Source organism: Oncorhynchus mykiss, chromosome 8 (genome assembly GCF_057628025.1).
Source record: "Oncorhynchus mykiss isolate SJ-2025 chromosome 8, ASM5762802v1, whole genome shotgun sequence".
Lineage (NCBI taxonomy): Eukaryota > Metazoa > Chordata > Actinopteri > Salmoniformes > Salmonidae > Oncorhynchus > Oncorhynchus mykiss.
The window spans coordinates 10,559,656-10,630,178 of NC_143029.1; the positions used below are offsets into that span (position 1 = coordinate 10,559,656).

At 42.8% G+C, this 70,523-nt stretch overlaps 7 protein-coding genes across 11 annotated transcripts; 5 read left to right on the forward strand and 2 right to left on the reverse strand.

The window, feature by feature from the left end:
• The first annotated feature begins 13,916 nt into the window (after window positions 1-13,916).
• On the forward strand, window positions 13,917-18,142 carry LOC110529342 (uncharacterized). The gene has a single exon (XM_021611475.3). It carries the CDS (start codon window positions 14,035-14,037, stop codon window positions 15,913-15,915), a length of 1,881 nt encoding a protein of 626 aa, XP_021467150.3. The 5' UTR covers window positions 13,917-14,034; the 3' UTR covers window positions 15,916-18,142.
• A 1,132-nt stretch (window positions 18,143-19,274) lies between these two features.
• LOC110529344 (zinc finger and BTB domain-containing protein 25) lies at window positions 19,275-24,843 on the reverse strand. Its single transcript, XM_021611477.3, has 3 exons — window positions 24,721-24,843; window positions 23,440-23,629; window positions 19,275-22,762 (listed from the first exon to the last, which is right to left on the reverse strand). Exons 2-3 carry the CDS (start codon window positions 23,610-23,612, stop codon window positions 21,514-21,516), a joined length of 1,422 nt encoding a protein of 473 aa, XP_021467152.3. The 5' UTR covers window positions 23,613-23,629; window positions 24,721-24,843; the 3' UTR covers window positions 19,275-21,513.
• Window positions 24,844-25,138: 295 nt separating this feature from the next.
• Window positions 25,139-34,536, forward strand: zbtb1 (zinc finger and BTB domain containing 1). Its single transcript, XM_021611473.3, has 2 exons — window positions 25,139-25,709; window positions 27,267-34,536. Exon 2 carries the CDS (start codon window positions 27,271-27,273, stop codon window positions 29,365-29,367), a length of 2,097 nt encoding a protein of 698 aa, XP_021467148.1. The 5' UTR covers window positions 25,139-25,709; window positions 27,267-27,270; the 3' UTR covers window positions 29,368-34,536.
• Window positions 34,537-34,935: 399 nt separating this feature from the next.
• On the forward strand, window positions 34,936-49,740 carry LOC110529345 (uncharacterized). Of its 3 annotated transcripts, XM_036984718.2 has the most exons (6): window positions 34,936-35,193; window positions 35,397-35,554; window positions 35,730-35,828; window positions 36,129-36,275; window positions 36,653-36,805; window positions 49,031-49,740. In XM_036984718.2, the coding sequence occupies exons 1-6, from the start codon at window positions 35,175-35,177 to the stop codon at window positions 49,259-49,261; spliced, it is 807 nt and encodes a 268-aa protein (XP_036840613.2). In that variant the 5' UTR covers window positions 34,936-35,174; the 3' UTR covers window positions 49,262-49,740. The 3 variants fall into 3 exon arrangements, with proteins under 3 accessions (XP_036840613.2, XP_090098673.1, XP_090098672.1); XM_090242547.1 differs by lacking the exons at window positions 34,936-35,193; window positions 35,397-35,554 and having other exon boundaries at window positions 35,573-35,828; window positions 36,656-36,805; XM_090242546.1 differs by lacking the exons at window positions 34,936-35,193; window positions 35,397-35,554 and having other exon boundaries at window positions 35,700-35,828; window positions 36,129-36,287; window positions 36,656-36,805.
• Window positions 49,741-52,846: 3,106 nt separating this feature from the next.
• On the forward strand, window positions 52,847-53,965 carry cblnl (precerebellin-like protein). Of its 2 annotated transcripts, none has more exons than XM_021611216.3 (3): window positions 52,847-53,023; window positions 53,310-53,447; window positions 53,584-53,965. In XM_021611216.3, the coding sequence occupies exons 1-3, from the start codon at window positions 52,894-52,896 to the stop codon at window positions 53,874-53,876; spliced, it is 561 nt and encodes a 186-aa protein (XP_021466891.2). In that variant the 5' UTR covers window positions 52,847-52,893; the 3' UTR covers window positions 53,877-53,965.
• A 220-nt stretch (window positions 53,966-54,185) lies between these two features.
• Window positions 54,186-56,738, forward strand: LOC118936357 (complement C1q-like protein 2). Of its 2 annotated transcripts, none has more exons than XM_036984724.2 (3): window positions 54,186-55,601; window positions 55,927-56,064; window positions 56,357-56,738. In XM_036984724.2, the coding sequence occupies exons 1-3, from the start codon at window positions 55,424-55,426 to the stop codon at window positions 56,647-56,649; spliced, it is 609 nt and encodes a 202-aa protein (XP_036840619.2). In that variant the 5' UTR covers window positions 54,186-55,423; the 3' UTR covers window positions 56,650-56,738. The 2 variants fall into 2 exon arrangements, with proteins under 2 accessions (XP_036840619.2, XP_036840618.2); XM_036984723.2 differs by having other exon boundaries at window positions 55,167-55,613.
• Window positions 56,739-64,611: 7,873 nt separating this feature from the next.
• LOC149981386 (uncharacterized) lies at window positions 64,612-66,344 on the reverse strand. The gene has a single exon (XM_090242545.1). It carries the CDS (start codon window positions 66,196-66,198, stop codon window positions 65,230-65,232), a length of 969 nt encoding a protein of 322 aa, XP_090098671.1. The 5' UTR covers window positions 66,199-66,344; the 3' UTR covers window positions 64,612-65,229.
• Between the last annotated feature and the right edge of the window lie 4,179 nt (window positions 66,345-70,523).

Here is a 70,523-nt window from a genome sequence, read left to right on the forward strand (position 1 = left end):
TAACCTTAAAATAGCTGTTGTCCTCATGGGGCTTTTGAGGGAGAATTTTTGTTGTTTTACTATCCTTGTGGGGACTTTGGGGTATTTTAGGTCCCCACAAGGATAGAAGAACACACAAACACACACACATACACACACATACAGTGCACACGAACACACACACACACACACACACACACACACACACACACACACACACACACACACAAACACACACACACACACACACACACACACACACATACAGAGAGAGACAACTAAACAACTAAAGCACAGCTGACAGGGAAAGCACAGAAAAGAGGCAATTGGATTAAATTAGGGCATCACAATGTTTTGCAATAAAGCCTTCTCCCTCAGTGGTGATAATAAGAAATCAGTTGTGTTATTCACTATTAAAATGACCCCCTACCTCAATCTCCCTGCACACACAAACACACAATATGCATATGCGAATACACACATGCCTGTACACACCCCCACCCCCAAACATGCACACACACACACACACACGCGCGCACACGCACACACACACGCACACGCACATACACACACTTTCCTCATATTGACTTCAGAGAGAGGCCACTGGAAGCTTTGTTCTCCCAGGAGCAGACTGTGGAATCCCATATCTATTTTATCTTCTCTTGGACAAATGAAATCTCTTCGTGACCTTTTAGAAAGCCTGCCGTTGCTATAGCAACACGACTAATGATGCGATTGCATCGTGCGGATACGCCAGCATTTGTCCTTTATCTGCCCGTATCTCCCATTTCCGAATACAAGTCTGTTGTGGATGCTGCATGGCCATGTCAACTGAGGAAGAATTGGCTAAGCCTCAGGGGGAAGGGGAGGGGGGGGGGGGGGGGGGGGATTCATTGGGGATCTTCAATGATTTATTTAACGTTTTCTGAATTATTCTGTTTTAATCTTTGATGTGGTGTAAATGTGCTATTTGTTTAAGGAGCCCGAACAGGAACCTGAGGCTATACAACTTGCCAAAAGACTGTGTTAGCCCAGGCATTAGCTCGGGAGATAATGCACGTCTTCAGGTTTCACGTCTCACCATCCTTGCATGGCTCACTAGAACCACCAACCAACAATTTTTCTGCCCTCAAATTTGTTGGTTTATCATCAGGTGCATGTACTCTTCTAAAGGTCAGCATGCTCCTGTTCAGCTAGGTGAACCCAACCAGCTAGGTGAACCCAACCAGCTAGGTGAACCCAACCAGTGTGCTGGCATACCTCCTTGAAAAACAAACAAAATGAACACGGGACAGTAGAGGGCGATGAGCTGGTTATAGAAATCTATGGTCAAACAAGAAAGTGACGACACCAAAACAAGGACAATAAAATAGTGTACACGGAGAGACTCTTGACTGGGGGGAGACTACGCACATTTGGTGAGCATGGAGAGGTCAGAGATAGCCAAAAAATAGTCAATTGGGCTAAGGAAAATAAGTTGGGTATTGGAGAAAGGCCATCAGTGCGTGTTCTGCAAACAATACAGTGGATGAAGGCGTGACATGATGGTGGTGAACGGATAGACGTGGTTATGGACAGCGAGGAAGAAGGAGAACAGCAGAGTGCAGAGGGAAGATGTGTGTTGAGGAAGAATGGCGCCATGTACAAACCACACTCTGCTGTCTCTGATGGCTGGGAAATTGAATCTGACGAGAGTGAGGATGAATTACCTGCGGTGGTAGGTGTGTTGAAGACCTCAGAGTCCGAGCCTCATGCCGATGGTCATGCAAAGGATGATTCTGGCCCAGTGGGAGTGACATTTTTGGTGAAAGTGGATCCCTGCCTTTTGGCTGACCTATATGTAGTCTCAGGCTGGGTAGAAAATAATTTGGCTACTGTTAAACCGGTGAAGGTAGCTCGAAGTGGACTAGTGAGGATTTTCTGGGTTTCTTCTGACCAGAGGAAGCAGATGCTTCACGTCAAGCTCCTTGGGACAAGACCTGTGACTTGCTTTGCTCTCCGGAGCAGGGTACCTTTGAAAGGAGTGTTTACATTCGTGGTGTTAAGTGTTGAGGTGGAACAACTGAAATGGAAGATTCCCTGTGTCTGTGACGCCCGCCATTTGGTGCGATGGCGAGCGTGGTGAAACTGAGAGACGGACTTTTGAGTTTTGAGTCTTTACCTGACAAAGTGTTGTTAGGATATGTCAGTTATCCCATGAGAGTTTTTGTGCCGAACCCACTAAGTTGTTTTATACAGTAAAGATTTTACTGACTTACAAGTTCGTATGAGGTAATCAGTCAATTGAAATCAATTCATTAGGCCCTAATCTATGGATTTCACATGACTGGGAATACAGCTATGCATCTGTTGGTCACAGGTAACTTAAATGGATAGAATGTCATCAAAGTATTGCTGTGCATTGAAATTGCCATTGATAAAATGCAATTGTGTTTGTTGGAGGTAGCTTATGCCTGCCCATACCATAACCCCACCGCCACCATGGAGCACTCAGCAAAGTGCCCACTCACACGACTCCATGAATGTGGTCTGCGATTGTGAGGCGGGTAGGACGTACTGCCAAATTCTCTAAAACGGCATTGGAGGCTGCACATTCAATTCTCTTGCAACAGCTCTGGTGAACACTCCTGCAGTCTACATGCCAATTGCACGCTTCTTTAAAACTTGAGACATCTGTGGCATTGTGTTGTGTGACAAGACTTCACATTTCTAGTGGCATTTTATTGTCCCTAACTGTGTAATGATCATGCTGTTTAATCAGCTTCTTGATATGCCACACTTGTCAGGTGGATGGATCATCTTGGCAAAGGAGAAATGCTCACTAACAGGGAAGTAAATACATTTCTGCTCAACATTTTAAAGAAATAAGCTTTTGTGCGTATGGATAATTTCTGGGATCTTATATTTCAGCTCATGAAACATGACCAACACTTCACATGTTGCATTCATATTTTAATTCAGTGTAGATCCCAAGCTCATGGTCATCTTGCAACAGTGTGTAAGAGGGAGATTCAGAGATGTGAGACGTATGCAGGAGGGCGCGGGACAAAATAACGTGTGGTATTGGTGGGAACAACTGTGCGTGTTAATTGTGGGTGTGCCCATGTTGATGGGGATCAGAAGTGCTCGGTGTGAGAGACAGGTTGAGGTTGCCAGGGAGTAGAGGATGATGGGTCAAGGGTAAATAGTAAGCCTAGGCCAATAGAGTAATACAAATTTGTGCTTCAGTAAGGTTGACTACAGCTCAGCGTTCAACACCATAGTGCCCTCAAAGCTCATCACTAAGCTAAGGAATCTGGGACTAAACACCTCCCTCTGCAACTGGATCCTGGACTTCCTGACAGGCCGCTCCTAGGTGGTCAGGGTAGGTAACAACACATCTGCCAAGCTGATCCTCAACACAGGGACCCCTCAGCGGTGCGTGCTCAGTCCCCTCCTGTACTCCCTGTTCACCCTAGTCATAGACTGTTCTCTCTGCTACCGCATGGCAAGAGGTACCGGAGCGCCAAGTCCACCTCAATTACCTTGACTAACCGGTGCCCCCGCACATTGATAAAGGGGGCATATAAGCAGAACTCTGCAGAAGTCATGCTGGATTGACAACATGGCCAATGTTGAATGCTTATCCTTTTAAGCTTGGAAAAGAGACCCTTAAACCCAGACTTGGAACACACTCCACTGAATAGCAGGCTAGTGATTGCTTTGCAACGTTTGCAGTAAGCCACTGATTCCTTCCAAACCACTCATTGTTGAATTGGCCGATGGCCGATGAGCACCGATATGTTTTATCTATAATTTCTCTTCATCATTTCTCTTCATATGACAAGGATTGAAAAGCATTTGCCAGTTGATTGTCGATTTGATTCATGATGATGACTGTTAGCTTGCTAGCTAATATTTTTAAAGTATGATGTTGACATGATCAGTCCAATCAAAAGTACAGTAGATATAATGTGATTTGATGTAATTTTATCTGCGGCCAATTACCTTGAGTCTTCTTTGATGGGCACTTCTAATGTAACTCTATGGCAGCACCCAAGGGTCTTGAATTTGAGCTCTCCCCGTACATTTTGCGGTGATGTAGTGTCCCCATGAGTAACAGAACACTGAGCCAATCATGGCGCAACTAGAGAACATGACCAACCCCTATGCTCCATATTTTCAGCTGGCTGCTCCACCACCACAGAAAGCACTGAGCTAGGCTGAAACACCTGCATTTTGGAGCTGCCTTACTCAAGAAAGAAAAAGAGAGACCATGTTTGTATGCGGCTTTATTAACTCAGTGATATTCTTTTTTTTAAATATTGTTTGCAAACTGATATGTGACATATATTAATACCAAAATAACATGCAAAAGAGGCCCAAAAATTAATAATCAAATATACACTACCGTTCAAAAGTTTAGGGTCACTTAGAAATGGCCTTGTTTTTGAAAGAAAAGCATATTTTTGTCCATTAAAATAACATCAAATTGATCAAAAATACAGTGTTGACATTGTTAATATTGTAAATGACTATTGTAGCTGATTTTATATGGAATATCTACATAGGCCCGTTATCAGCAACCATCACTCCTGTGTTCCAATGGCAATGGTCTCATGTCCATTGCTCGTGTTTGTTGGCCCAAGCAAGTCTCGTCTTATTATTTGTGTCCTTTAGTAGTGGTTTCTTTGCAGCAATTCGACTACATGAAGGCCTGATCATGCAGTCTCCTCTGAACAGTTAATGTTGAGATGTGTCTGTTACTTGAACTCTGTGAAGCATTTATTTGGGCTGCAATCTGAGGTGCAGTTAACTCTAAAGAATGTATCCTCTGAAGCAGAGGTAACTCTGAATCTTTTTTTCCTATGGCGGTCCTCATGAGAGCCAGGTTCATCATAGCACTTGATGGTTTTTGCGACTGCACTTTCAAAGTTCTTGAAATTGTCCGGATTGACCGAGCTTCATGTCTTAAAGTAATGATGGACTGTCATTTCTCTTTGCTTATTTGAGTTGTTCTTATCATAATATGGACTTGACCTTTTACCAAATAGGGCTGTCTTCAGTGTACCACCTTTACCTTGTCACAACACAACTGATTGGCTCAAACGCATTACAAAGGAAATACATTTGACAAATTAACTTAACAAGGCACACCTGTTAATTGAAATGTATTCCAGGTGACTACCTCATGACGCTGGATGAGAGAATGCCAAGAGTGTGCAAAGCTGTCATCAAGGCAAAGGGTGGCTACTTTGAAGAATCTCAAATATAAAATGTATTTTGATTTGTTTAACACGTTTTTGGTTACTACATGATTCCATATGTGTTATTTCATAGTTTTGATGTCTTTACTATTATTTTACAATGTAGAAAATAGTATAAAGAAAGAAAAACCCTTGAATGAGTAGGTGGTATGTAGATGTTAGTTGGTGGTATGTAATAGTGGTATGTAGATGTTAGTTGGTGGTATGTAATAGTGGTATGTAGATGTTAGTTGGTGGTATGTAATAGTGGTATGTAGATGTTAGTTGGTGGTATGTAATAGTGGTATGTAGATGTTAGTTGGTGGTATGTAATAGTGGTATGTAGATGTTAGTTGGTGGTATGTAATAGTGGTATGTAGATGTTAGTTGGTGGTATGTAATAGTGGTATGTAGATGTTAGTTGGTGGTATGTAATAGTGGTATGTAGATGTTAGTTGGTGGTATGTAATAGTGGTATGTAGATGTTAGTTGGTGGTATGTAATAGTGGTATGTAGATGTTAGTTGGTGGTATGTAATAGTGGTATGTAGATGTAAGCTGGTGGTATGTAATAGTGGTATGTAATAGTGGTATGTAGATGTTAGTTGGTGGTATGTAATAGTGGTATGTAGATGTTAGTTGGTGGTATGTAATAGTGGTATGTAGATGTTAGTTGGTGGTATGTAGATGTTAGTTGGTGGTATGTAATAGTGGTATGTAGATGTTAGTTGGTGGTATGTAATAGTGGTATGTAGATGTTAGTTGGTGGTATGTAATAGTGGTATGTAGATGTTAGTTGGTGGTATGTAATAGTGGTATGTAGATGTTAGTTGGTGGTATGTAATAGTGGTATGTAGATGTTAGTTGGTGGTATGTAATAGTGGTATGTAGATGTTAGTTGGTGGTATGTAATAGTGGTATGTAGATGTTAGTTGGTGGTATGTAATAGTGGTATGTAGATGTTAGTTGGTGGTATGTAATAGTGGTATGTAGATGTTAGTTGGTGGTATGTAATAGTGGTATGTAGATGTTAGTTGGTGGTATGTAATAGTGGTATGTAGATGTTAGTTGGTGGTATGTAATAGTGGTATGTAGATGTTAGTTGGTGGTATGTAATAGTGGTATGTAGATGTTAGTTGGTGGTATGTAATAGTGGTATGTAGATGTTAGTTGGTGGTATGTAATAGTGGTATGTAGATGTTAGTTGGTGGTATGTAATAGTGGTATGTAGATGTTAGTTGGTGGTATGTAATAGTGGTATGTAGATGTTAGTTGGTGGTATGTAATAGTGGTATGTAGATGTTAGTTGGTGGTATGTAATAGTTGTATGTAGATGTTAGTTGGTGGTATGTAATAGTGGTATGTAGATGTAAGCTGGTGGTATGTAATAGTGGTATGTAATAGTGGTATGTAGATGTTAGTTGGTGGTATGTAATAGTGGTATGTAGATGTTAGTTGGTGGTATGTAATAGTGGTATGTAGATGTTAGTTGGTGGTATGTAATAGTGGTATGTAGATGTTAGTTGGTGGTATGTAATAGTGGTATGTAGATGTTAGTTGGTGGTATGTAATAGTGGTATGTAGATGTTAGTTGGTGGTATGTAATAGTGGTATGTAGATGTTAGTTGGTGGTATGTAATAGTGGTATGTAGATGTTCGTTGGTGGTATGTAATAGTGGTATGTAGATGTTAGTTGGTGGTATGTAATAGTGGTATGTAGATGTTAGTTGGTGGTATGTAATAGTGGTATGTAGATGTTAGTTGGTGGTATGTAATAGTGGTATGTAGATGTTAGTTGGTGGTATGTAATAGTGGTATGTAGATGTTAGTTGGTGGTATGTAATAGTGGTATGTAGATGTTAGTTGGTGGTATGTAATAGTGGTACATAGATGTTAGAGATTCTTGGATTCTGGAGCAGTGGAAACGTGTTCTCTGGAGTGATGAATCAAGCTTCACCATCTGGCAGTCCAAAGGATTAATCTGGGTTTGGCGGATGTCAGTAGAATGCTGCCTGCCCCAATGCATAGTGTCAAATGTGAAGTTTGGTGGAGGAGGAATAATGGTCTGGGGCTGTTTTCATGGTTCGGGCTAGGCCCCTTAGTTCCAGTGAAGGGAAATCTTAACGCTACAGCATTTAATGACATTCTAGACGATACTGTGCTTCCAACTTTGTAGCAACAGTTTGGGGAAGGCCCCAGCATGACAATGCCCTCATGCACAAAGTAAGGTCCATACAGAAATGGTTTGTCGCGATCGTTGTGGAAGACCTTGATTAGCCTCAACCCCATCGAACACCTTCAGGATGAATTGGAACGCCAACTGCGAGCCAGGCCTAATCGCACAACATCAGTAACCGACCTCACTAATGCTTTGATGGCTGAATGGAAGCAAGTCCCCGCAGCAATGTTCCAACATCTAGTGGAAAGCCTTCCCAGAAGAGTGGAGGCTGTTATAGCAGCAATGTTCCAACATCTAGTGGAAAGCCTTTCCAGAAGAGTGGAGGCTGTTATAGCAGCAATGTTCCAACATCTAGTGGAAAGCCTTCCCAGAAGAGTGGAGGCTGTTATAGCAGCAATGTTCCAACATCTAGTGGAAAGCCTTCCCAGAAGAGTGGAGGCTGTTGTAGCAGCAAAGGGGGGGACCAACTCCATATTAATGCCCATGATGTTCGACGAGCAGGTGTCCACGTACTTTTGGTCATGTAGTGTAAGAAAGTCCCTGGTTCGAGCCCAGGTGGGACGGAAGCAACACTGTTACACTGTATATCTGTTCAAACAACACACACGTTAGAGAGAGAGAGAAAGTGAGAAAGTGGCTGAGGTCTGTTATTGATCAGTTGCCTTTGCTCTCACCAACTCACCGACAGCTACACTCCAGGCAGGCGTGCCAGTCGTCAGATATGAGTGATTTACGACCAATCAAAAACAGCAACACTCATGTGCTCCGTTCCTTGCTCTCGGTTAGTGCCAATTATCCTGACGCATTAGACACAGTTGGGGTGGTTCCGTGTGGCTCAGTTGGTAGAGCATGGCATTTGCAATGCCAGGGTTGTTGGGTTTGATTCCTACGGGGCACCATTATAAAAATGTATGAACACACTACTATTGTAAGTCGCTCTGGATAAGAGCATCTGTTAAATGACTGAAATGTGATTCATAACAGGAAATATCCTCTTCTTTCTTTCAGGCTGTCACCTGAGATATCTCTGGTTAGGTCAGGGTGTGACTAGGGTGGATACGCTAGTTTTTGCATTGTCTAGGAGTTTTGTATTGTCTAGGGTTTTTGTATGTCTAGGGTTTTTGTATGTCTAGGGTTTTGGAGGTCTAGGTATTTGTATGTTTATGGTGGCCTGATATGGTTCCCAATCAGAGGCAGCTGTTTATCGTTGTCTCTGATTGGGGATCATATTTAGGCAGCCATTTCCCTTTTGGTGTTTGTGGGATCTTATTCTATGTTTAGTTGCCTGTCTGCACTATCCGTATAGCTTCACGGTTCGTTTTCTTATTTTGTTAGTTTGTTCAGTGTTCATTCGTTAAATAAATAAGAATGTACGCATACCACGCTGCACCTTGGTCCGATCCTTATAACGAACGTGACACAGGCATTCAAGTTGAGAAGGGGGAAATCTCACAGCTTTGTATCGTATGCCTATGGACACACATTGTTACATTCAATATTCTTAAAAATATATGATTTTTTTTTTAAATGTAAATATTAGTAGAATTGAATGAGGGTGAAGAGAGAGATGGAAATACAGATTACAGGAGGGTCCAGGATTCAAACTTTTAAGCTGCTTTTCAACTCTAACAACAGTGTTCCACTATTGGTGTATACACCATGGTGTGATAATAGGGAAATTGTGTTTCCATAGCTAGGGTTGACAGTGAGGACTTGTGAAGAGAAGAATCAACAACCTCTGCATTATCAAGACAGTTGCTTTGTTCGAAAGGTGTTAACTGTCAAAGGTGTAAACCCATGTTCACAATGGCTCATTGTTATGTAAATGAGGCCCGAACAGTACAAGAGGCCTAAACTCTGCTCCACGTCAGAGCAAGTCCTCTGGAGACATTAGAGGGAGATGTTTATGTGCTGCAGGCAGCGGCTGTTAGCTGCTCGACCAGCCCCAGGAAATATATTCAATATATTCAATGCTATTCAATACGTTGACTCAACAACTCACATGCTGTTCATTTGGCCAACGCATCAGAACGACCAACCCGTATTCAGTATTGTTGTCATCTCATCATGCATAGCTAAGACAAGGGATCCTTTGAAGGTTGCATTATCTCATGTCTCTTTTATCCCTCATGATGATGCACTTAGTCATCTGACGTTGCTCGTCGAGTACTTCCCAATGGCACCTTATTCCCTACATAGTGCACTGCTTTCGACTAGAGAACCAACGGTCCTGGTCTAAAGTAGTGCCCTATTTGTGCCTTGTTACAAACAGGATGCATGTTATCAAATATGTTTTATTCTTTACAGGGTTCCTTCTTTTCACTCTGTCAATTAGGTTAGTATTGTGGAGTAACTACAATGTTGGTGGAGGATCCTCCGTTTTCTCCTATCACAACCATTAAACTCTGTAACTGTTTTAAAATCACCATTGGCCTCATGGTGAAATCCCTGAGCGGTTTCCTTCCTCTCTGGCAACTTAGGAAGTTAGGAAGGACGCCTGTATCTTTGTATTGACTGGGTGTATTGATATACCATACAAAGCCTAATGAATAACTTCACCATGCTGGTCTTTGTGGTTGAATCTGTGCTTAAAATTCACTACTCGATTGAGAGACCTTACAGATGTGAGGGGTACAGAGATGGGGTAGTTACTCAAAAATCATGTTAACCACTATTATTGAACACAGAATGAGTGCATGCAACTTATTATGCAATTTGTTAAGCACATTTCTACTCCTAAACTTATTTTGGCTTTCCATAACAAAGGGGTTGAATACTTACTGACTCAAGACATTTCAGCTTAAATGTTTTATTAATTTCAAGATATTTCTAGAAACAAAATTCTAATTTCGAAATGATGGGGTATTGTGTGTAGGCCAGTGACAAAACATCTCAGTCTAATCCATTTTAAATTCAGGCTGTTACACACCAACATTTATGGATAAGTCAAAGGGTGTGAAGTCACTGTAATTGTCTTTATGATGTCAATATCCATTCATATGGTTATGGTTATATGGCCGTGCCATCTGTCAGTGGTCTATTTTTGCTCTCAAGATGGTACAGTATCATGATCAGGTGGTCCGTTGTAGTTGCCAAGGCCCCCAATGCGTTTTGTTTACGACTCCTTCATTCATTTCTTGGAACACTTCACAATGTACCTTCTGCCATAGAAATATACTGAATTGATTATATTTACATGTATAAGCCTTTAACCACCTCCTCACCTCCTACCTCCTTACCATCTACCTCCTTACCTCCTACCTCATACCTAATCTTCAGTTGACTCTTCTTCAGAGGTTAGGGTGACTGTAATTAAAGCATTGAGACATGGGCAATAATAGTGGCAGCTTGGGTAAAAATCTATGGTTCATTAAGACCACATGTCTTATATGAATCAATATGTCAATGAGATGCTGTACTGTTTGTCTACAAAAATCGACCTACTCTATGTTCTATATAGGTTATGTGACCTTTAACCTACTTGAATGAGGGAACTCTGATGTGAACTCATAGTGGAAGTTGAAGTCACAGTGTACAAAAATTAAACAGATAGGTTCTATAGCTAACTCATCTTCCACAGAGTCTTCTTCGGGGCTAAACATGACACATTTCATGAAATAAATTAAGCTATTTTAGTGACATGGTTACTAATCTATGGTTTTTTAAAGATTATTTTGTAAAATACTGTAGGTGGGGCGTGTCTGATTTGAAAGATGGGATGTTTTTAAAAAAAATTATGGCTAGGGATTTTCTACTTAAATTTTTTTATTTTACACTAAAGAAAATGCATTTTTCATTGCATCTAAATCTTGATATCTCACATGCAACCATCTGCACACAAACATGCTAAAACGTGTATTAATGAATTGACGGTACTCCTATACGTTTAAAATGATGAAAATGTGTGTTTTCATGGATGGAGCAACTGAAAGAGACAGAACTGAATATTAAATGCATACCATCTAAAGACATAACAGAAATTGGATAGCAAGGCTACTCTAGTCCATTCTGTCCTGCCTCCGTAACGTTTATATGATTAGGAGGCCTCCACGCATTCCACATTTTTATTGAATGACACATTTCTCTAAATAAACTGTCAATCACCTGGTTTCCATGGAAACTGGGCGGTACACTACCTGCATGCTGCTCGCCGGAGTCTCTCTCGCTCGCTGCAAGCAGGGAGCAGGCATGGGTTTGAAAAGGACACTCAAGCCTGGCAGTGGCAGGGGCGCGCTGTAGTTGAAGGAAACTGGAGATTTCTACTATAGCCGTCAACGCCAACCGAAAACCGCCGACTAATTTTGTTCTTCAGGATTAGGCTTTATCAGGTAGACCCAGGTAGGCTATACGTGTATTTCCAGGATATTACTGTTGACCAGTAAATAGATTTAAAACTCAACCAAGCATGTCATCTCTCCGTTTCGCATGTGAAGCAAGGTGGTGAGAGGGAGTGCAGGGTTCATCGTTTAGTTGGCAAAGATCTTTTGGCGCCATAAATGTAAGCAAGCTTCATCAGCCTAGATGAAAGGAAAAATATCAATTGTAGCCAAAAATATAAATTACAGCATATTACTGATAGCATGATAACTGTAGCATGTGCTTTGCATAATCCAATATCCTAAACTCATTCAATGCAATAGCCTGATGAGAGGTTGGATCATTGGAATTTGTTTAACTGAAATGTATTAGATATTGTAAATTAAAAGCTGATATCCTGTCTGATATTGAGCCAATGATCCAATGATTTTTCAATGAATTCATTATAAAGGGGACAACATTATGATGCATTATATATGCCAGGTGGTGCTTGAAATATGATTATAATGTTCTGCCTTCAGATAGGCTAAATGGCCCTATACATTTTTGGTTATGCATATTTGTCTCATTTTCAGATCAATAAATGATTTCATATAGTCATTTAATCTTAGATAAAGGACTGTGTACTGTGTACTGTATCTTGTGATCATTCAAGGAAAACTATCAACTAAGCAGCCATTTATAACAAGGTAAACAGGATGAGTCAACTGAGCCAGCCTGTAATTGTCTTGTCCATCATTCTAAGAGGCATGTTTATGAAAACATCTGTGTAATTTAATTATACATTATCAGTCTGAGTCAGATTGATAGCTTTTTCTGGGAACAATGTGATATGAAACTGACAACTTAAATGTTTACTTCAGTTATATCAGACCGAAAGCTGTCTCAAAGACTAACTTCTGTCAGTCAGTTTATGAAAATACTTTGTTCAATTTGTTCAAGTGATCTTATATACAGTGAACTCCAAAAGTATTGGAACTGTGACACATGTGTTGTTGTTGTGGCTCTGTACTCCAGCACTTTGGGTTTGAAATGACACAACGACTATGAGGTTAAAGTGCAGACTGTCAGTTCTAATTTGAGGGTATTTTCATCCATATCGGGTGAACCGTTTAGAAATTACAGCACTTTTTGTACCCAGTCCCCCCATTCCAGGGGACCAAAAGTATTGGGACAAATTCACTACTGTGTATTAAAGTAGTCAAAAGTTTAGTATTTGGTCCCATATTCCTAGCACGCGATACATTAAGCTTGTGACTCTACAAACTTGTTGGATGCGTCTGTTGTTTGTTTTGGTTTCTGTTTCAAATTATTTTCTGCCCAATAGAATGAATGGTAAATAATGTATTGTGTCATTTTGGAGTTACCTTTATTGTAAATAAGAATAAAATAACACTTTTACGTTAATGTGGATGCTACCATGATTACGGATAGTCCTGACTGAATCATGAATTATAATAAGTGAGAAAGTTAGATGCACAAATATCATACCCCATCCTAATGCTAATCTCCCCTTTTATTGTAATGGTGAGCGGTTAGCATGTCTTGTGTGGTTGTAACTTTGTCACTCATCATTATTCCCGATTCATTCAGGACTATCCGTAATCATGGTAGCATCCACATTAATGTAGAAGTGTTTAGAAACATTCTCTATTGTTATTTACAATTAAAGGTAACTCCAAAATGACACAACACATTATTTACCATTAATTTCTATTGGACACAAAATAATCTGAAATACAACCAAAACAAACAGCAAATCCATCCAACAAGTTTGTAGAGTCACAGGCTTGATGTAATCATTGTGTGCTAGAAATTTGGGACCAAATGCAAAACTTTTGACTACTTTCAGCTTGTCCCAATACCTTTGGTCCCCTAAAATAGAGGAACTGTGTACAAAAATGCTGTAGTTTCACCCGATATGGATGAAAATAGCCTCAAATTAAAGCTGATAGTCTGCACATTAATCTCATAGTCATTGTATAATTTCAAATCCAGAGTGCTGGAAACAACAACAAATGTGTCACTGTCCCAATACTTTTGGAGCTCAATGTATTTTATGTAGACTAAATGCTTAATGCTGTACATACATGATTACAGTAGCTTTGGGCATAACTGAAGCTTAATCAGCGTTTGGAATGAATGAATTAACATGGCAATGTACATGACAATTACAATTCTAATTTAGTCATTCTCTGTTGATTTTCCCCAGGTTTGAGGATTTGTTGGTAATTAGAAGAGAGAACTTGACAGCTTGCTGTGCATAAGTGAGGTGCGTTCTTCATTTCTAATCCTTCAGTAGCATTCACTTTGGTGCTGGGCTATAAACTAACCAATGGCGACTGAGGGGGGCCAAGATGGACAGCGTCAGAAAAACGTTGTTTTGAAGAGGAAGTTGACCGGTCCACCCAGACTCCTCCTGGGCAAATCAAAATCCAACAACCAGAGAGGTGACAGGTCTGAGGCTCATTCTAAGAAGAGAAACAAAAGAGTGAACATCATCAATGGAAGTCAGATGGATTCCTCCATCAAACAGTCAAATATAGAAGCTGGAGAGACGGGATCATCACAACTTGTAGCCACTTCAGACGACATCTGTACAACCTCAAAAATGGATGAGGATCAAGCTTCATCTGAACTACCCACTGAGCCCTCAAGGTGGCGCTCCACCTCAGATGAGGATGAGACCAGTGAAGGCCAATTGGAAGGACACAGTAAGACGAGGAAATCAACAAAGCATGGCTGGAGAAGGTTATTTTCCCCGGCTCTCATTTGCGTCAGAAGACAAAGGAAGAAGTACGCTGCAAAAACTTCAATCCAGGGTGGTGACCAGGGAGTTGTACAAGCTGAGAGACTAACTCACACTGAAGCAAAGTCAATGGGAGAAGACACCATCTCCTTGAGTGACAAGTGTGTCCGCGATGCGCCTGACATTGACAATGTCAAGAAAAGGAGACGCAGGTTTACCATCCGGACGTGGCCGACCTTCAAGCGGCTCTTGACAGTGTCTTACGTCCGCGGCCAAAGGCCAAAACAGGGAAATGTTGTACAGGTGGTCTCTGAAGACGTCCAACAACCGTCAGTGACCTTCAGGAAGACATTTCAGCATTTTTTGATGTGTGGAAGAAGGGCACCTTCAGCTGTGATCCCTCTGGAAGACAAGGACACCCAGGACACTGGAGACAAGGACAACCAGGACACTGGAGACAAGGACAACCAGGACACTGGAGACAAGGACAACCAGGACACTGGAGACAAGGATAACCAGGACACTGGAAACAAGGACAACCAGGACACTGGAGACAAGGAGACTGAGGTGGAGCCAATGGGGACACAAGACAAGGGACAACAGTGCACATCTGACATCCAGGGGGTTGAGCTTCTGGAAAAGGGGGCTGAGGTTAGAGGACAATGTACAGAGAGAGTGACAGTGTGTGCCGAAGTGAGTGCCCTGCAGCCCGAGAACGAATGCCCAACGGACACCCTAACGAGCCCAGAGTCCCTACCAGTGAGTCCCATCCCGACAAGAGTAGTAAGACCAGAGGTAGATACAGAATACACAGAGACCAGTCCAATGGGTGATTCAAAGGAAACAGGGATATTGGAACCTAAGACTTCTTTCAAAACTAAGTTATGGGAAACTGAGACTTCTACCAACACAGACTCAATTCTCAGTGAAGTCATCAATGTTACCATGGATGCTAACGAGATGCAAGGAGATGAACTGGATCATATCCAGTGTTTAGAGAAGGACAAGGTCATTGAGTCAGACTGTGTGATAATCAATACACTCAACAGCGTTGCCATGGACACTAATGAGTATCCCTCAGACTCAAATCAGATAATTTCTTCAGAGAATGCTGCTGAGGACTCTGCTGATGCATCTGAGGAGAATGACACACTCTGCATGATCACGGTAGATAACATTGTGCAAAATGGCCCGCCCTTGACCAACATCAGCATCACCCCCGGGACTGACTCGGATCAGGATGTGTCCGACCAGGATGGCCATGAGGTGGGGGATGAAAGCGGCAAGAGTGGCCTCCTGACGGAGGACGACCAGGACTTGTTGTGTGAAGAGAACCTGTTAGTACAGACGGCTCGCTTCTTGGTCCAGGCAGTCATGAGCGCTGCCATGGAGCAGCTCTCAATGGAACAGAGAGGCACTCCCACCACAGTCCACAGGGAGGCGCAAGGGAGTCGAGATCACGCTTGACACCCCCTTCCGTATGTATGACCCCATTTGGATCAGCAGAGTTGCGTTCATTACGGCACACAGCGGAAAAAGTTTTAAAACATTTTGCAACAGAAAATGGAAATTATAGTTTCTTATTGAACCAGTAGTTTCTGTTTCAATCCGTTTTCTTCCGTTTTGTGTCTAATGAACACGACCCAGGATTATTGAGAAAATATATTTTTTAAATTAGACAAGTATACATCTGTAAACCACTTTTAAAGTTATTGTTGTTTACAACTTGTTGTTAACAAACCAAACTGCTGCTGTTCATATAAATCTAAACCAGAGAACCGTATTGACACAATACATTTTTACAATATATTCTCCACAAGTGGTGGCACTCAATTTTCACAATTACCATCACAAACATTTTAACTGTTCGGTGTGACTGTGTGTTTTGAAAATGATGGAACTAAGGGCTCTATTCAATCAATATCGCAGAAAATCAGCGTAACTGCGTGATTGAATTTTCAAGGCAATGTTCCTGACTGCATTCTCAGTAAACTCTGCATATGTCACCTCAATCGGAAATTACCTTCACATTTCTAGCGCACAATCTGTAGCTCTTCAGTGATACAGATTGAATATTGTCCTTATACCTCAATTACGGTTTATTTGCCTATAGAACAGAAAGTCTCAGATTCTCAGATAAAGTTTATCTGTTCATCTGAATAAAATATAGTTCTTAAAAAGCTGAGATCCACGCTAGGGAAACAGCGTCACTGGCTACCCCAGGCGCATTTGTTATTTTTTTTTGTTTTGAGCCAATGAGCAACCAACATCGTGATACATTACTCTGCTGTTCTATCGCGCAATGACGTGTAACGATGTCAGCGGGGAAAAACAGTGCTGGTTGTTGATGTAACGTCTTCGTTGTTGTAATATCGCAAATGGTCACGCCAGTTTCACCGCTACCGATTCCAATTTTAATTAATCAAACATTTGATGATGTATTTAAGATATGGTGATTATTTCACACGATGAAAGTCTTAGGCTCTTATTGACTAGTGTCTTGCCCTCTGGTTGCTGTTTAATAGATGTTTAAGCATACATTGCTCAGTTAAAAAGCTTTCTCTCTTATGTGTATAGAGACTATACAACGCTTAACGTTACACCTGTAACTTGTCATAAGAAAATATGAGGTACCCTAGTCCGAATAGAACTCTGTGCTGTCGTTTTTCTGTGTGAATGTCATTCTGTCATGGGATAATAATGATTACACAGTTTGACACCTGGTGTACCTGGATAAATACAACCTAGTCTCCAGGTGGCTATTTGTTGTCATTCTGTCATCATTGCTTGACCTCCTGGACTTCAGAGGAGATTTTGCAGTATTTGGAAACAAGACCAGCAAACATCTGTCTTGATGCAACACAACATTCAATACATGGAGGCTTGCTGGTTTCCCAAAGGCCTCTTTTAGAGGTGGGGGACTGTGAGGCAAACAGCAATGACATCATTAGAAGTGGATACCAGGCTCTCGTAACCAAAAAAATGTGTCATCCAATGATATGAGCCAACTCTCTGGTCTGACCATGAGCAGTATGTCCTGTATGTGTGATCACCTCCTTGAGATCTGGCTACGGAGGCAATCACTTCAGAGGAGTGAAGGGTGTTGACAGTCTTTTAATGTGACGGGTGAGGATTGATTCAATTGTGAAGAGAAAAATTGCCTTTTCTAATTGAGTTATGTGAGTAATATATATTTGTTGTTGTTTTATGTTAAGTGTGTATAATGTGCTGGTGGATATTTATTTATCAATATATTTTCTGTTTGAAAACTGTCACCAATTAAATGATCGGAATGACATGCATAATCTCACTCCTGATCTACCTATTTTTAGCTGCAATATGTGAAAATGATCTTCTCCAGTGAAGTCTGCAGTGTGTTTCTATAGCGATAGAGCTGTCTTATATTTAATTATAACCTACCTATCACCAAGAAACTACCAATTTGAACCATTACAGTTCTGTTTAGTTTCTCAGTTTCTTCTCATCATGCTTCTTCTCTGTTAATTAAGGCACAATAATAGTTTGCCATTTGATTGGGAGGGTGGGGTACTACTTATTGTTCTTACAGCCTCAGCTTAATCTTACTTTATGGCAGATTGTAACAATGTATTTTTGGACATTTTGTTATTATCACAAGTAAGAGTTTGATGGGTTCCAGCACTATCTGTCCTATAATAAATCAGAATATACTTAACCTAGTGTTTGAGAGAGAATTGTGCTGTCTCAGAGCCAGAAGCCATCTGTCAATTTTAATATTTTTATGTTGAGCTCCAGAGGGATACATAAAACATTCTGTGTAGCTGTTCCATTAACCTGCTTCACTCAGAGAACCATGGCTACATCCCAATTCTCCACCCTTTTACAGAAGTGTGTACTTGCACACTCCCCATAATGGATTTAAAAGCACATGATTGGTGTAAGCATTGGCTTGGAGGGAGTTTCCACCTTTGTTAAATCCGTGTCGGGAACGTGTGCAAGTGCACACTTGTGGAAAAGGGTGGAGAATGAAAATTGTGACGCAGACGAATAAGCACGGGGTAGAAGAGAGGCCTGATTGGTACCTTTTGGGGATGAGTCCTTCAGCTCTTAAGTGGCCTCTGGTGGTAAGAAGTTGTTACTACAAGAACAGGGAACATAAAGCCTGGTTCAAGAAATGTTGCTGTTCTTGCTTACTCATTTGCAGTCCTTGTCTAGCGAAGTTTGGCATGACAATGAGTGACAAGGAGTCGGCATGATATAACACAAACAGACTTGCACTCAGGTTAGGGAACATACTAGGTGTGCTCTATAAATTGAGCTGTGTTGAGATTCTCCACCCTTCTCTAAGTGTGTCCTACTTTCTCTGTCCTCTGTCCCCTTTAAACACATTGTATTGGTGTAATCATAGGCTGATTGAAGTTACCACTGTAAATCTTGCTTTTACTTCCATGAGGGTGAGTGAATGTGTTTTTACACATGTCATGGATAAGGGTAGAGCATGGGACTAAAGCAATGGAGGCTGCTGAGGGGAGGACGGCTCATAATAATGTCTGGAACGGAGTGAATGGAATGACAAACATTGAACATTGAAACAATGTGTTTGATACCATTCCACCTACACCACTCCAGCTCCTCAATTAAGGTACCACCAGCCTCCTGTGGACAACAGCCATTGTATTTAGACACTGGTGTGTGTGTGTAACATTTACCTCATCACAATTACATGCAGCATTAAAAAAACAGAAATAGTGAGAGGGAAAGGGAAAGGAATTCCGATATCGGAAACAGATGTTTGGTTTGTAGAAACTAAACATTCCTATCAATGAGACGAGTTACATGAGACAATCTGTTACAAAATATATTTATTTACAAAACCTTTTCCATGTATGGAAAAGTGACACAGATTAAAGAAAACATGAAACCACGACAAAGTGTATGACAAAGTGGAAAAGCCATAGAAGAGTAGCCAACTGAAACATACCAGAGGTCACACACACCAACAGGATAGAATGGAAACAAACCCAGAAAGGTCAATTTGATAATCCTAGGTTTATACTGTCTATCGCAGTACATACAGGTTCCTGGTTCAACATTACTAGATGCATTCTTCTACACACGCTGATAGCCATTGCCACATATCCGTCAAATATGAATCTACAATCGCACAATAATAAAGCTTTAGAGAACTATTTAAGTTCAGAGTATCTCTTTTAGTCACTTCTACTCTTGCCTGGCTACCCAGACTCTTTGCTCTGGCCAAACGCTACGCCACGCCCACGGACTTTGGTTGTTTTCTCCGCCATGAGTCTGGATCTGAGTACCTCCCCAACCCTCCACCCTTTACCAAAGGCGAACACTTTGTTTTGTACAATGCCCTTCGTCACCAAAACCCTCCGTCTTTCAATGATGGCAGTCTCAGACTGAAGTATGTAGCTAACGACAGAGCAGCGGAAGAACTTAGTGTGAGTCGTCAGGCTACTTCTGCCTGTTATGAGCTAAAATAAGTCCTTCCTCTTAGTGTTGTCAAGGATTTAATTTACATTTTATTTAACTAGGCAAGTCAGTTAAGGACAAATTCTTATTTACAATGACGGCCCACCCCAGCCAAACCTGGATAACGCTGGGCCAATTGTGTGCCACCCTATGGGACTCCCAATCATGGCTGGATGTGATACAGCCAGGATTTGAACCAGGGACTGGGACACCTCTTGCAGTGCCTTAGACCGCTGTGCCACTCGGCAGCACAGGATAAAGTACATTCAACAGGTTTCCTCTGTAGTTAAACACTGCTAAGGGTCGTATGTGTTAAACATCTCAGAGGAGTGCTGATTTAGAATCCGTTTTGCCTTTCAGATCTAGAATGAATAAGACGGGGGGACCTGATCCTAGATCAGCTCTCCTGTGACGCTTGAATACATCCCCAGGTTTTCCAGCTTTAAAGGTTTTGGGATGACACTTGTGGCTTTGTCTTCTTTTGCATACACGTCCATTTTCATAGTTAGTACACACTTCTTGAAGGTGAATGAAGCTTTGCCAAGCAAATTCTCTGCTAATTATCAAGTTTAGGTATACTGTGCTAGTTTGTAAGTGCTAGTTAGTGCTAGTTTGTTGAGATTAAAGAAAGAAAAAGAGGAACACCAAGCCCCTGCTCATGATTTGGGAGGGAAATATTGAAATGTTCCAATATGTGTAATGATGTACTACCATACATCAATTGTGTACTGCAACACTGTGGGCGTAAGAATTTGTCCCTTGCAAATTCCTGTAACCCTGACAACCCTCCATAACAACATGCCAGGCTCCATTTCAACAGCTACTTATTTCTGAGACTGAGAGTTATTTTCTGGAGAGTCAGAAAACAATGCAGATACATTTCCAATCAATATACCAGCTGGTAAAATATGACAACTGAGAGAGAGACAACACATTCCTCTTTAAAATACCATGTTCTATTCTATTCAACCGTTCACTGAATAAAATAACATACACTTTACACTGGATTCACATCACAGGGTTTCATCTAACGGACAGAGAGATGACGGTATTGACATAAGGACAGGATACAACCGGATCAGTGGAAAGATAATGACAAAAGGTAAGGAACGCAACTGAAACAGGGTCATGTTCAGTCGGAATCAAACTGAAGAAAACAAACTCAAACAGGGTGAAACAGGAGGCACTATCTGGAATCGTCCAATAAGAATCACTAAGTTTCGTTTTCCATTGCAAAAACGTTTTACTATTGTCGTGCCCTAATGAAGACGAACCAGCTGTGCACAGTCTCTGGTGAGTGCAGATGGGAGAATGAAGATGTATTCACAAAACACTTCTTATTACATAGCTGTTATCCCCGGGTAACTGTAAGGGTATAACTTATGTAAATTACCTTGTAACAAGTATAAGTACATAGTTCTTACCAATTACCATTGTTAATCCAGTTTTCTAAGAAAACACTCCAAAAAAAAGAGAGGCTACTGCATAATCACACAAACAAGAGTTATCAAATTCGGTGGTGACTCCAACACCAACACCTATGTAAAATGGGAGTTGATGTACTTCTTTCATTTCTACAGTTTGTTTTCGCTTTCATTCCACAGCGATGTTGTCCACGCTCTCCTGCGAGATCTCAGAGTCTAGCGAATAGCAGGAGCTGCCATTGTCCTGAGCTTCCCTGTTTGCCTCCTCCGCCAGCGGTACTGTAGTGCTTGCCACCACCCCGCCGCCCTCCGGTGGCCCCTCGCAGAAGTGCCCAGAAGCGTGGATGAGCTGGCTGCAGAGGCGGCTGTAGCGATGGTAGCGCGACGGCTTGCCCGTGTGCGTGTACATGTGCTCCTGCAGCTGGCTCTTCTGGGTGAAGCGCAGGCTGCACACGGAGCAGGCGATCTTGCGCTTTCGTGTGTGACTGGTAGTGGAGGTGGTCATGGTGGCGGTGGGGGGTGTACTGGTGCCACCGGCTATACCCCCCCTGCTCCGCCTTAGCTCGGTGGCTAGCTCGTCAGCTAGGGCTTGGCTCTGTCTCAGGGCCTCCTCCAGGTAGCCTGCATCCTGCTGATCCTGGGGGCACCCCCGCTGCTGCTGCTGGTCCTCAGTGCCCACTGTGTCCCCTCCCCCGCCCTGGGAGAGGCCCTCCATTAGTCCGCTGGGATCCAGGGCGCAGGTGGCGTGGCTGAACAGGTGCTCGCGGAGCCCCTCGGGGGACGAGCAGCGCTCGCCGCACCGGGGGCACAGCAGCGCATGGGGGCCATCCTTGAACAAGAGGCCCTGGCAGGGGTTGCCGCCCTGGGCCAAAGGAGACGTCGGGGACCCTTCCCCGCCTGGCACCGGATGGCACTCCTCTCCCTCTTCCTCCACCGTCTCCTGCTTGATGCGCGTTGAGATGTCTGAGTCGTCGCCGGAAGCCACAGAGGAGACACCACGGAGGAGACCAGAGAAGGGCTGACAGCCTGATGAGGGGACGCCCTCCATCCCCACAGTCATCGAAAACTGGGTTGTGTGTGAACGGCCTGCCCGAGTGGACGAACGCCCGTCCTCGGGGCCGCCCCCTCCTCGGGCACCTGCACTACCTTTAGGGACCCCAGTACCCTCCTTGTTTGCTAACTGGGATGAAATCTGAATGCCGTACAGGTTGGACATGCGGACAAGGTCGGCGGTGGCGGCATCGGGTCCACCCTCACCAGGCTTACTGCACAGCTGGTAGGCATGGAGGAACTTGATGCCCTCCTGCAGGCGGCCCTGGTCCACCGGCTGCTTGGGGCCCATGCCCGTGTACATGATGTGGAGCAGGTAGCTGAAAACGTCTGGCTGGATGTCCGTGGGCTGGATCTTAATGCACTCACTATGAAGATGACGATAGACAGTGGGAGAGTATATTAGCCTTTACTCTCGAAGCACATTCATATTTCCTCTCTCTAATAACAAAGTATATCCAAGTCCCTTGAATTTTGTAAAGTTAGATATATGTATACAAACTAGTTAAGACCTTCTCTCGTGCAGGACATTCAGGTAATACAATGTACAAAAACAAACACTCGAGTGCATTACCAGTCTCAATTATATTCTATGAATCTATTCTTGCAGCCAAAGAAACATGTGGTTAACAACCAGTACAATGTGAGACAACTTACACAACACCCCTTCTAGTCCCCAATGTCACTGAAACAACCTCTGATGGTCACTAGACCCTGGTACTGTAAAACAAGACCAAACAATTATGGCCAACTATTTACTTGAAGGGACTTGCTATACACATAGGCACTCATTGGGTGGCAGGTAGCCTAGTGGTTAGAGCGTTGGACTAGCAACCAAAAGGTTGCAAGATCGAGTCCCTGAGCTAGGAAGGTAAAAATCTGTCGTTCTGCCCCTGAACAAGGCAGTTAAACCACTATTCCCTGGTAGGCCATCATTGAAAATAAGATTTTTTTCTTAACCGACTTGCCTAGTTAAATAAAGGTCAAATTTAATAACACCCTTAGTGTGTCACAGAATGCAACAGTCATGCAGTATGCATCTAACCTTGACTGATGAATGAAGATCATCTTGAAGTAGTTGGAGAAGGCAGCAAGCACGGCCCGGTGGGCCTTGAAGTACACGTTGCCAATGGCGACTGTGCAGTCGCACAAGAAGCCAAACTCCCTCTGGACGTTGAGCTGCTGCAAGAGGAACAGGCTGTGGCTGGAAACGTCCATGATACCCCCCACTCCACCTCATGTCACACACATAAATATACGCACATAGTAATTCATAATATAAAAATGAGGTTCATATGTTGTGCAGACCTGGGTTAAAATAGTATTCACTTCCTTTCAAATAGTTTGGGGCGGAGTTTGCACTTCTGGGACTATTCAAATTGGTTCCATTGTGCCAGGTAAGCTCAATAAATATACACAAATACCATTGGAACCCAGGCCAGGTCTGATTGCTGTGCAAAGACAACATGTGATTCTATAGGATCAAACTATTTTCTCAGCCTCTAGAACACACCGAAAATAAGTTGATAAAATGTCACACCTCTGAAGCATGCATTAAGCATGCATGCTGCTGAAACAATGGCGTACTCTGCTGGTCAAAAAACTGAAAGTAGCACCCCCCCCCCCCTTAAAAAAATACTATTGGCCAGATGTTGGCATCTGCGTAACTTTCTACCTGTTGACATCTTAGGTAGTAAGAGTTTCACTTCCGGTGTGAAAAGATTAAACATTGAGGAACCGCAACCTAATAATTACTTTGACATAAAAACAGTTCATTTTATGTCGATGTATACTTACGGCAAGGTTATTACATTGTAACTGATAGTGGGCCGATATAATATACCGTTACATTGTTGCAATAGATAGGGCATGTTTATATTGTAGCAAACCCTTTATTTAATTGTATCCATTTATGCTGACTACTTCAAAGCAGACGGGACAATATGATGGACTGTCAGACATAGCAACGCATGCATTCTTGCAACCGCCACAGATAAAGGGGTCAGCTTTCGAATGAAATATGCAAATAACCGAAAAATACCATCCTAAATTATGGTCAATATGCCAGTCCCCTATGTAGCCTACAACACACAGGCGGTCTCAAAATATATTCGCCAGCTTGTTTCACTACAGCATCACATCGATTCGCACACGTCTGCGTAGTAGCCTATCAAGTGTTCCTGCCGACCGAATCAAGTGTTCCTTCTAGACAAAATCAACAACCGTGAACAGCCTCGATAACCCACACGGGCCCCAATGCATGCATTTGGATATCCCCTCCTATTTGCAAAACAAAGCAAATACGATAATCGGAAGTCTTTCTTACCACCTATTTGCGAAATATATATTAAATAAAGGTTTATATTTCGTACGTAGTCTATTTGTTGCCACAGAGAAATTCTCGCACGGTCTCGCGCGTCTTCCTATGTGATTGTCTCCTGAGGTTGTTATTCGTCACGTGACTATACAGTAGCCTACTGTATATTTGCTGTTCTGTCATAAAAGGTGTGAACATTTTGTAAATACCGTGTGTAAAAAAAAAACAAGTTGTTCAAATTGTGTAAATACCGTGTGTTTTACGTTCCCCTAAAACATATGTCGTTGGTTGACAAGCACTGAAGTAAGGGTAACATTCTAAATACATTCTAAAATTGACATGACATGTTCAGTCAATTTAAGAGCGCCTCAAAGTTCAATAACCAAGTAGCACAGCATCATAAACGCACGCCTTGGAGATTTGATCTTTTTCGTATTTGCCTTTATGCTGAAATGTAGCCTTAACATCCTATCAAGATGTAAGCCTACTTCTGTAAAACTTTAAGATTAATCAAATGTGTACCTACACCATCCTTATCGGTGGGTTATTATAGTAAGTGCATATGGAGGCGAAATAAATAGGCAATAAAATGAGGCTTTTAATCAAATTTATGCGGAGGAAGATAAACCTTGTTAATTTTATGCATTTGCGCTATTAACTTAAATAGCCTATGCCACAGTCACAGTCTCTATGTTCGTCCATTTTACTTGTAAGCGTCCAGCTGAGCAGCCTAGTCACTGCCTTGTTACAGTACACCCAGTCTCGGGAGGTTTGGATTTGCGTGAGTGGGGCTGGATCTCGCTCAGTGCGGTGAACGAGCTCGGCAGAGCGGCTGTGCGGAAGTTCTTTCATCCGTGCTGCAGAAGGGGCTTGCTTCGCCCTCGCGATTATTCTCGTCACAAGTTTATGGTTGGATAAAAGCGGTTCAGGTGGAACTTCTGGACAGTACACCCCAACTTCAGTTTTACTACATCCACAGTCTGCTCCATTTATTGTCGGTGAGTATTTATTCAGTGTTTTCACAGAGTAAACATTCCTGCTTTCGGAAAAACCCTGTGCCTTTTTTCTCATAGAGTGAATGCGGGTAGGAGCGCGGGGGTGGCAGTGCGTGCTTGCGTGAGATTTCCGACAACACTGCCACTGCCGTGGAGGTCTCTCCATTTTGGTTTCACATTGTTTGGTCCTCCCGATATTTTCAACAAGAAATAATAATCACTCATTTACGCTGATGCTCCGATTGGAACGATTGTAAAGCTGTTTAGGTCATCGTTACTTTTAGTGAGGTATGATTGACAGCCACGATGCCCGCACGACTTAGTCTCCAAAACAGGCCAATGAAAATTGGTGGGCGGGATTTGAGCAGTCAACGAGTACCGACAAAGAAACGGCTATTTTTGAGCCATAAATAAGAGGACATCACCTCACTGCACATTATCAAAGTAGACCATTGATAGACTAGTAGTCTACAGCTGTTGGACAAACAGATATTTCATTGTGATCAACTAAGTTCAAGTACATTTTATGTTATTGGCTTTAAAAAAATAAGGCTACAAATGCAGTGCAGACTGAACTCCACTTTGTAAACACCGTTACTGTAGAAAATCTGTAATTGACATCACTGTAAATCTGTAAATTAGATTTTTTTAAAAGCTAGCTATATACTGTAGATATATGTATTTTTTGCTTCCAGAGGAGCACGGGTTTACACAAACACACACACACTGAGCGGTTGGAGGCCAGGGTCTGTTACAGTGTAGCATTAAGGGATTAGGTGCCTTGCTCATGGGCACAAAGTCAGGAGATGGAATACCTGAATCCCGACAGAGATTTCCCCATCATACGTGGGATTCAAACCAGCAACCCTCCGATTGCAGGCCTACCTCTCTCTCTAAAAAAAGCCACACTAGTTCAAGACATAATGTGCTCTACTGTATATTATACAATTAGGCTAGATCATTTTGAAATCGTAAATTTGATAATATAGTCCTGTGTGAGTACATACCTGGATGACAAGAATTGTCTTCAGGGTGAGCCTAGTGGTTAGAGCGTTGGACTAGTAACCCGGAAGGTTGCAAGTTCAAACCCCCGAGCTGACAAGGTACAAATCTGTCGTTCTGCGCCTGATCAGGCAGTTAAACCCACTGTTCCTAGGCCGTCATTGAAAATAAGAATTTGTTCTTTAACTGACTTGCCTAGTTAAATAAAGGTAAAATTAAAAAATAAAATAAAAGGTAAAATAAAAAATGAAATAAATAAAAGTATGTGCCACATGCAGACCTTTTAAAAATACTTTACTTCAACATGCAATGTTTAGCACTATTTTGAGAACTTAATTAAGGCATGAGAGTTTACATTTTTTTAAATTTCCTCTTTTGTTTTATTTCAACTTTGTTTTTAATGAGGGTTATTGTACAGGGATAATAACCACTCAATGAAGCTTAAGATGTGCAATTGTGTTTTCAAACAGATTTGGTACCTGCTAAATAACTAAATGTAGCATCTTTAGATTGAAGCATTGCTTTGCTAATTCGCTGCTCCCCCCTTCACTCTTCCAGGGTGATGGCGAGGCCGAGCCACAGCGAGCATGTGCTGCAGCAGCTCAACAACCAACGGGAGTGGGGCTTCCTGTGCGACTGCTGTATTGCCATTGGCGACATCTACTTCAGGGCCCACAAGGCAGTGCTGGCTGCGTGCAGCTCCTACTTCCGCATGATGTTCATCCGGGACCAGCAGGGGACAGCTCGCATGGATCTCAGCAACATGCAGATCAGTGCAGAGTGCTTCGACCTCATCCTGCAGCTCATGTACCTTGGCTGCATCGTGGTGGGTAGCTACGAGTTTGAGGAGCTCAAGGTCTCAATGGCCTACCTGCAGATGTACTACATCCCAGACACCCTGGAGGACCTCAGGGACATCAGGAACACCTCCAACCTCACACCGTCCTCCTCGGCCTCCTCCTCTTCCTCCACCACCTCATCCAGCTCCTCCTCCTCCATTGGCCCGGCAATTGCAGGAAAAATGATGTTTGGAGTCCGCATGTACGAGCAGCAGAAGCCAAGCACCCCAGAGGGGGAGCCCAAAAGTTTGCCCAAAGTTGCCATCACTGCTGTGCCTGTGCGACCAAGCATTCCTGTTCAAGTCAACAGGCCTCCACTTGTGGTGGAGGATGTGGCTTCCCCTTTGGTAGTAGTTGCACCACCGTTTCTAGACAGTGTGGCTGAGCAGCCTTGTGACCTGCGCAAGAGGCCCGGTGGTCGGAGTGCCACCTTGAAAGAGCGCCCCCGCTTCGGGCGCACATACACCTGCGACGACTGTGGCTTTGTCTTTAGCTGCGAGAAGTTGCTGATCGAGCACATCCTCACCTGCACCAATCGTAAGGCCTTTCAGGTCCCCAGGACCAGCTCCGAGGCAGACAACGACTCCAGCAAGGTGGAGAGCTCGGCCTCTGAGGGGATGGAGGAGCACAGGGTGGTCTGCAAGGGTGAAGAGGATTGGCCAGACCACAAGTCAGACGCTGACACAGTGATCAGGTCCATGACAGTTGGTACGGATAACGAGCCTGGTTCTGCTAGGAATATCACCATCAAGGTGGAGCTGGAAGAAAGCGTGGTGTCCGAGATGGATGGCATTAAGGTAGTTCAGGTGGGAGAGATCAGTGCTAGGCACGGTGCACTCAGCGACACTATGAGGGAACCGATTAAATTTAACCGGGAGGCCGAGGCTTGTGTTTCAGTCATGGACGACAGCAACGAGCCATTCGAGGGGCACATGTCCAGCAACAAGGATTCTGGCATACCTGTTAAGATGCGCAAGATTAAAGAGGAGAAGCAGGACGGGGACAGTGCACCGTGTGAGCTGTGCGGGGAACTGCTCACAAAGGAGGACCAGTCAGCTCACTACATCTCCAGCCACATGGGACACATCTGTGCCTGCGGGAGGTGTGGCCAGGTCCTAATCAAGGGGAGGCAACTGCAGGAGCACGCTGAGCGTTGTGGCGAACCTCAGGGTGCGGACACCGACTCCCACGGGGAGGAGGCAGACTCGCCCCTGCCCGAGGACCCGCAGGCCATGGACGATGGGCTGCTGGAGGGGGGTGACCTGGCCTGCCCCCAGTGTGGCTTGCTTTTCCAGAGTGAGAGCCTAGCATTGGAGCATGCTCTGGCCTGCCACGAGCAGGAGCTGTTCCGCCCCGCTCTGCTGGAGGATGGCGGCGTCGAACCGGACCACCGGCGCAAGCACTTCTGCGCCATCTGTGGCAAGGGCTTCTACCAGCGCTGCCACCTGCGGGAGCACTACACCGTCCACACCAAGGAGAAGCAGTTCACCTGCCAGACGTGCGGCAAGCAGTTCCTGCGTGAGCGACAGCTTCGGCTGCACACCGACATGCACAAGGGCATGGCGCGCTACGTCTGCCCCGTGTGCGACCAGGGAACCTTCCTCAAACACGACCATGTGCGCCACATGATCTCGCACCTGTCGGCCGGCGAGACCATCTGCCAGGTGTGCTTCCAGATCTTTCCCAGCGGAGAGCACCTGGAGAAGCACATGGACGTGCACCTGTACATCTGTGGCGTCTGCGGGGAGAAGTTTCGCCTTCGCAAGGACATGCGGAGCCACTACAACTCCAAGCACACCAAAAGACTGTGTCCTGCCTGAATTTTATGCATCTATTACTTAAAAGCCATAAATGTGAGAACAAATTTATGCACTTGAACACCAAAAAAAGAACACCTATAAAATCTGCACTTTCAAATTTGTATGAATAATCAAAGTGTGTTATTGCCTCAAATTTTGGCCATTTTGTCATTAGTTTCACACCCCTGTACTAAACACACATTACTGTCATTTGTTGACAGTGCCACAGTACACAAATCCTTGGCTCATCTTTTAAGGCTTTTGGAATCTGGTGTTTCTCAGCAAACAGCCTATGCAATACACAGTTCATGGAATGAAGTGGATTCAACTTAAGTTCCTTGCAAAGAGGTGTGTTTTGATTGTAATATGAATCCACACTTCAATATAGTCTTTGTGAGTAGTTACTGTACATAGCACTTGTGCATTTACAATGAAGAATGGCCTTGCCTTTGCTTTGGCGGTGCCGTGCTCTTGCTTTACAGGTGTGCATGAGAGTGGCATTGCATTCTGAACACTGTCTGCCAGTCAATGCCACTTTGCAACGCTCACTTCTTTGTCATTTCAATGTAAAGCATTAGGGACATGGACAAGCATAACTGAATATCTCAACAAATGGACTTATCTGGCTCCTTGTATTTTAAAATGATGCTACGAAATGGAAAGAGGCATCGTTTGTTTAGCCCAATCATAACATAGGCTATATATCCCATCCCATCACGGTTTTCCAGAATTCTGTTTCAGACAGGCTCAGAAATTCCTGTCTTTAAAGGCCCAGTGCAGTCAAAAACGTGATTTCCCTGTGTTTTATATATGCCACACTATGAGGTTGGAATAATACTGTGAAATTGTGAAAATTATTATATAATGCCCTTTTAGTGTAAGAGCCCATAGGGACCCGCACAAAAAAGTACAAAAATGTATGCACTCACTACTGTAAGTCGCTCTGGTTAAGAGCGTCTGCTAAATGACTCAAATGTAAAGACTGGTTTTGGTGAGGTGGAGTTTTGGCCTGCCGGGTGTCATCACCAGGTGGTAAATTAGTTAATAGGCCAATAACAAAGAGTTCCAAACCTCTGCCAATAACAGCTAGTTTTAGGTTTTTCCCTCCGCACTCAGACCACTCCCAGACAGTCCTAGCAAATTTCTTGCTTGAGAAATTCCTCTTTGCTAAGAAGCTATTTTTGTTTATTTTTGACCATTTTAATTGAAAATAATCAAAGTAAGGTACTTAATTATTACCCAGAAATGATTTGATATTGAGATAAAAACAGCTGCATTGGACCTTTAACCCTCAAATGATAGTTTTGAAGGTAGATTTATTTTCTACCAGAGTTGATACACATGACTACAACTCATATCAGATATGAACACTTTTTTTTTTCATGAAAGTTGCTTTTTAAGTGGAAAGTTCAATAGCTGTGAGAACTTCAGATTGTAAATAGGACACAAAAAAAACACTAGAATGCTTTACTCTTGACAACGGTTATCACCTAATTCCATATGAAATCTTTCATGCCACCAAGGCAAGATCATGCACTCGCTCTTTTGCTTAATCAATTATTTCACCTGTTTACTATGCAATGTTGGGCTATTCGCTTTTCAAACAGACTTCGATTCAAAGGATTTCTATTGTTGTTATACAGTAATTACTTTTATCACTGTGTGAGAAAACAGTTATGATGTCTACATTGATTCTTATTCAGTTTTCCTGGTAAGGTAGGGAGTATTGTATATTACCTATACAATTAGCAACATAACTTCGACCCAGTGACTATAGGACAGTAATTTGGCTTTATAGACAATGAAAAACGGTAATATTTCATTTTTTGCATACTGTACACAGACTAAAACTAGTGTTTGAATCCACTCTTGGGAACTTTTTTTTTTGCTAATCGATGACTTCATTCTTGTTACATTTGCTTTCTCTTCAGCTTGGATAGATTTAGTCGGAAGCTTCCTTTAACATTTTCTGTTGTTTTGAACTTTTGTTTGATTGCATTACACGGCCAATATTAAGCTTTGTCCTACATTGGTAGTGTTATATTGCGGGGAGTTACTTGAGCAGTATGACTCCTGCATGTTGGACAATGTCACGCGTGTTGCTATCGTGAAATGCTAATCCTTTTGTTTGTTGCACTGCAGAGAGAACATAATCCTTTTAAAACGTGTTGAAATGACATGCAGTAGTGTGGAAGCTGGTAAAGCCTCTTAAAGTAGCTATCCGGTGTTTCCAAATTTCTATGAAATATGATCTAGAATTAATTACTATAGCTAGGTTTCCATCTAATGGTGACAGATTTCCATGTGAATATTCGAAAAAAAAATTGCATGAAAATTAAAATGCGCATTTTTCCACCAGAGATGTTGCAGATTAAAGGCTGTGCGTGATGACGTAGTGCGCGTAAAAATAGCTTTTGCGATTAAATTCCCATGTACCGACAACAAAAAATACAAGTTAAATAGGTTTCCATCACATTCAACTATTTTTATAGTTTTCTCACCCCAAAAAATGTCATTATGTTCCCAGTCCGGCATTGGCAGTGCGCTCCAGCCAACAGTGCACAGATACAGTACTCTTGGCTAGAGCGCACTTATAGCCTACATCAGGGATCATCATCTAGATTCAGCCGTGGACTGATTCTTTCTTTTCTTGAGTGGATGGTCAGGTGGCCAGAACATAATTACAAGTAATTTGTCAACTGCAAATTGACCTCAAAAAGCCCAAACTATATAATATTTAACTAAAACAGAATCATTTCAAACCTTGCTTACGATCACATACTGTATATCTCTCTATTTACAAATCTAAAATCACTTGGAGCTGATTTGCTGGTGTTTGTACAGTCTTTTTTGACCAACAATAAAAAATATATATATACAAATTTTCACAGAAAACTTGGGCCAAATTTGTCCCCCAGGCTGCCAGTTGGGGAACCCTAGCCTACATGATGACATTATTATTAAAAGCGTTTCCACTGACATTTCTCACATAATACATTTTACAGACACAAAAAAAAGATCCCACCTTGTCTAGTGTATTTTGTTTTGTCGACATTTAGAAAGTTTACCGAAAACCTTTCAGTTTCCATCAGGCCTGTCGTTACATTTCATATCTGACATATACTTTACTCGCATAAAAAAGGTTAGTTGGAAACCTGGTTAATATGACTGAAATATATTTCTTGAAAAAAAAAAAAAAGAATTAAAAAGTTAAAAAGCAGCTTTTCTGTGGTGTGGGCGTAAACCGGTCGATAAAAATCGATACAAATAGCCATGACAAGTAAACAGCTGATTGGCCAGCTCAGCCAATGAGTCAGTGGACGGATTCGATTATACTGACCAGCCGGGTACCTGGCAAAGGCACGTTCTATCATCGGGCGAAAGAGGGGAGGGAAGAGCGCCCTTCTCAAACGGAAAAGTAATCTACGCCGCTCGGTCATTTTGTCAACAAGGCAGCATGGTGCATCGTCCAGAAACATACATATATATTCCATAAAACAAATGTTAGAATTTGCTCATTTTCATTGGGAAGGCAGATAAAGCTCAAAAGCAATCACTTTTGCATTAGTCCTACTCATTACTCCACGTGCTCCTACGTCACACCTAGCTCATGCCTGAAGGCAGCCCAGTTTCAAAATGAATGCAATCAACTTTCACCCGGTGCAAAACATGCCTACATGTTTAAACATGCCTACAAAATTAATCAAACCCCTCATTGAGACGCCTTGGCCAAAAACTTTGGCCACAATTACAAGTATAGAATGAGTCAACAACATTATTTGGGTATGAGTTAACAGTTATTTTAAGCTATCATAATGTAGGCCTACAACATGACCATGTACAGATGTAGGATCTTAATTTGATCACTCTTTTGTTGCTGAGAATATTCCTGAATTGTAAATTTACTGAAAACCCACACTAACACATATTAACAGAAATTGAATTTTCATGTAGCCTACTTTTGACCAGCTAATAGCCTAACCACATATCAAGAAACATTGTGTTCAAATACTTTAGCTGCAGGATTATTTTTGCTATATAGGTCAAAATTAAGATCCTACATCTGTATGGAGGTTGTATTTTAATAACCTAAACAGGAGTGACATCCCTTCAGGGGGTAAATTAAGAATTATTAATGAGCAAGCAAGCTAATTTCTGTATATGATCTACTACTCAGGGCCCTATCCAATCAAAAGCAAGGTAAAACAAATTAAAATGATCATTTTTTTTATTTTTTCTTCAGACAGTAACTGTACCTTGGTTGTGAGGAACAAGACAATAACATGGCTGTTAGGGGTGAAAATGTATTTCTTTCATTAAGTATATTAGAGAGAGATGAGTTTGAAAACCAAACCGGTGTCAAACAAAAGCATAAGTCATTCGTAATTTCTGTGTTTTTACTGCTGCAATTTAAATGTATTATTGCTTTTTAGAACCGTTAAAGTAATGCAAAATGGGTACGAAAATGTGTTGGTATGCAAACAATCTGGTAACTCATGTCACCTCAAGTGAGGCTTTTATAGAGTTAACCCACTTGGGAGAGATTGTAAGGAGACTACCTTGGCAAGGGTTGTAGTATTTTATATTTCACGAAGGAAAAATATACAAAGGCTGTTTACACAGGAAGACTAATTCAGATTTTATATTTTGACAAATCAGATGAGATCTTTTGCCAATAATTGGGCAAAAGACCAGAATTGGGTCACCTGTGTAAACACAGCCATAGAGCTATGTTCATTTGCATTGCAAATCGTATATGAGTGATTTTGCTTTAACTACACACAGCCAAACTAGGACTAGCTCCTATGGTCTGCACCTGACATCAATCCAATATATTTATCGGAGGGAGCACTGATTTGTTCTCTAATCCACACACAGGGCAGAAAACAAAGGCTGCATTTACACATGCCGCCAAATCTTTTCACCCTATAATTGGTATCTTGACCAATCAAAACAGCTCTTTTGCCAATAATTGGGCATAGATCAGAATTGGGTTGCTTGTGTAAATGCAACCATAGAGCCATGTTCATTTGCATTGTAAATTGTATATGATGAATGGTATTGCTGTAACTACACTGTCGATATGAGACATTTTTAGGATAAACAATAGTTGGTCATTATACAGCAATTGATTGCATGAAATAAAAAATTAAATAAACAAGATTGATAATAAAGATGTTCACCAACCAAGTGTGGTGTTTTGCAAACTTATTTGATCTATCACCATGCTGGTAGGTAGCTAGAGAAGGCTTGGCCTACTATGTTAGATTTGACTAGGTGGTAAACAACTACGGTCAAAAGTGACTTTTCGTATCAGGTTGGATAATTAGGTTAAGGTTAGCAAAAATGCAAAATTTTTCCCCCTACATGCAAATTTGGACGTACCGTTGGCTGTGTTAACACAGACAGATGAATTTGGATCCTCTTTTTTTTACCACTAATTGGTCTTTTGATCAATTAGATCAGCTCTAATGCCAATAATTGGGCAAAATATCAGAATTAGGCTGCCTGTGTAAATGCGGCCTTTGACATAAACTGTATCCCATCTAGCCAATCGCATCAGATTTTTTTGAGAACTGATCTGAATGGCTAAAATACCAATTAGTGGGGAAAAAAGATCAGAATTGCAGCCTATTTTGGCCAGGTGGCCATGTTGATTAGATAATTGATTACTGGTAGTTGCTTGTTTGTACCTCGTGCTCTGACGCAAACGCTGCCCCCCCCCCCGTTCTTCACTCAACTCCCAAAATATTGCTATCCGTGGTTAGTAGCTAGCAAAAAGGCGGAGAAAGTGTGCGCGCCAAAGTGTTTTTGTTTACAAATTCGCCATGGCCCAAAGCATTGAAGGTAAGTTACAAGTAAATGTAGTTTCTACAAACAGTTAGTTTCTCACACCCTAGTTCTATGCTTGCGTTGGCTAAACTGGCTTTAGTAAGCTATTTAGCTGTGCACACTTAGTTACTCAATATTTCAGTTTCAAACGAAATACTGTAGTCACACAATTAGCCAACGTCTTCACCAATTTTTGCAAACTTGTTGATGGTCTGCAGGTGACAGGCGCAGGTCGGGTCAGACTGGGAAAAGTCTATGCCAATGCCAGAGTCCCCATGACAACGATAATGTGGTCATGCACGACCCTGAATGCAACGCCATACTGGAACTAGATTCTTCAGAATCGTCTGAGGAATCTTCAGAAGAAATTGTGAAGGCAAAGCTTTGATTTAGTTATTGCCGGTGTTGTAGCAAACTCGCCTAGTTATCTGTTCAGGAAAATGACACAAAAGGCCGATGGTGGTGGATCTCTCGTTCAAGTTGCTTTGCCTTACGTTAATTTTTCTAAGATGCTATACTTGTTAATAAACCCATTGCTTTCCCCTTGTTAGTGTTCTACAGAACCGGAGGTTGTAGGCCCAGCCATGGAGCTGGAAAGGAGGTGTGAGGAGATGAGGAGGCGAAATGAGGCTTTGCTGAAAAGGTTCAAAGTAAGTCTAGCAGTAGCTAGTGCAGCGTCCTGACTGAAACTGATATCATACAAAGGTAAACACTATATGCTATTTTGAAACGGTTTAGCTAAGGTATTTGAAACTGAAGTCATCATATTCGGAAACAATAATCTGACTGTTTGATGGTGTATTTTCAGTAGAGGCTTTGTTACCTAAAAAGCAGAATGCAAATGGTCACTGAATTGGTTACCTTTACATTTTCCTCATGTCTTTGGCTGCATTGAGGCCTCCGCTATAGTCACCTCACCTAAGTCACATGACATGTCTCATTCTTCATAGGAAGTTGAGGAGGACAGGAGAAGGGCTGAGCGTAGGGGGGCAGCCCTGCTGCCCAAAAGCACCAAACTGGTCAAAACCAGTTATTCAGCTCATACCACTGATGTGTCGGACCAGTGGGAGAGCCTCACCATCACCGTAATGAACCAGGTGCCAACCCAGGTGTTTCCTGTGCAGCCCGCTTGGTGGAGACATTGCACTTCTCACTTGCTAATTGACTGCAAGGAAACATAATAAAGCAGTATCCTGAGTCATGAAATTAATTGGTTAATTGAAATGCATCAAATGGACTGAAAGATTCCTAAAGTTGACCTGGATTCATCCAGTTGATCGCACCCCCACCACTACTGATAAATAATACAGGATAACTTGTAGTTACAGTATCAACATTGCCGTTCCCATTATCTCTATTGATGGGGTGACATTGCAGGTGACATACAGTTTCCCCTCTGAAAAAATTAATAATGCTTTTTATTTATGAATTCAATGCACCATCTAATATCCCCTCTCCTATGTGTCCTATGGAGAAGGACACCCGTTTGGTGGCAAGGCGGTCTAATGGAGGCAGAAGGCAGCCCAAATCACGGAGGTTGGAGGACCGCCTGGAAAAGAGATGTGGGGATGAGAAAAACATTTTGGAGGAAAGGCAACTGATAATCTGCACTATAGACAACGGTGAGGTAAGTGCTTTTACCAACACGGGTCGGAACTGTCCACTATGATATGGACTCTGCTGTCATTGACAAGGGTTTAGGTGTTAAAAGCGTGATTTTTTTTTGGTGTTGCTCAAGAAACATACAGGCAATAAAATATTGACAAGGAAGGTCCATCCCCGCTCTCATGAGTAGGAAATTACCCTCGAAAAAGAGGCAGACTTATGTGAAGGTTAACATCAATGTTTGTCATTTTGAGTGTTTGTAAAGCTTAGCGGTTCTTCTAATGTGTCTCTGGAAATGTAGATGAATGTGACGCTAAAACCTTTTCATGTGACCCTGTCTGCTGAAACATAAACATGTTTGTCAGCTTTCAGTGCAAAGCTCAAATTGAAGTGATTTTCACAGCACCTATCTGGTATATGACAAAAAAAAGATATATATATATATATATATATATATATATATAACGTCAGATCCCTCTTGAACCCGCGTGCCATTGAGCTACATGGGTCGTGTCCCAATCCAATAGACCTAGCTTCCTTTCCCCCGTGGGAAATGTTACGCAAGAAAAGATTTACCCCCATTAACTGATATTTCAGACTCTCGACCACGTTCTACTCATGTTTCTATAACAGCTGTCTTTGATCCCCATGGAATGCTGAGAAACCACTCACAGGCAGAGCACAGTGCCCTGTAGGCTGCCAAGTGCAATGAAAGCAGCATGTCATCCACTAGGCCGAACTGCATGGCACGCTATCTCATGCTAACTGGTAGGAGCTAGGTGCTCTGCCATGTAGTCTACTATATGGGAAGCTACTATAGGGCCTGCAGCTGTATCCATAGGGCCAGCAGTTGTATACACTACTGTGGAACCCACTGTACATCGGTTGTATCCAGTGTGTAGTCCTGTTGAGAATTTGAACTTGAAAATTGGTTTTATAGGCAGCTGGTGGGGCTCTTGGCACTCAACATTGTATGGGGAATTACTCTCCTCATCCAACGCTAATGTGATGTACCCACCTGGATGATACCATGGCAGCCATTTTGTGGCAGAAAACGTTCCACCACACATCAGGATGGTGTTTATTAGGGCACAGTGTGGCAAATTGTTTTGCAATGGGGAAACTATTGGACAAGATCACAGTACGTCCCTGTTTTACAGTTTTTTTTTATTTTATTTTTTTAGCGTTTTCTGCCATTTTTGTCCTTTTTGAGCACGGCCCAGACGAGCCCACAAAGAACATAAATATCCCATTTTTAGACACTTGAGTAACTGGCTGTGACAGTGGAATCGGGCTGGAATGAAAGCTCAGGGGTGGATGCCAATCTGACCTCTAATTATTCAACTGCAGCAGAGTTTCTATTTATTCCCCATGGGGATTGTTGTTGGACTAGTTGAATAGAGCCCTGTGAAGGCATGTTACCACCATAATCTGTTATTGTGAAATGTGTTGTCGAAGGGTCGTCCTTGATTAACACAGTAGGCCTAGTGTTTGATGGTGTACTCTGTTCACTTTCAATATGATACAATATAGGAAGGATGAATGAATTATCCGGGTGGTGATGAATTAAGGTTGTCCTGTCTACATTTTTGACATTGGTACAATGTTGTTGTTCTTGGGCTGTGGTTCCGATCTTGTCCACTTGAGTGTGCTGTTGCACACTGAGCATGTTTCTCCACTACTTGTTTGTTGGAATTAGGCCAGGGCTATTCTACTGTATGTATTGACCCATGTTTTAGTCATGTTAATTTACCCATGTAGCAGCTTTTTAGTGAAGTTTTATTTTATTTATTGAATTCTACTTTTCACTTGTTAAAGTGCATGATCGGAAGCTATTAAATGTCACCAATTGAACCAACAACTAGTGCCTCTTGCGTTCTGTTGGGCAGCTGTGGAGCCCTCTCCACGAAAAAAAGCATCAAAGCTGCTACGTCACATTTCTCCCCCACTGAGACTGAAGTCTCTCTGTTTCCTGAGCGATTACAATTAGGCCTGATTACACCCACCGGTCAAGACATGATGCAGAATTCACTGCTGGCCATAATCTGCCGACTGATTTATACTTGTATAAATGTGCGTAGACCATAGGCCTAGCAGTGTTCACTTTAATTTTATAGTGCATACCCTGTTACTATAATGGGCCTATATCATGCCAAGTTCAGAGTGGTGTTGATGGAAATTTTACAATGATTCTATGTATTGCATACTGTTGAATCCATAGGCTAAGTCTACTACTGTATGTGTTGTTGTCTGAGTGTTGTGTCGTTCTGAATAACCCTCTCGGTTATACAGCCCTGTACGTTGCTGGTGCCGTCTACCAACTTTTGATGTTTGGGCACATCTTTGTGAGGGCCGAATCCTAACTTGAGATATATGTGTGTAATTCCAAACCCACGTGTAGGCTAAATCATGCATTGATGTCAATGGAAGATGTCTCATGTTAGGCTTGAGGCCTATGATCACAGGTCGATTGGAGGGAGCGGCCAGGCTCTGATGGACAGCAAATCATCCTGTAGCGAAGGCCAACTGTTTTCATTTGGTAGGTGCTGAGCTTTCTCATTGGTGCGTTGCTTGGCATACTGACATCAAGCAAATTCCCACACTGCACACCACATGCTGTAGCTACCATAGGGGAAGGGGATACCTAGTCAATTGCGCAACTAATTGCATTCAACTGAAATGTGTCTTCTGCATTTAACCCAACCTCTCTGAATCGAAGAGGTGCAGGAGGCTGCTTTAATCAACATCCACGTCATCAGCTCCTGGGAAGCAGTTGTTGTTGGGGCTATACTGCCTTTCTCAAGGGCAGAACGGTAGATTTTTCCACCTTGTCGGCTCGGGATTAAAAACCAGCGACCTTTCGGTTGCTGGCCGAACGCTCCTAACCGCAAGGTACCTGCCGCCTAGTCTTCCAGTCATTGCGCTAGTTAACATTGGTTCGCGAAACTACGTTGAACTTGCTGTCTTAATAAAACAGTTTTGTACCACCACCACTTAGGATGTTGTACACAATTAGTTTTTTGGCGGGGGGATAGGAGTCTCTGTTCATGTCTTATGATAAACTTGGGCAAGTACATTTGATTCCCCACTAAGTTAAATACATATTTGAATTCTGTTTTGTCTGTATTCCTGATTCATCATTCTGCCCCTACACCCAGCCTGCAAATGGAGATGAATTATGGGGTATGACAGGGCCACCCTAGTCTCCGGGGATTGTGAATAACGGACGCTCGCATGTGCACAAACACATTCTGTGGTGTTTCTTGGGAACTAATGACACTACCCCTGTCGTGACGATCAATCAAAGGTGTGACACACACACAAATGGAAGCGCACAGCACCAAGTCTGCCTTTTTATTCTACAGGTTATGCAACCGGGGCGTTGTCTGCCTCTACGGACACCGCACACACCGCGACCCAGGAGAAAGAGGGAAATTGAAAGCACTAGTTTCTGTGGAAGCCTGGTGAGGCCTGGGAGTGAGAGGTAATCCGCTGACTGTCCCTAGGGCTGGGCAATATCGTATATACTGGTATGGATTCACATACTGGTATAACTATTTGGTAAATAAATGAAGTCTAACAAATTGGACTAATTCACTGTCAGTTTTGTTCTCGTCTGGTTGAGTATAAAACCGAGTGGGGAACCCAGTAAAGCCCTATAATTGGTCCATGCCCTACACGTAAAACATACTTAAGAACTTCACAAACATGAAATACCGCCATACCATCAAATGTTGTGATATGATTTTCTGGCCATATCGCCCAGCCTCAAGTGTCCCTCACGCTGTCCCCCAGCACTAATGGAAAAACCCATCCCCAACCCAAATCTCAGGAGATGGGCAGCACATCATGCAACAACCTCTCAGCATTTCTCATCTCTCTCCCTCCATGATTTTATCTCGATACATTCCAGATGTCTCCCTAGCCCTCCTCTCAATGGCTTTCTTTTCTCCCTGTGAAGTCCTCCTTAAACTGAAATATGACAACTTTTTAGCTGTTACAAAAGAGGGAAGTGAAAGGGATTTGCTATCCGAACATCAGGGCTGCAGCGTTCACCCAGAGGGAAAAGAACTGAATGTTGTAGCTAGAGCCAAACCGACTCCTCTGGCCACATGTCAAAGGCTTGTCTGCACTACGTTATGTTTCTATCTGAACGCCCTACTGAAGACTAACCAGCTGTGTTCCCTGCCTGTGTCACATCCCCTCCACCCCTCTTTCCTTAGGGATAAGAGGGGGAAATATCTACTCTTTCCCAGCCACAGACTCTTATCTCCCAGGGACTGAGCCCTAGACCAGTGGTTTTTAAACCTGCCGTCTGGGACCCTGACACTATTTTATTTTTTGTTGCCCTTAACTAGGTCACTTGATTGTCCTATTCAAGGGCTTGATTACAGTAGTTGTCAAGTTGAATCATGTGTGCTAGCTGTGGCATAGTTAAAATATGTTGAACGGCTCGGGATACCCAAGGAGAGGTTTGAATACCCCTGTCCTAGACCAGTGCTTACAGTCCCAGTTAATCGTCAGTGACTAGGGTTGTGTTCATTAAGGCTCGCAAAAGATAACATTTTAAAATGCTTTACAACATAACAAAAATAGGCATTCCTTATTGGGCAAGCCCTGGTAGTCCCTCCCAGTTTCAGTCAGTTTTCTTCCATTTGATGTCCAATGAACACAGCCCAGGCTGTGTGGGATTTTATGGTTGGTATCAGAGGATATATTTGTCCTTGTTACCAAATTACTAACCCCTCAAATATAATTTTTCACATGCTTGGTAAACCGGTGTAGACTAATAGTGAAATGCTTACTGACAGACTCTTCCAACAATGTAGAGAAATAATAGAAAAATAACACAAGGAGAACACAAATAATACAAGGAACAAGTTATCAATTCACAATGATAGCGAGCTATATACACAGGGTACCAGCCCACACAACGCCTCGATAGCGCAGTCGACGCCGAGTGTCGGGACTTTGGGCCTGGTCCGGGAATAATTATTTTGCCTCTGACTTTACTTCAATGAGTCAATGTCCAAATCGAGGTTAATAAAAAAATAGAATTTTACATATACTAATTCATTTAGTTAAGGCCCGCAGGAGATTAATTGGCCTGAAGGCCAATTTTTAGGCCATAACTATCTGGCTGTATGCATTTTTATGGACGAGGATGCATTTCAAAATATTTTTAGGAAACGCAAACATCGTATTAGAGTACAAATTATTTTATTAAGTCATCATAGTCAGCCATATCATTAAGAACCTTCCTTTTCATCTTGAGAGACTGCAATGTGCGAGCTCTTTCTCCTCAGTGCATAACTCTGCAGAGAGAAGAGGGGAGACATATGTGAGAACTTGGACAAGGTTTTAATAAACAGCTAATAGTGATCTATACTAAATCGATAAATTACATTCTAAATCAATGATAAATGTTGCCTAGTGTCTTTTTTAAAAATGTATTTTTATGTCGGTTAGGGTAAGTGACCTGTGACTCTGTCGTAGGAATACTGTGCAGGTTGAGGATACTCGAGGCATACTGCTGCTTTCTGGATATTCTCCAGCTCTGACTCCGGCAGTGTCCTGGGGCGGCAGGGTAACCTAGTGGTTAGAGAGTTGGGCTAGTAACCGGAAGGTTGCAAGTTCAAACCCGCGAGCTGACAAGGTACAAATCTGTCGTTCTGCCCCTGAACAAGGCAGTTAACCCACTGCTCCTAGGCCGTCATTGTAAATAAGAAGTTGTTCTTAACTGACTTGCCTTGTTAAATAAAGGTAAAATAAAAAACAGGAACTTGTTGGTTACATGACTTGATTGACTTCAAGGTTTCCAAAAGCTTTTGGGTAAATGTGTTGGGTTCTGTGTGTATATATATCTCTCAGCATGGCTTCGCCCCACTCCATAAGTTATGTACTTACTGTATGTTGGTCTGCTGGTGAGTGTATCCCTCCCTACACAACAGTTTCCCACAGTCAGCAGGGCAAGGAGAGGGAGCACGTAAAGAACACACATCGTGTAGATCACATTAAACAGACTTCAGACACGTAATGGTCTTACCAAGAAGGAAGCCTTGATTGGAAAATGAAACACCTGGAAAAATCTTCCATTTTATATAGAGATATGTGCCTACTTGCATAAGTAAATATTTTGAGTAAATATGATAAAACTAGAATGAGGGGAGGAGCCACATCCTCATATTACCCAAACTTGCTTGTTGGGTCTAGGCTCATTGATCCTAACGGCAATTTACATATGGTTGAACTTTAAGGCGCAGGAAAATTCCCAAAGTACCTTAGTAAAGTCCAATGAAGACGGTTTTTATCTCGACATCAAATCATTTCTGGGTAATTAAGTACCTTACTGTGATTTTTGTTTTCAATTCAAATGTACTTCTTGGCAAAAGAGCAAATTTTCAAGCAAGAATTTTGCTTGGACTGTCGGGAGTGGTCTGAGTGGGGAGGAGAAAACTAGCCGTTATAGGCAGAGGTTTGGAAATGACTTTATTGGTCTAACTACTCTGAACTAAAAAAGTAAATGCAACGATATCAAAGATTTTACTGGGTTACAGTTCATATTAGAACATCTGTCAATTGAAATAAATGAATTAGGCCCTAATCTATGGATTTCACATGACTGGGAATACAGATACCCTTTTGTGATTTAAAAAAAATATTTTTTAAATGTTTTTATTTTAGGTGTGCAGAACCAGTCAATATCTGGTGTGACCACCATTTGCCTCATGCAGTGTGACACATTTCCTTCACGTAATCAGGCTGCTGTTGATTGTGGCCGGTGCAATGTTGTCCCACTTCACTCTCCAGAAGTTTCTGGATATTGGCGGGAACTGGAAACATGCTGTCGTACATGTCGCTACAGAGCATCCCAAACATGCTCAATGGGTGGTGACATGTCTGAGTATGCATGGAAAAACTGGGACATTTTCAGCTTCCAGGAATTGTGTACAGATCCTTGTGACATGGGGCCGTGCTTTATCATGCTGAAACATGAGATGGTGGCGGATGAATGACACGGCAATGGCCCTCAGGATCTTGTAACGGTATCTCTGTGCATTTTGAATTGCCATCGCTAAAATGCAATTGTGTTCGTTGTCTGTAACTTATGCCTGCCGTAACCCCACCGCCACCATGGGGCATTTCATATTCACAGTGCTGCCATTGGTCCAGTACAGTTGAAACCGGGATTAATCCGTGAAGTGCACTTCTCCAGCATGCCAGTCGCCATAGGTAAGCATTTGCCCGCTGAAGTCGGTTACGACGCCAAATTGCAGTCAGGTCAAGACCCTGGTGAGGACGACAAGCACGCAGATGACCTTCCCTGACACGGTTTCTGACAGTTTGTGCAGAAATTCTTCAGTTGTGCAAACCCACAGTTTCGTCAGCTGTCCAGGTGGCTGGTCTCAGACGATCCCGGATGTGGAGGTCCTGGAAAGGTGTGGTTGAGGCCGGTTGGACATACTGCCAAATTCTCTAAAATGATATAAGGGGTGGCTTATGGTAGAGAAATTAACAGGACAATTTCTGGCAACAGCTCTGGTGGACATTCCTGCAGTCAGCATGCCAATTGCAAACTCCCTCAATTTTGAGATATTTATTGCGTTGGGTTGACACAACTGCATATTTTATAGTGACCTTTTATTGTCCCCCGCACAAGGTGCACCTGTGTAATCATGCTGTTAATCAGCTTCTTGATATGCCACACTTGTCAGCTGGATGGATGGATTATCTTCCCAAATGAGAAATGTTCACTAACAGGGATGTAAACAAATTTGTGCATATGGAACATTTCTGGGATCTTTTATTTCAGCTCATGAAACATGGGACCAACACTTTCAATGTTTGAATTTTTTAAATTTTTGTTCAGTATAATTTACTGCCTGGTGACTAGACAGGCCAAAACTCCATCCCACCAAAACGGCAGAAAATCAAACACCTCTTACACTAAAAGGGCATTATCATTTTCACAGTATTATTCCAAACTCAGTGTGGAAATAGACACTGAGTGTTACAGAAAATTAGGAACACCTTCCTAATGTTGAGTTGCACCCCCGGTCTGCCCTCGGAACAGACTCAATTCATTGTGGCATGGAATCTCCAAGGTGTCAAGTGTTCCACCGGGCTGGCCCATGTTTACTCCAATGCCTCTCCTGGTTCACTAACTACTTCTCAGAGTTCAGTGTGTCAAATCGGAGGGCCTGTAGTCCGGACCTCTGGCAGTCTCTATGGGGTGCCACAGGGTTCCATTCTCAGGCCGACTCTTCTCTGTATATATCAACAATGTTGCTCTTGTTGCAGGTGATTCCCTGATCAACCTCTACGCAGGCAACACCATTCTGTATACATCTGTCCCTTCTTTGGACACTGTGCTAACAAACCTCCAAATGAGCTTCAACACCATACAACACTCCTTCCGTGGCCTCCAACTGCTTTTAAATGCTAGTAAAACTAAGTGCATGCTCTTCAACTAGTCACTGCCCACACCTGCCCGCCTGCCTCGCATCACTACTCTGGACGGTCCTGACTTAGAATATGTGGACAACTATAAATACCAAGGTGTCTGGCTAGACTGTAAACTCCTTCCAGACTCATATTAAGTATCTCCAATCCAAAATTAAATCTAGACTTGGCTTCCTATTTCGCAAAAAAGCCTTCACTCATGCTGCCAATCATACCCTCGTAAAACTGACTATCCTGCCGATCCTTGACTTCAGTGACGTCATTTACAAAATAGCCTCCCACACTACACTTAGCAAATTGGATGCAGTCTATCACTGTGCCATCCATTTTGTCACCAAAGCCCCATATACTACCCACCATTGCTACCTGTATGCTCTCGTTGGCTGGTCCTCACTATATATTTGCTGCCAAACCCACTGGCTCCAGGTCATCTATAAGTCTATGCTAGGTAAAGCTCCGCCTTATCTCTTAGCTCACTGGTCACCATAGCAACACCCACCCATAGCACGGGCTCCAGCAGGTATATTTCACTGGTCATCCCTAAACCCAACACCTCCTTTTGGCTGCATTTCCTTCCAGTTCTCTGCTGCCAATGACTGGAACGAATTACAAAAATCTCTGAAGTTGGAGACTTCTTCTCTTTCACTAACTTCAAACATTGGCTGTCAGAGCAGCTTACCGATCGCTGCAGCTGTACACAGCCCATCTGTAAATAGCCTATCCAACCACCTACCTACCACCTCCCCATATCTTTCATTTTTTTCCCTACTCTTTTGCACCAGTATTTCTACATGCACATCTCACTCCAGTGTTAATTGCTCAAATGAGTTACTTCGCCACTATGGCCCATTTATTGCCTGACCTCCTTACCTCATTCACACACTGTATACAGATATTCTATTGTGTTATTGATGTTTGTTTACCCCATGTGTAACTGTTTTTTTTTTTGTCACACTGCTTTGCTTTATCTTGGCCAGGTTGCAGTTGTAAATGAGAACTTCTTCTCAACTGGCCTACCTGGTTAAATAAAGGTAAAATAAATGCCTCCCACAGTTGTCAATTTGGCTCGATGTCCTTTTGGGTGGTGGACCATCCTTGATACACACGGGCCACTGAGTGTGGAAAAATCCAGCAGCATTGCAGTTCTTGACACAAACCGGTGCGCCTGCCACCTACTAACATACCCTGTTCAAAAGGCACGGCACACCTACACAGTCCATGCCTCAAGGTGTTTTCACGCTCAACAGTTTCCTTTGTGTCTCAAGAATGGACATCCAGCCAACTTAACACAACTGTGGGAAGCATTGGAGTCAACATGGACCAGCATCCCTGTGGAATGCTTTGGACACATTTTACACTGGTTGACAAATTGAGGCTGTTCAGAGGGCAAAAGGGGGTGCAACTAAATATTACGGTGTTCATAATGTCTTGTACACAGTATATGAAAACTGTACATGTGCAGATGTTTGAGCAACATCAGCAAAACTACAAACGGGTGTCGTACTACTCCCAACTGATCAGCAACGGCGGTGGTGTACACAGAGCTAACATTAATAATATGCATGTCAATCTCTTCTGGCTCAAAGTGGAGGAGGGATTGACTTCACGTCTTGTATTTGTGAGCGGTGTCGACTTGTTGAATGCACCGAGCTGACGTTTTTGAACTACTGGTACACAGCTGGGACACCCATGCATGCATACCCCACGACATGCCACAAGAGGTCTCTTCAGTGCCCAAGTCCAGAACAGACTATGGGAGGTGCACAGTACTACATAGAGCCATGACGACATGGAACTCTATTCCACATCAAGTAACTCATGCCAACAGTAAAATGTAGATATACAAAAGTACACCTTATGGAACAGCGGGACTGTGAAGCAACACTCATGCATTCAAATGCACCATACACAAATGTTGACATGGATTTTGTGGTAGTAGAGGCCCGAGGGCACACTTAATATGTTGTGATATCTGTGAATGTATTGTAATGTTTATTTAACATGTATAACTGCCTTAGTTTTGCTGGACCCCAGGAAGAGTAGCTGCTGACTTAGATCCATAGTAAAAATAAACTCCCAGGTGCTGTTCTCTACTGTGAGCAAGCTTCTCCAACCTACCTCAGCCTCCTCAGAACGGTGCTATCAATACCTGTGCTTCTTCCAAATTGTAATATTGGAAACAACATCATCCTGTCCTCACCAGCCCCTGTAGGGGATCTACCCAGTTCCTCTGATCCCTGAGTCAAGGATCTCCTCCACAGTTACTGCAGCTGATGTAACAAGCTGGTTAGGACAATGAGGCTCACCACTTGCTCACTAGACCCCTATCCCTGCTTACCTGCTCTGGTGCCTTCACAGAAATCAACCAGTCCCTCACCACTGTATGTGTCCCACCTCAGCTCAAACACGCCACAGTCACACCAGGAGTTAAACTGTCCAGTGAAATCATTTTCTGCCCTTACCCAAACAGTTGTTGACTTGTCCTTTTACTTATAGTTGTGGCCAAAGCATACAGTGCATTCGGAACGTATTCAGACCCCTTTTTCCACATTGTTACGTTACAGCTTATTTCATTTTAGAACAAGGTAAATAAAAATCCTCAGCAATCTACACACACCCCATAATGACAGTGAAAACAGGTTTTTAGAAATTATTATATTTTTAAAAACACGGTTGCACCCATTTTTTTTATACTTTTTTTTTTTTTTTTTTTTTTTTTTTTATGCTTTAAGTTTGCTTGGAACATGACATTGTCCTCTTGGCTTACACAGGCCAGTAGGTAATTTGTCCAGAAGCTTTCATTGATTTTTATTTTTTTCCCCCACTTAAATTCTCAGGTGGAGATAAGGAGCCTAGGGGAGACATGTGATCTAGCATGCCAATCAATCCACAGCTGGTGTTTTAGTTGTATAGGCTTTGTCCTTTTTGCTATCTTGCCAGTCACAACTTTTTCAAATTGTTTGTAACTGGCTGTTTTTTTAGAAGCAGTTAGCCACGATAGCTAGCATGCTAATATTAGCTAACTTAGCTAGCTCGCTAGCCAACAAGAAAGCAAGTCCAAAGTAGATTCTTCACCATTGCTTTCAATTTAAATTTTGTAGCTAAAAGTTGAATGTCAAGAGGAAACCTAGTTAGCTGTTGTTGACTGATATATATATATATATATATATATTAGTCAGGTCCATAATTGTTGGCACTCTTGACAAAGATGAGCTAAAAAAATAAAATAACTTTTAATGCAAATGCTGAGATGTATTCTCAAAGTATATTTTAGACCAATACAATTGCTCAGATTTTGTTGAACAAGTAATAAGATTGGGGGTCAAAATGATTCTAGCACCATCCCCATGTGAGGATAATGACAGCCTTTTTCTAAAATGTTTTCAGATTACAAAACACGTTGGGGGGGGGGTCTTAGCTCATTCCTCCATACAGACCCTTTCTAGGTCCTTTATCCTTTGTCTGCGCTTATGGAATTCCTCAATTCAAACCACAGGTTTTTAATGGAATTCAAGTCCGCAGACTTAGACAGCTATTGCAAAATGTTTTTTTTTTTAACCATTTCTTTGTATATTTTGGTGTTGTTTTGCTGGTAGAGCCACTTGTGGCCAAGTATCAGCTTCCTGACAGAGGCAACCAGGGTTTTGGCTAAACTGGTACTTGGTAAAGTACTTGATGCCGTTGACCTTAACAAGGGCCACGACCATTGGAAGCAAAATAGCAGCGTAACATCAGAGTTCTTCAATTGGCTCCTATTTCTAAGTAATCTGTCTTTATCTCCCAGGATGCAGGAGACTACTGCACTGACCACAGTGGCAGCACATCGGACGTAGAGAGGCGAGAGTACCTACGCTGGAAGAGACGCAACCGCTCGCTTGTGGAACTGCTCGACCAACACCAGGACAATCTGGCAGTACACCTACAGAGCAGCAGGGAGCAGATGGAACTGCTCGACCAGGACGACCTGGCAGTACACCTCCAGAGCAGCAGGGAGCAGCGTAAGAAGGCCCGTTAGCTGGACGATTACACAATTCTCATTTTCTTGTTCGGTCAACCACTGTTTGTATTTGTGCATGTTTACTGGTGTATTGCACTTTATTTCTTGATATTTTCACTGTGAATGTTACATTTTTATGTACTTTATAAATGAGCAACCACAAGCTTTGTTCTTCTTTCCTCACACTTTCTCTGACAGAGTAGCGGGGAGAATAAAGTTAACACTCAATGTACTTGACTTCTCTAAATTCTTATTCTAGCATGATGCCCAGAGGAGATGTACCACCATGGTCCTTTTTTAAAAGTTGTCTTTACTCTGGGTTTTATATCCAAACCGTAACTTCGTTTGTACACTGATATGGTTCTGTTTATGTGTAATGAAGTGTTCCCTGAATTCTCCTGTTCTAAATTTTATTTTTGTCTGCGTAGCTGATGTGCAATTTGATACAGGGAGGAGACTTCCTGAATGTGTTCCAATATAAGTGTTTTTTTTTTTTCTGTTTGCTTCCATTTTGGTTCTTAAATGGTTTACAAAAAGAATACTCAGCTGGAGAACAACTACTGAAGTTACCAACTGTCATGTTGGGTACAATATATGCCATTGACCCATTTTTGATTGAAACCTCTTAAGGTAAAATATGGCCTCGCCATATTTGGGAGAAGTAAAGATGGCAAAATCTTGTATTAAATCTTCAACCAAAATCCTGTTGAATGGAGACTACAACATGACTGACTAAAGTGTTGGTATGTTTTATATCAAGGTCAAATGTCTCTTTAAATCACAATTCCATTTGTCTTATGACAGGTCATTGTCTGGCTTTTAATAACTTCGTGTTATACTTCATGAGGTTTGAAGTCACTTAACATGAAGAGACTTTCTGTTGGAAATAGAATAAGCCTGCCTCTGAATTGTTTTGGCCAACGTTGACCTTGGGGCTTCATTGAATTGTTTACCCCCAGGCTTAGAATAGGCCCAAACATCTTAACAAATATACATCAAACAACTCTACTTGGCGTCTCTGGGTTAGTCTTCATGACACAAGTGTGAGTGTAAATTGTTCACGTCTGTAGAAATTGGCATCCATCACTGAACCGGGCTCTGTGTTGTCCCGGTCTCACATGGTATGTGGTACACATTGATACACATGTACACATGATTGAAAGCATGGATCCTATAGCCACACGTCATCCTTTTTGAGTGGTTCAGTGTTCCCTAGTGGCATGCAGGGACAGCCCTTGAGACCTTGGCTGGTGGTGGTGGATGTCCTCTAGCTGTGTGCTTGTGTGGGGCTTTGTGTATATTGGGATTTTGATGACTATAAGTCATTTCGTTTTCACTTCGACACCTGCAGAGATTAGGGCCCTGAAGGGGACTAACACCTCTGCTGCTAACACTCCACTCTCAATATTATCAGGCTTACGTAAAACCCACCCAATGATTCAAAGGTGATTGCAAAGACCTAGGTGTCCTGATCCTCTTTGCCTCAGTCGACCTACTCTGAATCCATCTATGTATTGGCATCTTTTCACTTGCTGTGCAGACGAAACCGATGCTCTTAGGGACTCATGAGGTTGTTCTGGTTGCTTCTCTCCTAGTTGTGTACTGTTTGCTGTTAGAATCTATGCTAACAGCATGTCTATAAACATGGTATCGCTAATGGAATAGGGTTAAATGGGTGAACAGGGGCAAGTGTTACTGAGTGGACCGTCCTGGCTAAGTAAATCTAGTAAGAAGTGGTAGTTGGTTCACTTGGGGTCCACTCCAAGGAGATACTAGGAGTTGGAAGAGACTGGGCGCCATGGCAATTTTCATTTAGTGTCTTTGACTGGTCAGTCCTTGAGTAAACATTCCTAAACCTTGGAAGAGTCATGCAAGGATGAGGAACCAATTTTTATTATCTGAGAATGTTTTACATCTTATCTGGTTCATAGTCACCTATCTAATCTACAATCGGTCAGATAAAACCATTACTTATTACTTGAGACGGGACAAACACTTTTTTTTCCTGTGGTTAACTTCCTCGTAATATGGTTACATATACTACTTCACGTTCACTTGCAATTCTGGGACTACAGGAAAAGTGAATGCGGCCCTGTTGAAGAATGGCCAAAATATGGCTGCAGTGATTGAAAATGGTAATGTTGACAGCATGGGGTCAAATAGTGTAATACTGCAGTTAGATAAAGGTGATCATGTTAACATTATTCTCTGGAGTGACAACAGCATCTATGATAATGGATACAGGAGCACATTCACTGGTGTCCTGCTCTTTCCAATGTGAGGAGAGCACACCATTTGCTTTTTTTATGTATAATGATTGTAAAGTTTTGTAGGAATGTATGTACTATAATCAAACACTGATGCTCGTCTTCCTTCAGGAAATACTGCAGGTGCGTTTCTCCAACGTTTATGCAAACAGGATTCTGAAGGTTTTACAAATGTATGATTTATAAATGTTCTTAATCACCAATACAGTAAAACTGGTTTATCAGATGTCACAGATGCATAGGAATCCCCCCCACTAAGATACCCAGCACTAACTACAGTGAGCCTGAGCACACTGTACTAGAGCATATGTGTAAGGACCGACGCCAGAGATGAGAAGCAGGTACGGGGAGTCAACATTTAATCAGGAACAAACAGGTAACTGGACAGGAACAGTATCAGCACATGGGTAAACAAGGATATATGACAATCAATGCAGAAGCAGGGAACAGTTGGGAACCAGACAGATATAGGGAAGGTAATGACAGAAGTGATTGAGTCTAGGTGAGTCTAATAATCGCTGATGCGCGTGACGGGGGGAAGGCAGGTGTGCGTAATGATGATGGCAGGAGTGAGAAGTTTTGGTGAGCCTGGTGCCCTCGAGCGCCACGGGGGAAGAGCAGGCGTGACAATATGTTTAGTTGAATTTAATTTATTTCGCTTATGTAACCAAGTAGCCCCAGAAACTGAATGTACCATACATACTGCAGTCTCACAGAAAACAGTTTTGTCCACATAAGCTGATTTAATAAAATCATTTTTGTTCTGTTCTGGAAAATAAAACAAATATAAGGATCCAACCTAGCCATGTCTCTATAATGTTGTTTTATTTGTTTAAACATTGGTGATAGAGAAACAAGTGTGTTTCTTGTTATCATCAATATCTGCTATTTCAAGGTTATGTCAGTTGGCCATACGGGTATTATGTTTAGTTCTTTTCTTCCTTTACTTCTATAGATGAAACATAGACATACATTTTATGGGAATATTGTGGAATGCTCCTTTAATCAAAATATGCTTTTATGTCTTTGATGTTTTGTTACCGTAAAAAAGTGAAGGGTCGGTTTGATGTAATTTGTTGACACACAGAGTTTAGTGAACTTTGCTGTTACCAGGGTTGCAATTCTGGTAATTACGGCAAAATTCCCAGGTGGTCCAGAAATCCCGGTTGGAGGAGTCCAGGATTTCCTGCTTATTCCCATCTGATTCCAGGAATCTTCCAGCCAGGATTTCTGCAATAGCTGGGGAATTTTGAAAAGTTGCCTGAATTTTGCAACCCTGGTTACATTTTAAATAAACCAATCCATATATATCTAACTCAACATATGAGGACCAGTCAGACATCTCAGCAAACCTCTCCCACCCGGTTCGTTGAAAGCCCTGCGATGGAGTCTGTTTTGGCTGTGGTGGTGTTGCTTTGCTGTTGTGTGGTTGAGACTCAGACAGAGAGTGAGGTTGACGGGCTGCTGAGGGAACTGACAGCCCGGGTGGAGAAACTGGAGAGTGAGTATAATGGTAATGTTGGCCATTACTTATCATTGTCCCTAGACTTAGCTTCTTTATGTGTGTCAGTATTCTTACTGGCGTGCAGGAACACTGTGTGTCAGTATTCCTACGGGTGTGCAGGAACAGTGTGTGTGTGTGTGTGTGTGTGTACTCATGCATGATGGAAGTTGCTGTTCATCATGCTCTGTCATTATTTCACAGTATCATTGGAAAGAAGTGCAAAAGTTCTGGCTGTCAAACTATCTGGCTTCAAACGTTTGATGTGTAGTAATCTGAACGTAATGTATTTTTACAGGCAAACCAAAAGTGGCCTTCTCCGCTTCCTTTATGATCAATGATGAACATTATCACTTAGGACCTTTCGGCGAGAACACCACTGTGGTGTATGAAAAGGTCATTACAAACATCGGTGAAGCATATAACCCAGATACAGGTATTTACCCACTAGATAAGACTCTCAGTCTCTTGCACCTTTATGTATTTTACTGAGGTGTCTTTATGTCCATATTCTGTTGTGTCATAATCACACAAAGTTGTTTTTGTCCACCTTGCTTTCCCACCTGATGCAGGTGTCTTTACTGCACCTGTGAGAGGGGCCTACTACTTCACATTCACTTGCAATGTTGGGAATTCAGGGAAGGCGAATGCAGCGTTGCTTAAGAACGATGTGAAAATGGTTGCCGTCTATGAAACTGCCAACCCAAAATCCGGTATTTACCACGGCGGGGCCAATGGAGTCACACTAGACCTGGTGAAAGGAGACAAAGTAAATGTGGTTCTCTGGAGTGGCAGTAGCATGTTTGACAACAGCAGAATTAACATGTTCAGTGGTTACCTTCTATTTCCTATCACTACTAAGTAATAGTAAAAGTCTGATATTTACATGGCATGACTTAGCAAGAATTGGAAATGCTTATTTCAACATTTCATTAAAGGAATAATCCACTCAAACTGTCTTCTGGTGTTTTTTTCATTAGTCCACTGTTGATACAGTCCCAAAATATTTTGCGCTGCTGGTATGAACTGGTAAAACCAACATAGCAGTAGTTGGTTAGACTTGACGCACCGGGGCTGCTTGTACACAACCTAAAGCCTGTCTGGCCTCACGTTGTATGAGACTGTAATCCATCACCAGGAAGACAAAATGTCAGGGGAGAGGACTAACAAATCATCTCCAACATCTCCTGAAAACAGAAAGGTTGGACTGTTGGCCATGGGACTAACAACCCCAACCCGCAAAAACAAATCACAATTCTACAATTGGATGCAAAAATCTCCCAGTGTCCCAGACTTGTATGAGCACCATCAGTGAAAGCCTACGGGAAACTAGTGACTGACTAATGGGAGCACTGAACACCAAAAACAAACTGCACTTTGGCTTTTATAATATTTGAACAATGTTTGAGTCCAGAAAGCTGGCACGGGTTTCCAACAAAATGAGGAGATACAAGCTACAGGTCCTGGAGGTGAGTGAAGTCAGGTGGACTAGCTCTGAATCCACGAGGACCAGCACTGGAGAAACAGTACCACACGCTGGTGCCGGTGGTGGACAAAGTACCCAGTTGTCATACTTGAGTAAAAGTAAAGGTACCTTAATAGAAAATGACTCAAGTGAAAGTGAGTCACCCAGTAAAATTCTACTTGAGTAAAAGGATTTGGTATTAGATATAGTTAAGTATCAAAAGTAAAAGTGTTAATCATTTCACATTCCTTATATTAAGCAAACCAGACGGAACCATTTTCTTTTTTTTTAAGGATAGCCAGTGGCACACTTCAACACTCAGAAACTGAATGTACCATACATACTGCAGTCTCACAGAAAACAGTTTTGTCCACATAACTTGATTAAATAAAATGCTTTTTGTTCTGTTCTGGAAAATAAAACTAAAATAAGGATCCTACCTACCCATGTCTCAAGAATGTTTTTAACATTAAAAAAAAAAATATTGGTGATAGAGAAACAAGTGTGTTTCTTGTTATCATCAATATCTGCTATTTCAAGCTTATGTCAGTTGGCCATACGGGTATTATGTTTAGTTATTTTCTTCCTTTACTTCTATAGATAAAACATAGACATACATTTTATGGACATATTGTGGAATGCTCCTTTAATCAAAATATGCTTTTTTTTGTCTTTATTGCTCTATTACAGGGTCGGTGATGTCATTTGTTGACGCACAGAGTGGAGTGAACTTTGCTGATACCAGGGTTGCAAAATTCTGGTAATTACGGCAAAATTCCCAGGTGGTCCAGAAATCCCGGTTGGAGGAGTCCAGGATTTCCTGCTTATTCCCGTCTGATTCCAGGAATCTTCCAGCCAGGATTTCTGCAATAGCTGGGGAATTTTGAAATGTTCCCAGAATATTGCAACCCTGGTTACATTTTAAATAAACCAATCTATTTCAACATATGAGGAGCAGTCAGACATCTCAGCAATCCTCTCCCACCCAGTTCGTTGAAAGCCCTGCGATGGAGTCTGTTTTGGCTGTGGTGGTGTTGCTTTGCTGTTGTATGGTTGAGACTCAGACGGAGAGTGAGGTTGACGGGCTGCTGAGGGAACTGACAGCCCGGGTGGAGAAACTGGAGAGTGAGTATAATGGTAATGTTGGCCATTACTTATCATTGTCCCTAGACTTAGCTTCTCTATGTGTGTCGGTATGCCTACTGGCGTGCAGGAACAGTGTGTGTCGGTATTCTTACGGGCGTGCAGGAACGGTGTGTGTCGGTATTCCTACGGGCGTGTAGGAACAATGTGTTTGTGCACGCATGCATGGTCAATGGAAGTGTGTGTTCATCATGCTCTGTCATTATTTCACAGTATCATTGGAAAGAAATGCAAAAGTTCTGGCTGTCAAACTATCTGGCTTCAAACGTTTGATGTGTAGTAATCTGAACATAATGTATTTTTACAGGCAAACCAAAAGTGGCCTTCACCGCTTCAGTTAGGGTCAGTGATGAACATTATCACTTAGGACCTTTCGACAAGTACACCACTGTGGTGTATAAAAAGGTCACTACAAACATTGGTGAAGCATATAACCCAGATACAGGTATTTACCCACTTGATAAGTATTTCAGCATTATATTAAAGATGCAATCTGTGACTTCATTTTGTGTCAAGCGCTGTCCTGCACTTGTAAACTGAGGGGATGGGACTTAGTTTGTTTAATCTTTCAGTTCTTGGCTGAAAGTGTTTGTAATACCTTGAGTTGCCACTGGCAATGATGAACGATACAGATTGCACCTTAATGTATTTTACTGAGGTGTTTTTATGTCCATATTCTGTTGTGTCATAATCACACAAAGTTGTTTTTGTCCACCTTGCTTTCCCACCTGATGCAGGTGTCTTTACTGCACCTGTGAGAGGGGCCTACTACTTCACATTCACTTGCAATGTTGGGAATTCAGGGGTGGCGAATGCAGCGTTGCTAAAGAACGGTGTGAACATGGCTGCCGTCTATGAATATGCCAACCCAAAATCCGGTGTTTACCACAGCGGGGCCAATGGAGTCACACTAGACCTAGTGGAAGGAGACAAAGTCTATGTGGTTCTCTGGAGTGGCAGTAGCATATTTGACAACAGCAGAATTAGCATGTTCAGTGGTTACCTTCTATTTCCTATCGATAATAAGTAATAGTAAAAGGCTTATATTTACATGGCATGACTTAGCAAGAAATGGTAATGCTTATTTCAACATTTCATTAAAGAAATAATCCACTCAAACTATATTCTGGTATTTTTATCATTAGTCCACTGTTGATACAGTCCCAAAAATGTTTTGCTCTGCTGGCCCAGCACCACGGGTAATGCAGGATAGTCAATAAGGAAGAGACTAATTCTCTCCTTGCGTCACCATGCCCAAAGGAGCAGTGACCTCCCTGATCAACCCTGACCCTAATGGTTGACTATCTAAGGCATGAACGGGGAAGGGCACATCCACGGGAACAATGGAGATCCCTAAACTATGGGCTAACGCTCTTCAATAAAATTCCCAGCCGCACCTGAATCTACGAAAGCCTTATGCTGGGAATGCGGGGAAAACTCAGGGAAAGTGACATACACAAACATATGTGCAACAGAGGGCTCTGGGTGAAAATGGTGCCGGCTCACCTGGGGTGACGCCAGAGTGCCCTGCCTGTTGCCTCGATCCCGATCCCCAGAGTAACCAACCCGGCACCGACCGGCAGTGTGACCTCTGCGGCCACAAATGGTGCACGAGCTGGAACTCCCTCTGGTCTTCCTGCGCACCGCCCCTCCCAGCTCCATGGGTATCGGAGAGGGGGTGTGGGAGGATGGAACCACCAGAGCCCGATCTGAACGTCTGCGGGTAGCCAGCAGTTTGTCCATCCGGATGGACTGGTCCACCAGCTGGTCGAACATGAGGGTGGTGTCTCTCCCCGACAGACGTCCTCGCGCAGACTGCAGCGGTAATGGTCGATCAGGGCCCTGTTGTTCCATCCTGCGCCGGCAGCCAGGGTCCTAAACTCCAGGGCGAACTCCTGGACGTTCCTCGTCCTCCTGCCTCAGATGGAAGAGGTGTTCACCCGCCGCTCTACCCTCGGGCGGGTGGTCGAAGACTGCCCGGAAACGGTGGGTGAACTCCTCAAACTGGTCCAACGCCGCATCTCCCTCTCTCCACACAGTGTTGGCCCACTCCAGGGTTTTCCCGGTGAGGCACGAGACGAGGGACACCTTCTCACGGCCCGACGGAGTCGGGTGGACGGTGGCCAGGTATAGGTCCAGTTGTAAAAGGAACCTCTGGCAGTTTGCAGCCTTTCCGTCGTATTTCTGAATCAGGGAGAGACGAATCCCACTGGGACCAGGACGAAGAGGGGCGCACAGGGGAGACCCCGGTTGTGCTGGTGGAGGTGCTGGAAGAACTCCCTGTCTCTCCCACTGGTCCATTGTCTGGACAACGCGGTCCATAGTGGTGCCAAGATGGTGGAGTATTGCTGCGTGCTCCCGGACGCGCACCTCCACCCCTGTACCTGCTCCTGCTGACTCCATAGTTTGGGTCGGTAATTCTGTAGTGTGGTGCGTACTGGCGGAAGAGAAGTCAGGCACAGGAGAGTGAAAACTGATTCACAACGGTGTCGTTTAATATCCATAAACCACCGTCAACAGAACAATACAATAAATGGGTCAAACAAAACCCGGTAAATACCAGCATACCGTGCATAAGCACTACAATAAACAATTACCGACAAGGACATGGGGGGAGAACAGAGGGAATTGGAACCAGGTGTGATGGAAGACAAGACAAAACCAATGGAAAATGAAAAGTGGATCGGCGATGGCTAGAAGGTCGGTGACTTCGATCGCCGAACGCCGCCGGAACAAGGAGAGGGACCAACTTCGGTGGAAGTCGTGACACAGACTCAATGGACAACATACCAAACTAACAATAATTCAGTGTTATGCTCCCACAAACGATGCCAAATATGAAGAAAATACCTGTTCTTTAACACCTTCCAATCTGAAGTAGAGAAGACACCTGTTCAAGACCTGGTCCTCTTCATTGGTGACCTGAATGCAAAGGTTGGCACCGACAACACTAACTACGAGAGACCAATGGGGAAGCATGGCTGTGGAGAGATGAATGATAACAGTGACAGACTGGCAACATTCTGCTTCACAAATAACCTGGTGATAGCCAGTTTCCCCACAAGAATATCCACAAGCTGACATGGTACTCTCCTAATGGAAGAGGCAAACCAGATTGACCACCTGATGATCAACGGCAAGTGGAGAAGCTCGCTGAGGGATGTCAAGTTGCGAAGAAGGGCCGATGTTGCCAGTGACCACCATCTTGTGACTGCCAGCTGAAACGTTCAGGACCACCAACATGTTGGCATGCTGAGAGACCAAAGCATCAAGACAACCTTCATAATGCAAGCTCGCAACAAGTCTTAAGCCCTTTCAAAAAACACAGAAGAAGAAGATTAAGAGGGGAATATATATATAGATAGGAAGTGGGAGAAAGTGATTAAGGCTTACAGTAAAAGCAGTAAGGAAACCATGGACAGAGAAGGGGACAATGCAAGGAATGGATCACCCCAGAAACATGGGAAATTATGGAGGAATGGATCACCCCAGAAACATGGGAAATTATTGAGGAATGGATCACCCCAGAAACATGGAAAATTATGGAGGAATGGATCACCCCAGAAACATGGGAAATTATGGAGGAATGGATCACCCCAGAAACATGGGAAATTATTGAGGAATGGATCACCCCAGAAACATGGGAAATTTAGGAATGTATCACCCCTGAAACAGAAATTGGAAGAGCAGTACAGAAAAATCAACGGGCTAGTTAGAAGAGACAACGGGCTAGTTAGAAGAGACAACGGGCTAGTTAGAAGAGACAGCAGGCTAGTAAGAAGAGACAACGGGCTAGTTAGAAGAGACAACAGGCTAGTTAGAAGAGACAACAGGCTAGTAAGAAGAGACAACAGGCCTGTAAGAAGAGACAACATGCTAGTTAGAAGAGACAACAGGCTAGTTAGAAGAGACAACAGGCTAGTAAGAAGAGACAACAGGCTAGTTAGAAGAGACAGAAGGCTAGTTAGAAGAGACAACAGGCTAGTTAGAATAGACAACAGGCTAGTTAGAAGAGACAGCAGGCTAGTAAGAAGAGACAAAAGGCTAGTTAGAAGAGACAACAGGCTAGTTAGAAGAGACAACAGGCTAGTAAGAAGAGACAACAGGCTAGTAAGAAGAGACAACAGGCTAGTTAGAAGAGACAACAGGCTAGTTAGAAGAGACAACAGGCTAGTAAGAAAAGACAACAGGCCTGTAAGAAGAGACAACATGCTAGTTAGAAGAGACAACAGGCTAGTGAGAAGAAACAACAGGCTAGTTAGAAGAGACAACAGGCTAGTTAGAAGAGACAGAAGGCTAGTTAGAAGAGACAACAGGCTAGTTAGAATAGACAACAGGCTAGTTAGAAGAGACAGCAGGCTAGTAAGAAGAGACAAAAGGCTAGTTAGAAGAGACAACAGGCTAGTTAGAAGAGACAACAGGCTAGTAAGAAGAGACAACAGGCTAGTAAGAAGAGACAACAGGCTAGTTAGAAGAGACAACAGGCTAGTTAGAAGAGACAACAGGCTAGTAAGAAAAGACAACAGGCCTGTAAGAAGAGACAACATGCTAGTTAGAAGAGACAACGGGCTAGTGAGAAGAAACAACGGGCTAGTTAGAAGAGACAACAGGCTAGTTAGAAGAGACAACAGGCTAGTTAGAAGAGACAACAGGCTAGTAAGAAGAGACAACAGGCTAGTTAGAAGAGACAACAGGCTAGTTAGAATGGACAACAGGCTAGTTAGAATGGACAACAGGCTAGTTAGAAGAGACAAAAGGCTAGTTAGATGAGACAACAGGCTAGTTAGAAGAGACAACAGGCTAGTTAGAATAGACAACAGGCTAGTTAGAGGAGACAACAGGCTAGTTAGAAGAGACAACAGGCTGATAACCTCAATGCAGAGCTGTTCAAAATCGTCAGTGACATCTGAACGAAAGGAAAGATACTAAAAGGATCAGGATGGGTATCAGTTCCCAACAAGATATATTGCAAGATTATCGTACAACGGATGTCTTCAGCTGTAGACAAAGTGCTTATGAGCGAACAAGCGGGTTTTAGGGGAGGAAGGAGCTCTACAGACCAGATATTTAGCTTCAGGAACATTATTGTGCAATGTAGTGAGTTGCATTGGAAGCTCTACATCAACTTTATTGACTTCCAGAAGACTTTAGACAACATCCGCCGCGGAAGCTTATGGAACATATTAAGAATGTGTGGAATCTCCACCCATGTCGTTAACATCATAAAACAGTTCTACAGCAACTTCTCATGCACTGTGGGAACGAACAACATGAGCTTTGCTGTGAAGTCTGGAGTTTGTTAAGATTGTGTGCTTTCAGCCCTACTCGCGGGCGAACAACAGAAGATCAGGCAAGAGGTATACGATGGACCTTGTATTTTACTAAGATCTTGACTTCACCGATGACAACTCTTTTATCACACACCAACATCTACGAGCCAAAGATATGACAGAATCCAGTCATTTGGCAGGCAAGAAGGCCTAGTTAACAACTGCAGCAAGACAAAGGTCATGAGAAATGAAATCATCTACAGAATATCGCTATTTTTAAAACAAGCGATAGAAAGCTGGTTGCAATTTCAGTATAATCCACCTTAAATGACAGAACACATATTACAACAATATATTACAACATATATTGTGGTTAAACTCAAATATACAAATTGATATATATATATATTTTTTTGGAGAAACAAAATTACAAACGGTATAATCTTTAATAATGATATCATAAATAGTACTGGCGGAGTTATGTCACACATGCAGCTAACAAAAATATATGGACTGCTCTATCCAAAACTACAGCCAACTGATTGCACCATTATCACAAAAATATTGTGGTGTAAGTAAAAATACTTTAAAGTACTACTTAAGTATTTTTTTGTGGGGTATCTGTTCTTTACTTTACTATTCATATATTTTTTTAACTTTTACTTTTACTCCACTACATTCCTATAGAAAAGTATGTACTTTTTACTCCATACATTTTCCCTGACACCTAAAAGTTCTTGTTACATTTATTATGCTTAGCAGGACAAGAACATTTTCAAATTCACACACTTATCAAGAGAACATCCCTGGTCATCCCTACTGCCTCTGATGTGCCAGACTCACTAAACAGAGAACATCCCTGGTCATCCCTACTGCCTCTGATGTGGCAGACTCACTAAACACAAATGCTTTCTTTGTAAATGATTGTCTTACTGTTGGAGTGTTCTGCTGGCTATCTGTAAATACAAAAATCTTGCCATCTGGTTTGATTAATATATGGGATTTAAAACAATTTATACTTTTACTTTTGATACTTAAGTATATTTTAGCAACTACCTTTAATTTGAATACTTATGTATATTTAAAACCAAAGACTTTTAGACTTTTACTAAAGTAGTATTTTACTGGGTGACTTTACATTTTTCCTGAGTCATTTTTACTTGACTCAAGTAAAAGTGAAAGTCACCCAGTAAAATATGAATTATTCTTTGCTTTAGACGAGTTGAAGTGCCTATTGTTGTCTGTATTGTATTTGTCATTGCTAAAAGACGTGGATCAGGCCTTGATCCTTGCTGCCCTGGAGCATAGTGGTTAGGAGTGTTGGGCCGGTAACCAAGAGGTTGCTAGATCAAATCCCTGAGCTGATAAGGTAAAAATCTGTCATTCTGCCCCTGAACGAGGCAGTTAACCCACTGTTTCTAGGCCGTCATTGTAAACAATAATTTGTTCTTAACTGACTTGTCAAGTTAAATAAAGGTTAAATAAAAAAATATAAAAATCTTTGCACCCTCAAAAGGCTATCAGTAAGATAAACCCCCTTGCCCTTCCACTTCCCTTACTCTCAAAACCTCCTACCAACACTCAACGTAACACGAAGAGAGATAGTATGCATCCATTTCTCATGCTTGAAGGACAGAAAGACCCACATGACACCTTGAGCCCTGAATGGGCTTTGGGCACTTTAGTGTTCACCAGACTCCCCTTTGGACTAGCATCTGTTTGTTAGTTTTCTCCTAAGAAAACATACTTGTTTCTCTAGAAGAAGGGTGTTAATGACTGAAAGGAGGGGTGAATGTGATAGTCCTCTGAGGGTACAGGCTGCCAGAACTAATGCAGGTCCCATTGGGGAGGGAGAGCTATTACTTGGATGAGCGGGAGTGCGGTAACTCGTGGTATTGAAGAGCCCAGCCTTGCCTTTTGTTGAACAATGGCCAGGTTTTGCCATCAGAGCCTGGGAGCATACATGGAACGGTGCAGGGCACAGGTAAATGCAGGGTCGGACTGGGATCAAAAAATGGATCTGGCATTTCTAATACACCAGACTATTTTTTCCTCGAGTTCCCATTATTAGCCAGATAATTATCATGTTGCTAAAAAATAATATTTGACAAGCCCACTAGGCTTTAAATTGGAACAGCCCATCTGGCATTTCCCCGAAACGCCAGATGGCCAATCCGACCCTGGTCAAATTATTCTGGAAGGTGGTCAAGGCAGCGACGTATAGCCCACTGTGGCATAGAATGATACAGAGTCAAGCTAAGATTAGTGGAGGATGCTCTTACGACACTGAAGAGTGGAGTCCATTCTGGTCTCAGGAGTATGGAAGGATAGGGTGGAAGGATAGGTTAGAATGATAGGATGGAAGGATAGGATGTAAGGATAGGGTGGGTGGTAGGGTGGAAGGATAGGTTGGAAGGATAGGATGGAAGGATAGGATGTAAGGATAGGGTGGAAGGATGGGGTGGAAGTATAGGTTAGAAGGATAGGATGGAAGGATAGGGTGGGTGGTAGGGTGGAAGGATAGGTTGGAAGGATAGGGTGGAAGGATAGGGTGGGTGGTAGGGTGGAAGGATAGGATGGGTGGAAGAATAGGGTGGGTGGAAGGATAGGGTGGAAGGATAGGATGGGTGGAAGGATAGGGTGGGTGGAAGGATAGGGTGGGTGGTAGGGTGGAAGGATATAGTGGGTGGTAGGGTGGAAGGATAGGGTGGGTGGTAGGGTGGAAGGATAGGGTGGGTGGTAGGGTGGAAGGATAGAGTGGAAGGATAGGGTGGAAGGATAGGGTGGGTGGTAGGGTGGAAGGATAGGATGGGTGGAAGGATAGGGTGGGTGGAAGGATAGGGTGGAAGGATAGAATGGGTGGAAGGATAGGGTGGGTGGTAGGATAGGGTGGGTGGTAGGGTGGAAGGATAGAGTGGGTGGAAGGATAGGGTGAGTGGTAGGGTGGAAGTATAGGGTGGAAGTCTATCCTGATTAAGAAATTCTATTCCTCTTGAAGTTCACTCTGATTAGATGAAAACTCTCCCTCTCATTAACCTTTCCCTTCCTCTCTGGTGCCATTTCTTTCTCATTTCATTCACACATTCACAAAGCATTTAATGGGCAATGCCCCAGAACTTTGAAATATATTCTTCATGTAAACATTATGTGTCATTTATTAGGAAACGTGTCAGCCTGTAAACTGTTGTCACTCTGGTGTTGCCCAATGTCTGCAGTTTGCAAGCAACCCATTTCATGGCCCATTGCCAATACACCAATATCGAAACAGCTGTCATACTTTGTAATATATAATATATTTTCTCAGCTGAGGGCCGTTGCGTCACCGTTTCCTCCATCCCAGCAAATAATTAGTTTACAACAATGAGAACATGCTTTCTTGAACAGTACCTCTGTATATTTTGATAAGACGTTGGTTGACCCGTTCAAAGTGTTTAATGTAGCCTATTGTTCTCCACCTAACGTGAAAAATTATCCCACGCTCCACCAAGCAATATCCAATTGAACAATATTAAAGACAAAATAAACATTTCAGAGCATAAAGATTTCAATGGTTCCCATTTGAAATAATAAGAACACCCTACTCTATTTGATACTTGGGTCATTGATTTAGTCAACAAAGGTGTGGGTGCGCAAAAGTTATTGAAAAAGAGCATAAAGCATGATCTCAAGTCCTCTTGTCTAATTAACATACTATAGTGTAAACGTGACAAACCATGAAAAACAATATTATTCTCAAAAGGCTTTATTTGTGTGTTCATACAGGCTATGTATTGCACATGGATATTGTAAAAAGGAGGCTACATTTGGCTATAACTTTAACAAAGGTCGATGTTACAATGTGTTACAATGTTACTCCTACTGAAAAGACCAAAACACAGTGTATTTTGCGGCTAAATGTGTAAGTTTACGGACATAGGCTACCTGAGAGGTACTACATATTAATCTCTGCCAATCCATTCCTGATATCATCTTACCTTGGGACAGAGCCTTTAAAGATATACCATAGAAATGCCTTTCCCGTTAAGTAGGCTGTTTGTGTATCATGGCTCCGTTATCCTTGAGAATAAGGTCCAATGTAAACTACACATTTAAACATAGGCCTATAGCTCAATCCAGCCGCGTTAAATTATTTCGTTAATTTCCTCAACATTATGGGGTAACATAGAAGATGCTTCGATAGAAATGCTGTGATGCCAACAATCCAAATAAGGGTACCACATGAAGGCATAACTTAAATATTGGAATGTTAGGCTATAATGCTAATTTTCAAAAAGCGTTAATGCATTATAAGAATAGGCCCTATTACGCAGTTTGAATGGTGCCCAAAAAAGCATGTGCGTTTAGGATTGTGTAGTTCTCGCTGGGGCATCTCCGTTTTCCATGGTAACTATCTCCTCCTGCCTGTGCTCTGGTACGTTAGAAAACCGATCCGTTATTAAATCCGAATCACGTTGTGCATCGGTAAAGGTAACCGGTCCCCGCGTACCCCGGGCCTGGTCAGAGGTAGAGTCGGTGCGCAAAGTCGGATGATCTGCGTTTGTAGCCACCGCGGCTTCCGCCAGCGTCACTCCGTTCATCCGAGAAGAATCCGTAGTTTGGCTCTCTTGAATATAATCCAACCCAGATCCTTCCACAGGTTCATGTTGTACCCCAACAGCAGGAGAGACCAAGCGAAACGTCCACCACGTATCCTCTTGGTCCATGGTTGGGTGCGTAGGCAAGTTCACCGAGTCCTCTCCAGTGACACTTGGAGACCCGTGTCTGACTTCTGTTGGAGTTGCCAATTTGTTGTTTGTGGCTGGGTAGCTTTGCGCAGAGACCAAGTGTATTTTCGTTGGTCCAACATTCGCTGTTTTGGGCGTATTGTCGTCTGCGGAGACCGTGGGACGTTTACTACTGCTATCCGCCCACTGAAATGCCTCAGTCCCGGACGTCTCTGTTTTGATGGTAACTGGTGATGCCTTGGACCTCGTGTCGTCGCGTATACTAGCGTCCGTCTGCGTACCTGTGTGCATTGTATTATTTGGCACACTACTGGTGGTTATGTTCGCAGTAGTATTCGCCGCGACAACGGTCACAGCATTGGGGCTCGCAAATGACGAGGAGGCGGCAGACGTCGGTTTCCATATTAGGCTGTAGTATATGGCCAATATTATAGCCGCCAGAGAAACGGACAATACGTATGCGAAAACAGTGGCCAGTCTCACCCACTTTTTGTTAGTCTTCGCAGCCATTTTCGCCTTTTTGTCCCCCGTGTATGTGGCGGGTTTCCCCCGTTCCATGTTGGGCATGAAGTCCCTGTCCCTCATTTTCGACCTTCTCCCTCTTCGCTCCGCCGCGCCGTCCGTCTTGAAGGATTAGATGGTATCCACGGTGCAAGAGAAGATGCTTACCCGCTTAATTAACGCACACAAAATGTGTCTTTCACACCGACGTATCACTTCGTAACCAAACAGATTACTATCGCGCTCATCTTGGCTCGGATATAACACAGGCTAGGCTCACTTTATAAAGCGGTTGCACCCTTCCGTTATGTACCAGGCATTTACTGGGAAGATAATGGGAAGATAATGAGATGGTGCGGTGCGCTAGTCTCCGTGGTCCATGCGCTTTCTGCTACGCTCACTGCAATTGTTTATCCCGGCGAAAGCTCTTGTAGGCGATTATTTAGAGGCTTTGCGTCCAAGCAGCGAGGATGTGATTAATTCGACTCATTAAATGAGGTAACGTACAAGGGCGCCTCAGCAAAGTAAGTGGACCGTCAGTCTGGTCTCAAAACATGGTCGGGAGGCGGGCCTTTGATGAAGCGAGGAAATTTCTATATTTTTTTTACCTTGCATTGATCAATTTCACTGTCCTCAAATGCCATGATTTCAAGACATCAGACTTAATGAGAATAGGCTACATGTTTCTCTCTCGTTGCATTAGCCTATACTTATTGTAATCTGCATAAGGATAGATGAGTGCACATGGTGATCTTTCTTTTTTACGTCCATGTAAAAACACAAAGATAAAAACTAACCATACTGGACCACATGCAACACACACAGTATGTCACCTATCAGCATTTAGGCTATATTATAGACCTATAGCCTGCCTGCCTGCCAGAACACCCAATTACAGGCAATTGACCAAAGCCCACAAACCAGACACACTGAAGGTTATTTTGAATTATAAATAAAAGATCCCTGAAATGTCCCATACGCATAATTCATGAATCCCCCCAGGATCTATTTTGATTACTTTTTTGGTGTTGTCATTGTTCAGTCATCATCAAATACTTGAACTACATAAAGTCTTGATGCACAATGAGTGATGCCTATACTTATTGAGCACATGCGATTGATTGCATGGACAGCTCCGCGTAGTAAACCATTGGGACAAACAGAGGTATGAGCAAAGCTTAGGTGCACCTGTTGGTGTAACAGTATAGCGCGCACCACCGCTAACTAGCTAGCCATTTCACATCGGTTACATTGGAAATTGTGATAGAATACAGGATTGTCATCTTACTGAAATGTTGTAAAAGCCCAAGAAGGGTCTCTCTGGCTATCAAAGTCTAATTTAATTTGAATGAGCTTGATGAAGCTATGCACCATTGCGCCTAAGCCTATACTATAGCCTACTTATTCGTTGTAGCTACCTCTTAAATTGAGGAAGGCTTTTATTTCTTACCCTTCTATTGTGGTTGGTTGAAGTTAGTGACACTTTTAACTTCGCTGATATAAGACCTATCTATCAATTTCTCACCAAGTAAATGTTCAGATCAGATGCTCAGATTACCAGACAAGGAAGGCTGTGCACAAATAATCATTTATTCCATTTCTGTAACTCTTTTCGTAGAATAACAAATACATTTAAGCTACGTTGTCTAGGCGGAATAAAAGACCACAGGAGACCGTTTTTTCTTTTTACATGCAACAATCCATGGTTTTCACGCTTCACACTTTAGTCACACACCGGCGTCGTCTGTGTCTCGATGATGGCATTGCGCGAATCACGTCAGCGCCATGACGCAAGCTACGTTCCAAAGCCAGCAGGCACAGCTCCGTGACGCACCCGGGACTGTCAAGGGAGGGGACCTTGTTGTTCTGGGACTCCATCCAACTAGCACAGCCAGGAATGCGTTACTTGTTTCTCTTTACATAGACCATTTATATTGACTTCCTGTGTTGGGTCCAGACCTCTCTCATAACTGAATGTAGGCTATGAAAAGGTTCATCATGGTCCCCATAGCTGCCTGGTTCCTTGATCTAAATTGGATTTGGTGATCAATCATTGATGCTTTAGTGTTTTCAAGGTCATTGTTGAGCATCATAGTATGCTTTTCTGTCTTTGCACAAGGTATAGGCTTGAATAAGGGACATTCCAAATAAAAGTGCTCTTAAAAAAACAGATATTAACAGATACACCCACTCATTGCCTAGCAGAGAAAAAAGTAATTGGTTGAGAGAGAGAAAAAAAACAAGGGTTTCCTGGATCTTACATAAAATTAGATTTGCATTTAGGCAGAGGCTCAAGGATGAAGCTCTTTGATTTGTGCTGATGAGGGTCTTACTTTTTGCCAGATGAGGTGTGTGTGTGTGTGTGTGTGTGTGTGTGTGTGTGTGTGTGTGTGTGTGTGTGTGTGTGTGTGTGTGTGTGTGTGTGTGTGTGTGTGTGTGTGTGTGCTTGTGTGGTGAGAACTATAGCCCATTTATCCCTAATAAGCACATTGTCTACAGATGTTCCATCAGCCCCTAGTTTTACACAACCATGTGCAAACCCAACACCTTCCACTTGTGTATGTTGTAAACATGTGTGTATATGATCAGATCTCTTCGTGAAATAGCAGTACATAAATGAGTAGCCTATGTCTGCACTACTGCTCACGCCAACCACTGCACAGCTTAGGTGTGCGACTGAGCGTACCTGTATCCGTGAAAAGGGACATATTCTGTGCGCCGTAACCTTTTCCATATTCCCTCTGGGATTTCTGTATGAATTTTGGATGGGTGGTCTCCAGGGAGGCAGAGACAGGGGCCACTGCGTTAATGTTGCTGACTGACAGCAGGCCTACGTCAGTCAGTCTCCCCTGGTGACTGTCTCCAATGGCGACAGCCTCCGGCACACATCTGTGCTCCTCTGCGTTTCATCCTCTAGAAAATGGGGGGAGTGAGTGTATCTGTAATATTTTAATGAAAAAATAAGCACACACTGTACATGCTTATTCCTGCAAGTGTGTGAAATGTAGGCCTATGTGTACTTTTTGCAGTTTTAGCTCTTTTTTTTTGTGAGTGAGTGTGCTCATTCATGTGTGACAGATGTAACCAGTCACTGCAGATTGGCAATCCACTTGTATCCATTTTGGAGCTCAGCAGGTGGCCTCAAAATCTGTTCTGGAACATGGCCGCTATCATGACATCATGACTTCCTCTTTAGAGCTATAGTTAGCCCATCTGTCAATACTCCTGTGACATCATTTCCTGTTTTTACGTAGTCTTTTATGCTTTTGGGATCTTGTGACACAGTAACAAGAGTGTGTGTGTGTGTGTATGTGTGTGTGTGTGTGTGTATGTGTGCGCACGCGTGCGTACGTACGTGTGTGTGTGTGCGTGCGTACGTATGTGTGTGCGTGCGTGCGTGCGTGCATGCGTATGTGTGTGTGGCAAAATCTCTTGGTGGCCTTTGAGCAGCGGTGTTGGGTAATAAAGTGTCTGGCGCCAACAGCAGCAGCTGGGCACTATAAACTCAGGGGAGGAGGCACTCTGACTCCTCTTTGGCGCTGCCAGGCACTCAATTACAGCCAATTAACCAATGCACACAAGCCAGACACCCTTAAGGTTATTTTGTATTAAAAATAAAAGATCCCAGAAATGTTCCATAAGCACCAACGGCTTAATCCTCTCAGATTTTGTGCACACATTTGTTTGCATCCCTATTAGTGTCCTTTGCCAAGACAATCAATCTACCTGGCAGGTGTGGCATATCAATAAGCTGATTAAACAGCATTTTCATTAAACAGGTGCACCTTCTGCTGGGGACAATAAAGGCCACTGTGAAATGTGCAGTTTTGTCACAAAACACAATGCCACACAGGGCCTCAAGTTTTGAGGGAGCGTGCAATTGTCATGCTGACAGCAGGGATGTCCTCCAGAATTGTTGTCAGAAAATGTAATGTTAATTTCTCTACCATAAGCCACCTCCAACTTCGTTTTAGAGAATTTGGCTTCACAACAGCAGACCACGTGTATGGCGTTGTGTGGGCAAGGGGTTTGCTGATGTCAACGTTGTCGCCCCATGGTGACGGTGGGGTTATGGTATGGGCAGGCGTAAGCTACGGACAACAAACTTAATTGCATTTTATCGATGGCAATTTCAATGCACAGAGATACCGTGACGAGATCCTGAGGCCCATTGTTGTGCCATTAATCTGCCGCCATCACCTCATGTTTCAGCATGATAATGCACGGCCTCATGTCGCAAGGATCTGTACACAATTCCTGGAAGCTGAAAATGTCCCAGTTCCTGGATCGACGTGTACGACAGTGTGTTCCAGTTCCCGCCAATATCCAGCAACTTTGCACAGCCATTGAAGAGGAGTGGGACAACATTCCACAGGCCACAATCAACAGCTTGATCAACGCTATGCGAA

Bases quoted from the DNA above. Each gene is read 5' to 3' on its own strand.
- LOC110529342 (XM_021611475.3), top strand. From the start codon at position 14,035: ATGGCGACTGAGGGGGGCCAAGATGGACAGCGTCAGAAAAACGTTGTT.
- LOC110529344 (XM_021611477.3), bottom strand. From the start codon at position 23,612: ATGGACGTTTCCAGCCACAGCCTGTTCCTCTTGCAGCAGCTCAACGTC. The intron at 22,763-23,439 runs GTTAGATGCATA...TCATCTTCATAG, and splicing joins ATCTTCATTCATCAGTCAAG to TGAGTGCATTAAGATCCAGC.
- zbtb1 (XM_021611473.3), top strand. From the start codon at position 27,271: ATGGCGAGGCCGAGCCACAGCGAGCATGTGCTGCAGCAGCTCAACAAC.
- LOC110529345 (XM_036984718.2), top strand. The intron at 35,555-35,729 runs GCAAAGCTTTGA...TCCCCTTGTTAG, and splicing joins CTTCAGAAGAAATTGTGAAG to TGTTCTACAGAACCGGAGGT. The intron at 36,276-36,652 runs GTGCCAACCCAG...TGTCCTATGGAG, and splicing joins CCATCACCGTAATGAACCAG to AAGGACACCCGTTTGGTGGC.
- cblnl (XM_021611216.3), top strand. From the start codon at position 52,894: ATGGAGTCTGTTTTGGCTGTGGTGGTGTTGCTTTGCTGTTGTGTGGTT. The intron at 53,024-53,309 runs GTAATGTTGGCC...GTATTTTTACAG, and splicing joins ACTGGAGAGTGAGTATAATG to GCAAACCAAAAGTGGCCTTC. The intron at 53,448-53,583 runs GTATTTACCCAC...CACCTGATGCAG, and splicing joins AGCATATAACCCAGATACAG to GTGTCTTTACTGCACCTGTG.
- LOC118936357 (XM_036984723.2), top strand. From the start codon at position 55,424: ATGAGGAGCAGTCAGACATCTCAGCAATCCTCTCCCACCCAGTTCGTT. The intron at 55,614-55,926 runs GTAATGTTGGCC...GTATTTTTACAG, and splicing joins ACTGGAGAGTGAGTATAATG to GCAAACCAAAAGTGGCCTTC. The intron at 56,065-56,356 runs GTATTTACCCAC...CACCTGATGCAG, and splicing joins AGCATATAACCCAGATACAG to GTGTCTTTACTGCACCTGTG.
- LOC149981386 (XM_090242545.1), bottom strand. From the start codon at position 66,198: ATGAGGGACAGGGACTTCATGCCCAACATGGAACGGGGGAAACCCGCC.